At 43.1% G+C, this 72,089-nt stretch overlaps 1 long non-coding RNA gene across 2 annotated transcripts; it reads left to right on the forward strand.

Annotated features, from left to right (window-relative positions):
* Positions 1-14,816: 14,816 nt before the first annotated feature.
* LOC101788940 (uncharacterized) lies at positions 14,817-54,067 on the forward strand. Of its 2 annotated transcripts, XR_010041213.1 has the most exons (5): positions 14,817-15,091; positions 49,375-49,507; positions 52,808-52,861; positions 53,526-53,657; positions 53,841-54,067. It is a non-coding gene; the product is annotated as an uncharacterized LOC101788940 (long non-coding RNA). The 2 variants fall into 2 exon arrangements; XR_010041214.1 differs by lacking the exons at positions 14,817-15,091; positions 49,375-49,507 and adding an exon at positions 52,649-52,724.
* Positions 54,068-72,089: the final 18,022 nt, after the last annotated feature.

Genomic DNA, 72,089 nt, shown 5'->3' on the forward strand with positions numbered 1-72,089 from the left:
ATTTCTGTTTCCCAGAAGAAACTGAGTCCCTGAGTGCCTGAGTGATCTGCACAGCAAGGGATAACATTTTCAGGACTGGAACTGGAACTCAGATCTCTTAATTTATGTACACTGCATTCATATTACCTTGTGAAATGCCAAATAAATGACTGTTCCTTCTTTTTCTTCCCTCCTTTGCCTGCCTATCTTCCTCCTTTTCCTCTTATACTCTCTTGCTAAGCATCTTGCTGGGTCCTTGTGCTCCCTGTCTGTGAGGACTTGGCCTGCTGGGGCACATTTGTAGGTACAGTGGCATTTCAAATGCAGGTGATCATGTGGAGTGCTGACCTCGTTAGAGAGAATCCTGCAAGGGCCAACACGTACCGCTCAGCTGCCTGTGAGGTAGAAGGCCTCGCATAAACCCTGTCCAGGGCACTGTGGGTGCCTTAATCCTAGAAATGAAAATCCACTGGAATCTCAGCCACCACTCTGAAAGTAGCTGTGGGCTTTCATTTCCCCGAACTCTTCGGTGCAATGAAGCAAAGATGAGTGTGACACACCCATCAGGAATCTGAAAATCGCTGATCCTTTAAAACCTACTTTTGTAAATACCAATAAAACAAGTCTCAACACTCGCTCTCAATTTCAGGGAATTCATTCAGCTAGAGCCCTGGAGGAGGGAAGCTGCTCCCTAAATACCCTTTTCCTTTTGGAGCTCTCACCTGAAACTGAAACTTGCCTCCCTGCCCTCCACTCCTTCCTGATTCACAGTCAGTTATTTTTTAATCCCTCTGGTTTCCCTCCTTTGTCTGCCTTCCCGCTGTCTAAGCAAAGGATTGCTTATGTCTGCCAAATGCACGATTCCAGCCCAAAGCGCTGAAGTCTGGAAGTGATGCTCCACCAGGACTTCATAAATATTCACTCAGTGAATAAGTTGATGAATAAACAATGGTCTAGTTTGAATACCGGCTCTGTCATTGGCTATTACCTAACCTCAATACAGGTATTCAACCTGTTTGTGCCTCAGATTCTTGTTTTTCTAAATTATCCATGGACAGTTATAAAATGAGTATCTTTACATCTTATTTAAGCACCTGTCATTCTTGGTGGTCCTCAACTATGATGATTGTCCTTCTCATTGGCAAAGGGACATATGTGTGTCTTGGAGTCCTTTGGAGGGAAGGTTTTGAGGGCAGAGAAGGGCAGGGAGAATGGGCCTTAGTAGGTGAGAGGAGCACAGGATTTAGATGGGCAGAGAAAAGGGTTCAGGGAAAGGCATTTCGGGTGTCAGTACTGGGGTGAAGGAGTGATGTGAGGGATTTTTAAAATAAAATAGAGTAAAAGGGAGAATCAAATCAAGCTGTGGAAAGAGGCGAGAAGATATAAGAAAATGTTCCCAAAATTAAGTTGCTGGTTAATTATGTCTGGTGTAGCTATTGTGTGCTGCTGACACAGAAATACTGACAATACTATGTGCCTGAGTAAGGGGCTGGCACCCAATGTGTGTGAGAGAGAAAGGTGACAGCCAGGGGCTACATGAAATGCTGTGGGACACAGAGAAGGGTGCATGGTGCTGGGCTTAGGCACCCAGGGCCACACAGGGGACACACTGGCTCACTAGGCATCTGTCTGCTCACTCACTAGTTCAACACAGATTGTTGAACACTCTGTATTTGCTAGCTATTAAACTGCCTCCTGAATCCATGGCTGGCAAAAGACTGACACGATTAGGGGCTTAGAGTTCAGTGGGAGGTCTCCAGGGGTGAGAGGGAGGAATCCTGTCATAGGCAGAGAAAATGCCAGAAAGAAAAAAAGAGCAGTTAAAAATAATCATGGTGTTTCCCAATCACCCAGTGAGAAAGGTGCAGACAGTGCCTGCACCCAGTGTCATCTGGGACTGAGGCTGTCGTAATGTGCCAAGCAAGGGAAAGAGAAGGCAAATGATGGCCAGGAAAGGTGCCCGGCCAGATTCACACTTTGGACAGATTCACCGAAAGCACAGATGGATTGGAAGGGGTGAGCTGACCCGCTTAGAGGGACAGCGGTTAGAATGAATGAAGCGTCCCAGGTCACAAGAGAAACAATGCTGGAGAAGAGGGAGCCCTGTGTAGAGCGGCAGTGAGTTCATCGAGGTGGGGTGGTGAGAAGAAAGTGTATTTCCAGATGCAGGGTTCTCTCTGCAGTGAGTCAGGGCAAAGGAGAAAGTACCAGCCACACCGTGGGCTCCTGGAGGCTGGAGAAGGAGAAGGAGCCCCAGAGTGGAAGAAGAAGGAACCTCAGGGGAGTAGGAGACAGGTTTTTACTTCACCACTGCTGGGACCGTAACTGTGGCTGTTGGAAGAGCTGAGGGTCCATTTCTGTGAGGGGCGATTCGAGCATTTGTCCTGGGTGGGGACTCATTATGACCCTCCGGGAGTAAGAAGTGACTTCTCGGGTGCCACATCCTTGCTTCTGAGGTGGACCAACTTTACAGTTTCTGAGGATGACTCAACCACGCGGAATCTGAGACTGAAATAACGCTGATAGAGAAGGCTAGAGAAAACCATCAAATGATTTGGAATGCATACAAACAAACCAGACGCTATCTTGATCTATCACCAGCTTTGTGGAGTCTCCTTTATTCTGTTAATGTCTTTTGCATTAAGGGAAGAGGCAAGAAAAAAAAGCAACACAGATAATTTTGCAAAGTCTCTGTCCTTACCTGAATTTCTTTTCATCCCAGATTTTCCGATGCCTCTTTCTAATGAACACAAACAGAAATTTTCTCTCCAGGACCTCCCAATCTCTCTCTTCCTAGCACCTTTTACATACCTCCGCAATGATACTTGGCCAGTTGTGTCCCATTTTCATCATGGTTATCTTTCACATGGAGACAGCATTGGATCTTGTTCTGCAGTAGTCCCACCAGCTCACACAGGGACTGGGGCACAGCTGAACTATTGTGTGCATGCTAAGCTATTTGTCAGTGGCAGATAATGTTTTCTGACATCTTGGTTCCCACCTATGCAAACAATGCTCATGATGACCAGGGAAGGAGGATGCTTTGGGCAAGGACATTCTCACCTGTGCAGTCTCCACATCACTACCCACTCTGTGTGCTTAAAAAAGAATTTGTTTTGAAAGAAATGGCATGTGGTTACTCTTGGTAGCTCATAAATTCCAGTTGGCAGTAACAGCTGGGCTAGCTAGGAATCTCCAGAGATTCTGGCTCAGTAGCTTTGAGATAGGTCCCTAGAATGAAGAAAAGTATGCATATATTCTTGTATTCCTCTCTCTCCATCCATAAGCTTTGCCACAGCATCCAAAAGTTTGGCCAACACATTCAAGAGAGTAGCGTTAGAACTGGAATGTTTGGAGATTTGTTTTGGAAAGATGGACACTGGTAACTGATTTTCTTCAAGCTTCCAGAAAGCCATCTGTAAAATGTTCACCTCCTAGAGCTATGCAGGGATACACTTAACCAATATTTGTAAACATGAAAAACATACAGTAGGATCTTATTAAGTGTTCATTAAAGCTGAATATATATGACAGTAGCAAGTGCACAAAGACCAATGTTTTGGGACAAGTTCATAAAAGTAGGGAAAACTAAAAGGAAATCCAAAGGGATTGGAGGTAAAATGTGGTGTTTCACTGCTGTTTATTATGTTTATCAGACTGTAGTGCAGAGGAAGAAATAAGCGAGTAGGTTCCTTTCCTCATGAGTGTGAGGAAATCCTGTTTTGGCAATTGCTATTCCAAACCCCAAAGCAGGAGGCTTAACTCCTAGAGAAGTCAAGGATGAAGAAATCCACAGACCCCCACATGGGAAACTTTTTGCTTGAACTGTGGGAGAGGTTATTGTTGCGGGCGTTGGCAAAGGGCACAGCCAGGGTAAGGGATGACCAAAGAACGGATGGGCAGTTGGAGTGGCTGTGGGGAAACAAGGTTAGGCACCAGGTTCTCCCCTGTTGGGGATCTCACACGGAGCTGTGAAGCCAGCTTCAGTCTTGTGATTTGCAAGGAAGAAATATTTACAGAATTAAGGCCAAATATATGTGACCGTGACAAACAAAGGCATTTAGTGCTGATATGAAAGGAATATGGAGTTTATCAATCTGGCCTGTTTGCTTCTCTTTTCCTCCTCTGATTCTCTGTAGCTCTTTTGGGAAGGGTTCTAGCTTCATTGGCTAGAAATGCTTTGAGTTTATCTTTTCTATTACACCATGGTTTGTTTCCCTTTCTACAGTGCTCAGTACAGTGCTCAACAGTACTTTGTAACCACTGAAGACATGGAATAAACATGGCCTTGCTGGAATTATTGAACAGTTGGTTAAACTTGTGCATACTTTTAGTATGTTAGGGGTTATTTTACACTCCAAAATTCACTTGGAGAGCACCTCGAAGTCTCTACTGGTCCTGAAAACTTGCTTTAAAAAGGCCAGAAAATTAACTTGAATTATTAGAAAATACACATGAATGTTAAAATGAATTTTGATATGTCATAATGTAAGATATGGGGTTTGCATAAATTTTAACAAAACACAGGAAGTCAGAGTCCTGCCTGTTCTTCTGTGACGGTCTTGAGTTGCTGAATATGCACTGCTCCTTGGATTCTGATGCTACTTATGAACAGTGAGCTATTGACAAGCAAGGATGGGAGTTTGCTGCTGGTGAAATCTAACAAAGGGCTTGGTGCCTAGCACAAGAAGGCAGCACTCAATAAATGGTTGTTGAACATCTAACACACCGGCATCTGAACTGTTCTTCCTATGTATCTTCAAATAGAATGCAGCTTCCTGGAAGATGTGTCTTCATGATCTTTGGATCTCTGTGTCTGTTGCTAATAAGTTTTTGCAAAATGATTGTTTAAATGCTTGCAAGCCGAAGCCAGTACTCTGAAAATATCAGGTAGTTTTGCATTTTTATATATAATACAAAATTTGAGGTCACGAAGACTTAGTCAAATTTTCTCCTGCTGGTCACCACTTTTTGGAATACTTTCTTCTGTAGCTCTCTTTAATCTCAGTATCTCTCCTTAGAATAAGGATGATAATTCTTACTTCACAGGATGGAGGCAGGAATCAATAATGACTTTGTGCAAGGTACTTGACCCAGGGAACATTTTTAGCGAATTCTGGTCTTCTATTGTCATTTGCCTGTATTTCATTTCTAGATAACTATTTATGTGACTGAGGGTGGGATTTAAAATGGTGAGTTTGTGGATTGTTCCGGTCTCTGACTTTGGTCTTGCTGAGTAAGGAGTGCTTTACCTTGTCCTGAGAACTGATTTCTCTCTCTCTTTCTCTCACCTCTATCTCTGCCTCTGTTTCTGTCTCATCTCTGTCTCTCTCTTTAGTTCTCTGTTCTTGGGGATTGAACCTAGGGCCTTGCCCATGAGTTGCAAGCACGCTAATACTGAGCTATATTTCCATCCTGAGAAACTGTCTTACAGCCTTTGAGATTTAATTTTTCTATCAACAGAATCGGTACAATTGCAGTTTGTCTCTGTAGGTGTTCAGGGAAGAATGAGATAATGTCTGGAAGGAGCTTTGAGCTTCAGAGATGAAAGCACCTGTATAAATTCAAAGACTCGAAGCTCCACACTGTTATTATCCAATGGCTCGCTGGACTCTTTCAGTCATCATCCCGTCTCCTTCCTTAGTTCCTTTGAAATAGTGTGAAAGCATCTTTGAATGCTATTGCTTGGCTTTTGCTATTCTTCCCACTCTTTGCACTGCTTCATTTTCTTTCTGTGAGATCGAAGGCCATTTTTTAGGGGTGGGAGGAAAAGTAAAGTAACCCTAAGGATAACATCCCAAGGTAAGCAGGTGTATGTTCAAGTCCTGCCTGTGATTCTCATGACGCTGGACAAGTCACCACTTTTCTCTGGGTCTGACCTGAAAGCAGATGGGTGGCCTGGATCATCACCGAGTTTCTAACCAGCTTTAGGAATGTGGGTCAGATGCCTTCCGGAAGAGCATTCAAAGTGTGGAACTGAGAGGGATGGCAAGACGAAGCAGGGGGCCATTTCTCTAGAGGAAGGGAGGGCGAGAGGAGAATTGGAAGAGTGGAGGGCAGGAAAGGCCGTGAGGAGTCACACCAAGCAGAGCCTTGAAACCGAGCAGGAAAGTTGAGGGTTGGTGCCACACAATCTTTCCCTCTTCTAGGAAGCAAAGTGGTGCATCAGAAAGCACAACCCACGGGTCAGGCCAGGCAGAGTTGGTGTAAATACCGGCTCTGCCATTACACAGCTATGATTATGGGCATGTTATTTCCCCTGCAGACTCTGAGATTTAATTTCTGTACAAAGTGATATACTCATCTAACGGGACCGTTAAAGGATTAAGTGATGCAGTACATAGGAATGTAGTAGATCTTGTGAACTCAACCATTGCCTTAGTGTGCTTGCAATTCCCAAATCCATGCTCTTAGTGCTTTTGTGGTCACTCTTGGGCATGTACAAAATGGCCAAACCTTGAGTCACTCATTCCCAGGTGAGGTCAAACAAGGTGACTTTATGTTTTCTTGCCTAACTCTCTCTTTTCAGTCAACATAGTGCCATGTTTTGGGAGTTTCTGTGTTTTTGGTTGGTGATTTTGTTGTCTAAATAATCCCACAAGCACAGTACTGCCTGGTGTTCCTAAGTCAAGGAGTCTGTGAGCTGCCTTATGAAGAATATTCATGTACTAGATGGCTTCACTCAGGCATGAGCTACAGGGTTTTTGGTCACAAGTTCAATGCTAACAAGTCAACAACACATATTAAGCAGAAATACACAGAAACCAAAGTTAAGTATTTCTTAGTTGATGAAATGTAACCAGAGACTCACAAGAACTGTATATTTCATATAGAAATGAGGATTCAATGTTTGCTAATTCAGTTTCCAGGGAAATTTTATAGACCTTAACCTTTATGCAAAATAAAAATTAACACTGTCTAAGATATACTTTCTTTGTCAGTTGGGCCTGCAGTAGGTTATGCTACAGTAACAAGTAATTCCTAATACTCAGTGTTTTACAATCTAAAAGATTTTATTCTTTTTCACATCATCTGACAACTTCAGATAAGTGGTGGCTTTGCCTCAGTGGTGTGCTCAATACCAGTGGTCAAAGGTGAAAGGTTAGCCTCCATGCAAAACATGCCAGGTTCACGCTGGAGGACAATCAGCTGGAGGACAATCAGCTGGAGATAGAGCTGTCCTGGCAGTCATTGTATGGGTCTGCTGAGAACCCAATGACATACACCATTAAGGCTACTCACATTCTACTGGCCTAAGCAAAGCACACCACCAGCTCACTGTCAACAAGATGGGAAACTCACCCCTCTGTGTACTTAGCAAAAACACAAACACTATTTAACCTTTCCTGGCTCTCCAATGTTTTACTGTGAGCTCAAGAGTAGAGGAAGCAGAGGATCAGCAGTTGGTGGTAAACAGACTGTTTGTACCAGTTCCTTAGAGGGAGGAAGTGTTTATATACTGGATAATGTCTAAAACCATTAAGTAAAGTTTGTGTGTATTTACCTGGGTGTGTTTGTTGGGTGTGTGTTTGTGGAACAAATACACAGCATCAATAAAAAGCATCATAGCAAATAAATAAATTTCCAACAAACTACTTGTAAGGTTTCATCAAGCCTTTTGGTCCAAAAATCCTTATTTTATAGAAAATAAAATGTGAGAAAATTAGAACCTAGGAAAGTGAGGTCAACACATAAAACACACATTTATTGGTATTGGGGTAAAAAAAAAAAAGAAAGAAAGAAACTGGATCTCATGTGTAGAGCTCTTAGTGACCTTTCTCTATTTCTGAAGCATTTTAGGTGGTGCTAAGATGATGGAAAATGGTCCATATTTGATCCTTTGGCTAACAGGGTGAATTTTCACTCACATATATTTACAGTATTTAGGAGAGTTGGTTTGGAGGGTGGAGTTAGAAGGGGACTAGAGACCATTTGTGATTGTGCTGAAAGACAATTGGTTTTGATTGCAGACAAATTTTACTAATAAATTTCTGTGAGACTGGGAAGAATCAGTGTAGACTCCTGGAGCCCCTGTATCCTTTTTTTTTTTTTTTTTTTTTCCTTTTTATTGGTACCGAGGATCGAACTCACGACTGCCTGCTTGCAAGGCAGGCACTTAGGCCGCTGAGCTAAATCCCCAGCCCCAGAGCCCCTGTATCTTCATCTGTAAATATTCTCAATCTAAAAGAGTCACTGTGGAGATTAAATGATAGAAAGAGATAAGAGATAATGGTCATCATTACTTCGTGTAGGATGGTGATTTTAGACACATTGTTTGGGTGATTGGATTGTTATGGTAACACTAATTCATAACATTTTTGGGATCATTCTGCTTTTGCATGGACAGGGGAAAAGTCCTAGAATTTGCTCTCCCAGCAAAAGATGAAAAGTGAGCTGGTTGCTTCACTTCCCCTGAAGGCGGCACAGGTGAGAGGGAGAGGTCTGCACCCTCTGTGTGCCTCCCCTCTCCCCTCCTTTCCTGTGTGGGCCTGATCCTCAGAAAGCTATGCATTATAAGGTACTTAACCTTCAAGGTCTCTCAAAGGCAGTCTGGCTTTAAAATCTTTATGAAGGGGTTGTTTTCCTGCTCGCTCTTTCATTCTCCTTCTTTTCCTTTTAATCTGATGTGAAAGGAGAAAGGTAGCTTATGATTCTTTTCCCTGTGCTTGCAAAACAGCTACACAGGCACGTATTTATAGGCAGAGAAAAAAATTCTGTGGATGAAGACATGAGCTCCCTTTTATAGGCTGGAGAACAAGGTTTCTTTTTTGCTGTTGGGGAAGTTATTACAGCTTTGTAGACTTTGTTCGTGTAAGGTACAACATGATGTTTCATTGTACTAGTGGCACCTGAGGGACTTTTCACCCCAAAATAAGATGATCAGTGTGAGTCAAATAAGATTTAAATGAATGAAAATCTATCTTAGCTCTCAGGCTGACTGTGAATATTTTTCTATTTATGTTTATTAGATAGTACAAACAGAATGGTTTTAGAGTTTCAGAAAAAAATAGAGACTAGATTTAGAGTCTGCTAGACAGTGTTCCTGGTCCCCGAGAGTGCTAGAGAGGCATATTGGAGGCTCCAGGGATAAGGACCACTTCCAAACCCTGTTGTGAAAATGCTTCAGTGAACATCCCATTCCCTGGGAACAGGGACTACAGATCACTCGATGAATTCCAGATGTTGGCAATCCCACTTCTCTGCTCCTGGAAACTGACCATCACTATCATTTCCAGTCAGAAAATGATCTCCCCCACCCCGCTCAGTGGCTGTTCTCTCAGTCTGCTCGCTTCTTAGTGAACTGTGGGGGGGAGGGGGGTTGAGGCTGAGCATTGCAAAGAAATGTGGAAGAGTGGGGGCCTTGGTCTTACCTTGGGGATGTGGGAAGTTGTTCAGGTAGAAGAAAGGCGTTCAGAAGATTCTGAACATCCAGAGAACTCCACATGTCTCCTGTAAGTCTTCTAAGCTGGGTGTCATGAAAAGAAACCTAGATTTGCTATACTGCTACTTGAATCTAGATACAAATCTTGACTATCGATTGAGGCTTGGGACTGACAAATCTTTGTGGTGATGAGCTGTCCTACGCATTGTAGGTTGTTCAGCATGTTTTTGGCCTCCACTAGATGACAGTAGCACTGTCTCCCTGTTGTGACATCAAAAATGTCTCTCAACATCATTAAATGTCCCCTGGGAGGATCCTGATTGAAAATCACTGCTGTATACCATACAATGAAGTATTTTAAACCTTGAGTGTTCAGGAGTGGTTATGTATGTGCATTCAGTTATGCTACAATGACTCTTGAAAAATTAATTAAGCTAGATATTGTAGGGCTATGGAGGCCAGGACTGGAGGAAGCTCCATTCTCCTAAGTTTTATACTTACATGTGAACATCCTAAATATAAAGATTTATATTTTCAGCTGAATTTCCAATGCCTAAGGCATGGTGATGCTCAATAAATTTTTGTTGCATGAGCGAATAGAAAGACAGTCAAGACTATTTTTTATGACAGACTCAATTCAGATACTCTGTCTTTTCTTCAGACCAGAAGGTGGGTTTCATAAGCACCATGAAGAGCTGTACTGACCAAGAGTGGCAGCAGTCAGGATGTAAGAAACTCAGATGTCTAAACATCCTGCCTGCTGCTTTTAGCTCTCACTAGTTGTGTAACAATAGATGCTGCTTCACTTTTTCTGTTTCCCTGCAAAATATGCTTAGTATATACACATTCTGATGCTCCCTTTAGCTGAATCTGGGCAAGCTTTGTTGAGCAAAGTGCTTGAAATTACTAGGACAAGACCCTTAAATAGTCTTTTACTGCTTATGTACAAGCTGGGTTGGAAATTTCTAGGGAAAGTTCTTTTATTTGGTGATTGTGTTTATTGAAACGATGTTATGGATTTCGGCAGTTAAACTAAGTCCTTGTCCTCACATTGGTATTCAAATAGTAGATGGAGGTGATACTTCAGTAAATAGATAAGAAAGTCTCAGAACAATAGAGGGAATTTGCAGAGTAAGAGGATGATGATGGCCTTGGCAGAAGGAAACAGGCCGCTCTGATGGCTTGAAGAGGTCCAGGGTGTCTCCCAAGGGTTCACATGCTAGCACTTTTGAGAGGTGGTGGGACTGTAAGGGATGGAGCCCGGTGAAGGGGGCAAGGTCATTGGGAAAACTACTTCTGGGAGAGATTAAAGTACTCTTGTGGGATCCAAGTGATTCCGATGATAGTGAGTTGCTATTGAGAGATGCAAGCCTGACCCTGCTCCATTGTCTCCTTCTACCGCCTCTCTGTTCACCATGCATTCCTACTGTGATACTTCCCAACATACTATGAAGTTGCCAAGAAGGCCCTCATCAGAGCTGAGCTGAGGGGATTTCCCTATACCGGGCTTTCATGCTCTAAAACTGAGCTCAAAAAATGCATCTTTTACAATAAAAAGTAATCAGTCTTAGGTATTTTGTTATAGCTACAGCAAACAGATGAATAAAGCTGGCTCTAGAAGGTCTTCATGAGGAAGTGCTCCAGAGCAGTAAACTGCTCTTCATCCTTTCCCCTTTCTCTGTCCCTGAATCCTTGTGCATAACATGAGTGTGTTTAGAGGACAGAGGACAGAGCAGAGCCAGCTGACTTCTTTCTGTAATGGTCTTTTGAGCAATCATGGCCTTTTGAGTAATCAGGCATGGGAGTGAACATCTCTTTCGCCTGAGAATCTTCAGGGATCTGTCACAGTTTGCATAGTTTCAAGCTGTGGTTCTTACAGTTTTAAGTCATAGATTTCCTTAGAGAATTTGAAGTAATTTAGGAAAAACTCCTCAATGAAACACTTTTAAAGTGAAAAATGTTAGCCTACATAAGGGGATCATAGCTTGTTGAATCTATTATACAGAGGCTTCTTTTTTCAGCAAGAAGGTCTTGGTTAATAATAATATCACTCATTTATTGAAAGTTTAACATGTCTCAACTACTTAAAATGCTGACTACTTAATATCTATTGGCAGTCAAACCACCCTATGACAAGGTCTAAGAGTGCCTAGTATGTATAAAGATCTCCATTCAACCCTAGCACTACAAAACAAAACAAAACCTTTTAAAAAAAGACTCAGTAAAAGGCAGAATTTTACAGGTCTCTGAGGTATATGCTGTTGCAAACCCCACTGGAAACAAATGCATTAATATAGTTAATTACTTCCCCAAAGCACCCAGGGATTGGATTGAATTAGTATTTGCCTAGTTTTTCTTTCTCTAGTTGACCTGGTAAGTAATAGAACACATTTTGGCTGAGTATTTTATCTACTGGAAAGACTTGGGTAGTTATTAATGTATAATTTCAGGAGTATTTGATGGTAGGTTTCCAAAGTAATGAGCTTTCTTCTAATGTTGTGTTTCCCTTCATACTTGTGCCATTTAATGTTGGGCCCTGTGCGATGGCAAATGTAACTCTGTTTTGTAACCAGACTTCCATTTTGTCCTGTACATGTGAACTCCTTTTGACCCAGTTTATTCTTGTACATCTGGCTGATGCATGAAACAGCAAGTTCCTTCTTCCCAGTCTTTACATCCTGCTTGGCAAAATATTTGGTCCATTACCCAGAAACAGTTAGTTGTCTGATCAAATTATAGAGTAGTAACTGTTACCCAGGATCACCCCCTACCCTAACACTTATGTCTTGGTTACGTTTCTCTCGTTGAGACAAAATACCTGATGCCCAACATGAAAGAAGGGAAGATTTATTTCTTATGGTTTTTGGAGGTTTCAGTCCATACTCAACTGGCTCCAGGGCAGGGGCAACACTTTCAAGGCAGCAGCCAGAGCAAAAAGGAGAAAATAAGCCTCTTCTCCTCCCTTACATTGTATACAAACTACCCTCATCCCAGTGGGTGCAGAACTCACACCATCTCTGTACCCTCCTCTTGCACAGGATGAGGATATTCACAAAGTAAGAACCCTGGCTCCCTGCTGAGTCTCTCACTAAACTTATAAACTGCTCAAGTTAACACCATGTATCAATCACAACACCTTAAAACCCTTAAACCTTTTCTCCTTGGGGTTGATATCACCAAGCATGCAGGTGGGGTGTCAGCTGTGGGCTAATAAAGGCCATTTGGTTTAGTCTCAGCCTCCATGAGTGATTCTCTGCCTCTCAACACCTGAGTGCCCAGGGCATCTGTGGCCACTGATTAGTAAGCCATGCCTGTGTACATTGCCATAAATGTTGCTTGGTGTTTTACTGTCTCAGTTACTTTTCTTTTGCAGAGACGTAATACTTGATGCCCATAATGAAGAAAGAAAAGTTTATTTAGCTTACAGTTTTTGCAGGTTTCAGTCTACACTCAACTGGCTCCAAGGCATGACTGAGGGGCAGCCGTTCATGGTAGCTACAAGTGACAGGAATGAAAATGGATAAGAGGGGAAAGCACACTTCCTTCCCTCCCTTACACTGTATGCTGGCTGCCTGTCCCTGGGCAGGTGCAGCACTCACTGACAATCCCAGTACTAGACAGTGAACAAATGCTAGATTTAGCCACCTCCATGGTTACATGAGTCACTCAAACACAAATTATGACAGTTGTTTTCTCATAACTGGACAAAATACCCAACACTCACAATTTAAAGAGGAAAGGTTTATTTTAGCTCACACTTCAATTCATTGTTGGCCAGCTTCAGAGAAGAAATGGCAGGGCAAACTGGCAAGTTAGGGTAAAAGCTGTCACCCTATGTATGTCAAAAAGTGGAAGGCGAAGAAGGAGGGAAGGAGGGAGATATACTCTTCTAGGTTGTGCCACCAGTGATCAGCCTCTGCTGACTTGCTTCATCTCCTCACATCACATTTAGCTGTGGTACCCCAAGATACAAATACCTTTCAAAAACCCTTCCTATAAATGCATGAGGGTTGGGAGGGGATCTACATATAAACCATAACACTCTGTCCCTTGCTTCCAAAAGTTTCATGTGCATCTCTTAAGCCAAAATCCATTTATTTCATCTATAGGAAGTCCTAGTGGTTGTAGCACTGCTGAAGAATTCAAGTCCAAAATCTTCTCTGAGACTCAAAACAAACTCTCAGTCATGAGGCCTTCTAAAAAGCTAAAGAAAGTTAAACCTAATTGCAATGACACAGGCTAAACATTTTCATTTCAAAAGTGAGAAATATGGGTTAGAAAGCAATGAGACTGAAACAGGACTGAAATCCAGGAAACAAAATATTAAGTCTTATAGTTCTATATCCAGCATCTAGAGCAAAATGGGCCAGATTTGAGCTCCAAACTGCTTGGGTATGCCCCTGCCAGAGGTTGAAGCTCTTAGTTCCTGTCTCTGGTGCTGACTTTGCCTGTGCCTATAGTTTTCCTGTGATAGTTCACACTCCTGGTATCTCCAACTCTCTGGAGTCTCTAAAGCACTTGTGGCTTCATTCTCACAGCTTCACACATGATCCTTTTAGGGACACACTGCCTGGGATGTGAGGCCTTCTTCTGTCATATGGGTGGAAACTTTTCTGACTGTAAAACCCTTGCATTCTGCATGTGTATAAAGCAACACCTTGTAGATAATGCCAAGGTACGTTACCAATTTGAACAGTAGCCAGGCCCCCTTGAATCATGATTGCAGTGGTCTCTGAGTGCCTGTATGTCTAAACTCTGGGTAACTTTTCCTAGTCCTGAATAAACTTTGTAGAGCAAAGGGCAATGCTCTCAAGACATCCATTTTATTGTCTTTACTTTCAGTGCTAATCCTTTCAACAATCAAGCTGTCTTTGGCCAAAACTTTCTGTTCCTTCTGTTCTGGTGAAGCAGAAAGCTTTTTAAATGATTATTTGGCTCCTGATTTTCAGTATAAACCTGGCTCAGACCAGCAAGTAGTACCTATGCTGTAGCCTGAACACTGGGCAGCTTTGAAATTTACTCTACCACATGCATTATCCTGCCTTAATTTCAGTCTGATACAAAAATCTCAGGACATGAGCAAAATGTAGACAAATTATCACTTGACTTTAATACACATGGCCTGGAGTTCTACTGTCAATGAAGTCTTTTTCTCAACTGAAACTCCAGAGCCTTTACTATCTGTGTTTTTTAGCATTCCTCTCATCTGTACTCCAAGAAGAATCTCCCCATCGATTAGTTTATAACATTCTAGGGCTTCTCTAGTAAGCGTTTCCAAACCTTTCCAAATCCCTTCCATGAATCACTTTCAAATGCTTCTAAGTGATATGTTCAGCATCATAGCAATAATGCCACCAAATTATCCACCACCCACAACTTAGGAGAGCTATTTTGGCTCACATTTCAGTCTGTGATTGGCCAGCTCCAAAATAGAAGCAGCATGGCAGAGGGGCCTGGCAGAGGAAAATCTGCATGCATCACGGTGTGAAAGCAGAGAATGATGAAGGGTGCTGGGAAGGGAGGCATCTGCTTTCAGGTCATGACACCAGGAGCCTGCATCTTTCCACCAGGCCCCAACTCCTACTGTCACATTTAGTGATAGTGCCCCTGTGATGCAAAAGCCCCCTTATGAGCACATGAAGCTTTAGGGGAAGATTCGGATATAAACCATAATGCTTGGAACCGGCTGCAACGGAAAAAGAAGAGAGTGAGGAAGCTTCCTGATTGACAGTAAGTTATTTTATTGTTGCGGATAGCAGACGGTGGGTGCAAGAACAGGTAATGATTTCAAATAAGAGGGACTACCTTGCCGCAGCTTAGATGCTCCATAGCAAGGAATAATAATTTGTTTTTGGTACTAGGAATCAAACTCAGGACCTTGCACTTGCCAGGCAGGTGCTTGTGCTGCTGAGAATAACAAAAATCTTTTTTTTTCTATTAAAGAGCCAGGTATTAGGTATTTTAAGTTTGAAAGCCAAAGACAGCATCGTATATTTTATGTAGACTTATTGAAGTACTTAATATATACTGATTTAAAATGTAAAAACAATTTTTAACCTATGGACCATATAAAATCCCATGGGATATGCTTGCCTTTCAAGTCCTAACTGCATTATTTCTGCTGTGGAGCTAGGTTAGCTTCCTTCAAATCTAGACTGTAGATTGGATGGATCACCACCGTTAGCCGATTTAGTCTTTCTGAGTTTTTACTTCCTCATGAGTCAAACAACTGTAATCACAGCATCGACTCCACTGTGCCATTATAGAGTTAATGTAAGTAAACTGTTTAGACAAGTTCCTAGCACCCCAGAAAGGCTGTATCAATATTTGCTTCATATTTTTCCATGATCATTTGATGTAAGGACTTCTTCAAAGGTGTGTGAGCACTTTGTGATCTCTGCTTAAATATGGAGTGTGAGAACTGATGTAAGGCAATCCTGGAGGACTTAAACTTCCTGTATATTCAGAAAATCAGGCGATGATAGTTTGGTCAGGAGAGTTCTCCCTCATCTTTTATGTTTCTATGCATAAAAGGAAAAGTATATGCAGGGCAAGTGTGGAACCAAATGGAAAAATGTTCATGATAAAAAAAACTCTTCCGTCCCTTCTCCTCAAGCTCTGTACCAGATTCCCTGGGAACTCAGGGCTTCACACTTGCCAGCAAGCACTATGCTGCTGCTCTGCATTCTTGACTCTGATGCAACTTTTTAAAAAGTATCTACAAAACTGCCTTTGGCAAAAAAGTCCTATCAACAAGACCAAGACCATGGTTGGGGGGGGGGGTTGCAGGGATTCCTCCCACATCCTTCCCCGACACAGTCCTCAGAAAGCTCTTTCTCTGCCTTCTCTGTCACATTATCTGACATCCTCTCAGCTGCAATTGTAGGGATGGATCATGGGCACACTGGTTGGATGTATGTGTTTTTTTTTTTTCTGGATATATAAGTCCCTTTTTACTTAGGAAGCTAGAGATAATTCAGGGAAAGAACAAAATATAAACTAGCCCTGGTCCCGTTGTGGAGAACTACCACTGCTATGGTGGTCAGTGTTCAGCTTTTAGATAATCACACTGTCTTCTTCTATGCACTTAAAAGAACCATAACAATATTATACTCAATAGTCACTAACCCATTAGTCATAGATGACTATTGGCAAAAATGCAGAGTTTACCTAGGGTTTCCCACAACTGTTAAGTAGAAATCAGATCATATCTATTGTGAAATTGTGCTTTTTTTCATACTATAAAATTGCATAAGAAGTTCTGGATTCTCCACACACCCCAAATCATTCTCAGTCTTCTTAGAGATCTGCAACCCTCTGTTCCCTGCTCTAAACTTTTTTTTCTATGAAGTCTGATGCATTTCTCAGGATTATCTTTTGATTTGCTCTCTTTTTTCCTTACAATCTACAACCTTCACAATAGAGATAAACCCAGAAAGAAATAATTTTATCTAAAGTTTTACTATCTTTCTGCCTCAATCTTTCTCTCCCTATCTCCTGGTCTCTCAGAAATGTCAGAAATGATCCTTGGCAAGAATGAGAATCCTGTGGAGAGGCAGTATAGAGCCTTATCAAAAGGAGTTGGGAGAGTGAGAAAGTGAGGACACAGTTCATCTTAGAAGATCCAAAATATAAAAACAGAATGTGCTCATGTCTTGCCTTTGAGTAAATTTCACTTACTGAGATATCAGAAACATTTTCCTTAAGGTTCTGAAGACACAGTTTCATAGGGTATCTGGTATTCTATTGTTTACACCACAGTGTACTTCAACAGTGCTCTTGTTGAAAGTTTAGATGATGCACCTTTTCTGCTGATGTGACTCTTGGGTTGTGTCTTTGGCTGTGTTTTGTGTATTTCTTTTTATTGGCATCCATCTTGAACATGGCCGCTGGGAGACAGTGCTTGGTTGACCCAATTTGACCGTCTTTGCCTCGTGCTAGATAAGATTTTGGTGCTGAAAGGATGTGTGTCTTCATTTATAAGTGCATTCAGAAATAAAACAGACACATATTTCTTAGGTTTTCCCCTGGAGGTGCTTTCAAAAAGGTGATGATCTTTTATCTCAGCTTTCTGTAGAAACGTGGGGTGCAGTTCATTTTACACACGACGTGAGAGCAGGAAGGAAACAGAACCTCGCAGAGATGCACAGTGAGCTTTTACAACTCAGAAATTTACTCTAAACCTAGAAACATCCATTTAGCTTTAAAAACCACATGAATTTAAGGGGATATTAACTTGTTTTTGAGTCATTGACACTTATCAAATGTAAATATGGTATCCTAATAACTCTGTAAGACTTGCAATCTTTTAAATACTCTGACAGGGGAAATGTAGAGGAACTTGGTGGTGGTTTGTAGGAAAGGAAATGGGATGGAGGTCCAGAAGGAACAGAATTTTGTTTTTCTGTCACTTGGAAATTCATCTGCAGTGTGCAGGGAAACCAAGCAGAGAAATCATAAAGCTATGAAGTGATCTCTGAAACAAGCTAGGTTCCTTCAAGCTTTACGTGTATTCTGTCAAATAAATGGAGTAAGTCATGAGGGAAAACATTGTCCTGTTGTCCTAGGGCTTTAAAAATTCATGTTTCTGGCCTTCATCTCCTCCATCTCTTTCGTGTCTCCTTCCCACGCATTGCTCGTTCATTTATGTATTAAGCACATGTGTACTAAAAGAGTGCTATGTGCCAGGCTGTGTTTTAGGAGCAAGGATTTTAGCTATGAATACATCAGAAAAGGTTACTCCTTTTACACTTTAGAGGTTTGGTTTCATGATGAGAGTGACAGGTAAACCAGTAAGTAAAAGCAACCCACCCGCCCCTCCACTTTGAGAGTGGGTAATAAAACAGAAAAGTGGTTTGATTGTAGAGTCGGCCAGGGAGGAAATTCTGAGCAGAGAACACCTAAGCTGAGAGGCTGAACAGGGAGCCAGCCAGTGGGAGGTCTGGGTGGAAAGCCAATGCCTGGTTAAGAGAACAAGAGAGGGAAGGGTTCTGACATAGTGTCTTAGTAGGCTGTTGTTGGGTAACACATTACACTAGAACTGCACAGCTTAAAGCAGTAAATGTTTATTACCTCATGGTTTCTGTGGGTCAGGAATGAGGCATGGCACAGCCGGATCCCCTGGGTCAGGGTCTCTGATAAGCAGCAATTAAGATACTGGCCTGGGTTTTAGTCAGTTTATGGATGGGAGATGGAATGCTTTCACACTCACTCACCTTGTTGGTGGCACAGTTCATGTTCTCCAGGGCTGCTGGAGTGAGGAGGGTCTTGGTTCCTCATGAGCTGTTGGGTACAGGGCACGCTTAGCTGCTGCCATGTGTCAGCTTGTAATATGGGAGCTTACAGTACTGCATCTGACAGAACAAGGTGAGTGAAAGGGAACAACAGCCAAAGGGATGGAGGTGTCGGTCTTTTCCAACCTGATTTGTGAGCAACGTCCTCTGATCTTTCCCTCATCCAGCAGGTCACAGGGCTCAACCTACACACAGGGAGAGGGATCTTACACAAGGTGTACATATGAGCTAGTGGGAAGATTGGGAGCCATCCTGATTGCTGCTGAGAAGGGAAAGCCTGGGGTATAATGGCACAGAGGCCAGAGAGACTGGAGCAGGCCAGAAACGCAAGGGGTTCTTCACAGACAGGGGTGGGAGCCAGAGCATTCCTGGTTCTCAGGCCCAAGAGAGACACAGCAGAAAGTCCCTGGAGAGCTCTGTGGGAATAAGGCACCATATTTAGTCCAAATTCTAAAGATTTATCAGGACGCACATGCATATGGGCCGTAGGGTCTAGGATAACAGTGGAGGAGCCAGTTAGAGGCAACCGGGCTTAGATACAGGTGATTTCATTAGACCTTATGTCTATCAAAGAACTCAAAGCAAGAACAATGGGATAAACTTAAGAATTAGTTAATCTACTTTTCTTATTCTCATGGACCAGGACTCTGCAGTCACATTACCCATGCAGTTCTTGGCCTTAGCCCCTTCTTTTGCAGCATGGAAGGCTGGGCTAGATTTCCCTGAGCATTAAAGAATGCTCTCTTACTAAAGCCAAAAGCCTGGATCTGCAGGGACTTTCAGCTTCTGTCATTGTCTGAATCCTGTGTGGAGCAGAGGGAGGAAAGAAAGCTGGGAGTGGTGAGAGGACACCGTGGATGAAGGTGGGGAGGCCAAAAAACACTCGAACAAATAAGAAGGATCTGAGAGTCGGTAGGTGTGCGATACCACCTCTGGTACAAGTCCTGTGGTTCACTTCCTGGCCCTGCATGCTGTGAGCGTGCTCAGATGCAGAGCAAGGGTGAGCAGAGACATTCGACTGCACAGGCAGATCCAGGATCCCGACAGCGAGATCCAGGATCTCGTTGTCTTTCTTCATGGCACCTCTCAAAGGCAAGGGTTTTTGCTTTGTTCATTACTGCATTTCTAGAACTTGGACCACTGTGGACTGAAGGACTAAGCATGGTGATTCAATGTGAAAACTAAGATCTAGAGGAAACACACACTCTAGCTAAGGTCACAAGATTGGAAAGCAGCAGGATGAAGATCTGAACACAGTTTGCGTGACTCCAGACAAACTACCAGATGGTGTGTGCCTGTCACCTATCTGAAATGTAACCCTCAGTTTCTTGATTCATAAGATGATATGGAATATTATCTTCCTGAGTTTGCTAGCATCATCAAGTGGGAAGATAATTGTGAAAGCCCACTGTAAGGTATTAATTGATTTCCTAGCCTAGGAGCTACTATTATTTCTATTAGCAACAGTACAGTGACACCATCAACCTGGCATTTCCCGATCAGAAAGCAGCCTTAGCTCTCAGAAAGAGAATGAGGCAAGCCTGGGTGCTGGCTTTACTCGGTTGCTAGTTTGCTGATCGCTGGGCTCCCTGAGCTCGGGTTCTCTTAGCTCTGCACTGAAGCTGCCTACCCCACTGCAGGACGGTGGTAAGGTTCACGTGGGGCAGTGCCTGGGAGGTCTGCAGTGGGCCTTTCCTTCCTGGTTTTTCATTTTTATTTTAGTAGTATATGTATGCTGGACATGATGATTACATTCATTGTGGGGAGCTTGTACACGCATCCCATGTTTCTTTCTTTCTTTTTGTTTTTCATTCCCTTTCTTTCTCTTCCCTGCATTGTTTTTCTGGTACCAGGAATTGAACTCAGGACCTCATGCTTGCCAGGCAGGCGCAGCATCATTGAGCTAAGTCCCTGGCCTTCCTTCTCCCCTTTTTTTCATCCTCTTCCCATTTACCAATGATTTACTTCCCTGCTTCCTATTATCTGTCTTTTATTTAATGTAGCAGGCTTTCTGCTCTTGTCAGTATCATTCTGCTGCCCTGTCTCTGGGATCATTAGGAAGGAATCCCATGTCTCTGCTCAGCCTTCACTGGACCCCTCAGGCACCTTCAGGTGTCACCAGGCTGGGGGCCCACAGCAGTGCACTCTGTATCTGTGTCCTAATTCTTAAGGCTCATCTCAAGTGAGCACAGTGATCTCATTTCTCAGGTCTTCTTCCAAGCGAATTTCGTGATGTGTAATTTCTCCACTGAGTCTTTCAGCAGGTGCACTTTTTTAAAAAATACAAAACCATCTTGCAATAGGTCTCTTTCCTTTGGTGAATATTTGAAATTTAGAATCTCCTGCAATTGTCTACCTATTCAGTTAGCCAGAAAATTCTCCCTTACTTAAGCTACAAGAATAAATAGGCTTTAGAAACCTAAATAAAATATGATATGAGAAAAACTTGAAGTTATAATAAAAACCAATGCCTGGCAAATTCTCGAATGAAAAGCAGAGTTGTTTCCCCTGAAAATGGAAATGATATTTCCCTGAACATTGGCAGAGATGAAAAACTCATGGTGATGAGTGAGGTAGAAAAGCCGTAATGGGATTGGGGTTGTTGACATTCAGACAGGGCCCTGGAGAGGAGGGCATCTGTGCCCAGGCTGCCTTGCTGCTCCTCAGAATGCACGAGTTCCCACGGAAGGCCAAGGACATTCAAGAATATTGAAGCCAGGACAGGCAGGAGGTGACTGGGGAGAGAACTGCTCTCCACAGGCCTGAGTGCTGCACTGTGCTCAGATCACACAGCTGAGGAGCTGGCAGTGCCCCACCAAGGCCACCCACCCTGTCCCGAAGCACTGCTGTCAGCCATTAGGAGATGCCACCGGAGCCTGGATGGAGCCCCCAAGCAACCGAGTGTGGAAGGCAGTACTGAGTCTTCAGCTCACTTACAGGCTCACGTGTTAACATTTCTTTGGTTTTCCAATTTTAAAAACCTCACACAATAGTATTTTCTGTGGCAAGAATTTTTATCTGAAGTTTTCTTTTTCCCTTCTCCTTTTTCCTCCCTTCTCTGCCTTCTTCATCTCCTTTTCTTCCCCTTCTCCTTCATTCTCTCTTGCTTTATTATCTTTTTTATTCTATAAGAGGTAGGCTATAAATGTTAAACTTTAAGAGGCAACATGGATTGTCATGTGCAATCTTTTGTTTTGCTTAGGAAGAAATGAGTCTGAGAGAAGAGATCTGTGTTTCCCAAAAGATCTTTCTGAACTTGAATCTGAGACTGAGCTCAGCTAGGGGGAGTGTTTGATTCCCAGGGAGAGGCCCAGGATCCCCAGATGGTGAGGATGTTAGTGGTTAAGCTATGAAGAAGTCCAATTTTTGAGTTATTTATATATTTTAGATGTGAATTTTCTTAACTGGGCCAAGGCTGTGGCGAGGCAAGTGGGTTTCCCAGGACTTGGGATTTTGGGAGCACTCATGCTTGTGCAAAGACAGAGTTTGCATCTAAAATGTGGAATCCCTCCATACTTTGTGCCCAGCACAGCACATTTGCCTTACCCTAATTTCTGCCCTGATTCTTAGGAAATCAATTTGTCAGAAGGGGGGATTCTATCTTTCTCCTTGAATTCCGAGGAGAGTTTTATCTAAAATAGCAGTGCTTTTCAGGTTAAAAAATGCACCCATCTTGTTAAAAAAATGCCAGGTACTGCTGTTTGCAGTAAACCAATCCATCTTCCCAGTGGCTGCTCTGATGAGTTGGGTGATATTATGACACAATAGAAAAGCATATTACCCATTACAAATGGCACTGCATTATAAACCATAAATAATTGATAGGCAATGATATAGAATAATAACTTTCCCTCTGAGCTATTTGTCTGAGGCCTTAGCAGTCTCGCTGTGTTGAGTCATAGCCTAGCCCACAGCAGCAGGTAGAATAATACTGTCGTGACTACGGCTGAGCCTGCTCCAGGGGCCAGGAAGAGGACACACCAGACCCTGGGCCTAGTGGGGAGGGAGCTAGTTAACGTTACCAGACTCGCAAATGAAAACATATGATACACACATGTTGCTTGGAACCTATTTATTCTAAAAAAGGTGCTTATCTGAAATTCCAGTTTAACTGGATGTTCTATATTATCTGTGGCTGCCCGAGTGTATTACTTTCCTATTTGCTGGCCCAACAAATTACCTCACTCTTAGTAACATAAAACTATAGAAAGTCATTGTCTTTACACTTCTGGGAACTGGAAATTGGAAATCAGTTGTACTGGTGTCCTCAAGGCTGCACTCTTTGCCTGGCTCTGAAAGAGATGATTCTATTTCTGGCACTTTTCCTGATTGTAGGGGATTCTCGCCTTCTTCGATACCTCGCTTATAATCCAAGCATGCATGCCTTCGTAGATGTGTCTGTCTGTCCTGTTTCTTTTGGCCCCCTTTCTAAGGAACCTGTGACTTTATGAGGTGCCCCGGATAATCCAAGGTCACCTGCGTACCTAAGGCTCATTTGCAAAGTTTCCTCTACATGGAAGGCAATGGATTCGCAAGTTTCAGGAGTTAGGATGCATTGTAGGGAGAGCATGATTCTAACCAATCCGTTTTGCTCCAGTAGAAACATCTGGCTCTGAAATGTAGCGTGGGGTACCTGCTGCTGACCTGCTGCATTTGATGCACCCTCTGCTGCTTGTTTCATAAACGTTCCCTTCAGAGTCCCACTTTCAGGAGCAGCAGTTCTCCCTGAACTTTGTTTTGGGAGTGAGGATAACTTAGGTTAGAATCCTGCCTCATTCTCCTCCTCTCATCATGACTTAGTGCCTTGCCTCTCTCTTCCTCTTCCTGTAGGAAAAGAACGGTAATGCTGTCCCTGCCCCAGGGACACTGGAGGGATGAGAGTTCATTAGCAAAAGCGTGAGCACCAGGCCCCGGATGCTTGCCAGGCCTGGCGATAGAGGCTGGGATTGGTAGTGGGCGTGGTGGGTGATACCCTTCCTTTCTGGAAAAAAAAAAAAAAAAACTGGAGTGAAAAATTATGGAAGTGGCAGGTTAGCTTTAAGGTGCCTCCCTGACGATCATTCTGGACTTTTATAAAACTTGCTTCAACTCCATGCAGGTTTTCTCCAGCCTCTTGACTATAGCATTCTTTATTACGGAAGTTTCTTTTCGGGATGCCATGTAATCTCTACGCCTTGGGTGTTCACAGTGTGACAAGTCAGTGTCATCACCTCGACCACAAATGTTATGGCAGTGACTATGTGAAAGCCATATATCCTTTTCGTCATACCACACAGCTTGGTGTGAATGAGGAATCTGAGACAAAGTTTTGACAGAAGAAAAGAAAGCAAAGAGAGTATTGGTAGGTCAAGAAGTTCTGATTTGGAAAGGCAGGGGTGCCCCATTCTACCTTCACAATATTCCTGACCCTGACCGTGTCCTGCACCTGCTCGCAGAGAGCTCTACTTTGAACTGGATTGTGCTTTCCAAGTCCCACATAGAGCAGGGTATTAGAACACTGCAACCCCAGTGAAGAGATTTTTCTGGATCAGTTGTTCCCCTCATCCACACTTTCCCTTTTCCTTTTCTGAGCATTTACCTCTGCTACCTCACTGCCTCATCAAGTCGCCTGGTACTCACTTTTTTGAAGGGCAGCTTGGGGCAATCTTGAGTGTAGCCAGGAAGTTCTGAGGAGGGTCGGGTCCAGAAAGCCCATTGACCTGGTGGTCAGGAGCACAAGTCCTGTCTCCAGTCTACACTGACCAGCTGTGGCTTCGGGCATGTCCTTTCTTTATGAAGGGTCTCATCTCCAACACCTCCTCAGTGAGGAAGCTCAGTTAGTTTGTTGTGGATGCCCCTTTGGCTGAAAGTTCTATTGGCATATAACTTCTCCACGATGACATTGTGGCTCGGTTCTGCTAATAAAATAGTTCTTAAATTCTGAACCAGTGGGTGGGTTAAAGGCAGCTGCTCTTGGCAATCAGCATTTTCCCCTCCCCAGTGGGAGAACCTCATGGATCCCGACCACTTTTCAGACACTGGCCTTAGGTCCTACTGCCATGGGTGCCAAGCAAGCACCCCTCCCTCTCAGAGACACTAGGCAGGTCAGGCACGATGAGCAGACCCCCCAGAAGGGATCAAGGGATTCAGGGTGGTTATGGGGATCTTTGAATTTTACGTTCTTTCCTTGGCAGAGTATCTAGGTGTCCCACACCAGTGGCTACTGTCAAGCACATCACACTTTATAAAGGTAGAGAACCACAGGCTACACGACTGCATCCCACCTGTTCCAAAGCCAGGGACTGCAGAATAGTAACTTCCCTTTTATCTGCATCTTAGTTTCCTTTCATGTGCATTGACATAGCTGATGTGCACCCTGCATCTTGCTTTGTCTTCCTAGGTTAATGAGAGTCAGTCTTTGGCTGAAAAAGGCTTTCTGAATTCCTTGATCTCTTCCTGGGGAGGCCCGTTCGTAAGTATCCGGACTTGTGTGTTGACAGAGTGACTACCATTTATCTAGTTGTTCATCTTTTCCCTCTTTCACTCATATGCATTTAGTAACTGCGTTGGGCTAGACACCAAGGAGACAGCAAACACCAAGGCCGACAGGATCCCCGCTGCTTAAGGAGCTCGCGTTCTATCAGACTTACGAAGTCATTGTAATTAAACCACATTCCACTCCACCCCATTCCATTCTGGTGTTCTGATTCCACCTGATCCAGTTTCAACTTGACTACTGTTTGCGAAGTAACCGCTGCTTACGAAGTGGTATGCTCTTTACAGAACCCCTAATTTCATCTTCCATGATGATAGCTTTCGCTGCTAAGCTTTGTACGTTGCACTCCTATCAACAGCAGGTGACGGTCACAGGGAATGCTGTCCTGTGATTCTCACCTTTGAGGAGCAAGTCTTATCTGCGTACCACACCGTGGGAGCCTTGCACTAGTCAGTAGTAGCTGCGGTACCCATAACTTCTTTTTATTTTATCTCGCATTATTCATTTGTCTATCCGCTTAACATGCATTAAGCAAATATGATCTAGTAACTAAAAATGAAAACAAGGATGCTCAAATCCACTGTATAGTTTAAAAACATAGGAAGATATTTGGAAAGAAGATAGCCAGAAAACATGTGATGAGCCCTGATGACCAGCTCTGGAGCAGGCAGGAAAGACAGGGATTCCTGGCCAAAAATCTGCATTAGAAAGGCTTTGAGGCTCAGAAAGATATGGTATATACTTGGAACTGCAAGTAACTTTGAAAGGCTGAGTTCCAAATAAACTTCACCTACCTATTATTAATGAATTTAATTGTCAATCATCAATTAATTACACTGAAGTATTCTGAGTACCCAGCTGTATGGTCTGTCATTTCCGCTGCGTCAATACCTAGCACCATGCTTGTCATGGAACTGTTATAAGCACGTTGCTGAAACTGAATAAGAATTGACAAGGTCTGAGGCCAAGAATCCAGGTTTTGCCTGTTGCTGTGAGGCCCAGATTTCCACAGAGTTTCTTTGCTTTCCCTACTCTCACTAAGACAGGGCAAAAGCCATGTGCTTTCTTAGCCAGTCAGGGTAGTGGGATATTATCATTCATTTAAAACTCATTACCTGTCAATCTCTTGCATGAAATCAATTAAGAAGTCTCTGAAAGAGAAAGATAATGCCATATTTGATGCAACAGAGTTTTAAGAAGCCCTGTAGGTCTTGACAACTTTTCTGTCTCCCTTTTCAAAACAAGGCTGATGCCAGGGGGTATTTGGCCTCCGGTGGTGAGTGTGGACTGTGGTTTCCCCAGGATAAAATTCTGGGTGTGTTGATGGGCAGCAGGGAGTGAGGTAGGGAGTGGGAACTGGATGGGAATGTGGGTACTGGTGTGAGCTGAAGTGACACATTTTACACGTCTGGGTTTTGTTTCCACCAGACCTTACTCTCGGAAATCACCGTTCTGTTCTCTATGCTTACTGGAACAGTTGGCTGTGCTTCAAAGATGTCTCTCCAAAATGGGGACACTGGAAAGTAAAAGTAGACGGTGATAGGGCCAGGTTTAGATGGAACCAGCCAAAGTACTCTCATTTGAAAGGCAGTGTGAGAAATGACCATTTCTGACAAACTGTATAGTCAGCCACTGGGTCATCTTGAGATCTCTCTGGATCTTGCTTTCTTAGTAGTGGCTCTGACTCTGTCACTGTTAAGCATGTAAGTTGAATTTCTGCTTACAGTGTGTCCTGATTTTAAGACTTACCTCTTAGACATCCTGAAGTGTCACCGTCCTTACACTGCAGTGTGAGATTCAGTCCTGTGCATTACAGTCAAGCTTTAGAGAGAGCAGAATTTGTCATCAGCCTTTAGCAGCAGGGTGTAAGCCACAGCACGTTATTCCTTAGTGGCATTTCATGGACACTGTTTTAATCTCAGACTGCAGAAGAACGGACAGTGTGGACAAGCAAGATAGACACAGAGGTCAGGCAAGCCAAGGATGCCTCTGGGATTCCAGGATTTTAAGAACAGTTCCAAACACGCAGGCACCATCCCTTCCTTCTTGTCCTCTAGACATCTTTTGAGATCATCTTCTCCTAATGGAGTGGGGCTTTATCAGGAGGTACCATGTCACACGTTTCTGCCCTTCAGGAAGCCTATAGTGAGAAAGAGCAATCGATCTGGGGGGGGGGGAGAGTCACTGTCACAGCTTTGTTGAGAGAAGACACTTCACTGTTCCACCTTGTGATGCTTGTTTGAGATCAAAACTGAGCTGCATCCTTCCTGGCTATAAGATCTGGGGCAAGATATTAGTACCTCAATCTTGTCATCTGTGAGTTGGGGAAACTGAAAGCACTTATCGCAAAGGTATTGGTACACATGAAATGACTATTATGAGGTTATATGTGTGTCTCTTATGTATACACACACACACACACACACACACTTACACATGCTGATGTTGAATCCTCCATAAATACCTGCAGGCCTTCAACAAGGAAGATGATAGCATCCACAACCACTAACATTTATTAATATTAAGTCAGAGTCTGAGTTGAGAATTTACTGTGATCATTTGTTTCTTCTGACAACCTCTGAGTTGTTATTAGTATTATTATTATGCCTTGTTTTAAAGATAATGACAACAGGACACAAAGAGTTTGAATACCTCCCTTTAACTGATGCTGTCAAGGAAGAGAAGCTTTGGGAAGTGAACCTAAGCAGTTAGGCTACCATCCCTAGCTCTGAGAAATGGCAGCAGTTGAACAGAATCCCAACTGCATGGGAAAAAACATCAAGAATCAACAAATGGAATCATATTAAATTAAAAAGCTTCTGCGCAGCAAAGTAAACAACCAACAGGGGAGAGACAATCTAAAAAATGGGAAAAATTAGTCTAACTACTCTTCAGCAGAGGACTAACATGAAAAGAACTAAAAACTTAGATCCCCTCAAAATACAACACCCAATCAAAACAGAGACAAATACAATAAACAGGTACTTGGAGGGAGACATAAATGACCTGTCTCAAGAAATGTTCAGCATCTTGATCGTTGAAGAAATGTAAATGAAAACAACACCGAGATTCCATCTTGCTTCAGAAAGAAAAGCTATCATCAAGAAATCAAAAAATAACAGCTGCTGACAAGTCTGTGGGGAAGGAGGAACCTTCTACATTGCTAGCGGGAATGTAAAATCCTACTGCCACTGTGGAAGTTTTTGAGATTCCTCAAAAACTAAAATTAGAAACTCCATTTAACCCAGTTATTCTCCTTTTAGGTATCTTCCCCAAAGTGTTAAAGGTATTATAGTACAATGACACATGGACGCATGTTTGTAGAAGCACCATGCATGACAGATTCATCTTGGAAGCAGCCTGTGTATCCACCAACAGATAAATAGAGAAAGAAAATATGGCAATACACAAAGGAGTGCTACTCTGATCTCAAGCAGCATACACTTGATTCACTTGTAGAAAAATGACACTTTGAGACCATAATCCTGAGTGAAATAAATCAGATATACAATATACAAATCAGATATTTAATTACACAGTTTCTCTTATATGAGAAGTTGAAATACAAATAATTAAAAGCCAAGTGAAAAACGGGTAGTAGAAACAAAGAGGCAGATAGTTTACAAAAGGACGGGGAGCAAAGGATGGAGGGAGGAAGGAGAATAAGGGGAAGAAGGTGATGCAAAATGAATTAAGACTTTGCACACATGTACCAGTTTTCCAAGATGATGGCGAACATTATAACTGCAACCAGATGCTACAAAAATAAAAATCTGAATGAACTAAGATAAACTAGTAGGATAAATGAAAAAAATTAGTTTATATATTAAAATATTTTTGAAATAATAGAATAGATAATTTGGAAAATATTTGGACCCTCTACTTCCTATTTATCATATATATACAAAGTGTATCATATATATGAAATATACATGGTGTATCATATGTATGATGCATATGGTATACCATATATATAATATTACAGTATACAATATATATGAGATATAGATGTGGTATATCTCATATAAATGAGATCATGTGACGTTTAAGCTTGTGTGTCTGTCTGATTTCACTTAACATTATTTTCTCCAGTTATATTCATTTACCCATGACTGCTTTAAGTTTATCTTTCTTAATGGCAATGTAGTACTTCATTGCATATAAATACATTTTTCTAATCCATTCATCTGTTGATGGACCTATACATTGTTTCCAAGATTCAGCCATTCATATACATGCTAATTTGCTTAATTTATACTACTAGTTTATCTTAGTTCATTGAAAAGAAAGCTTTTGCTGTTATTTGTGTTTGTTTCCTCTTTGCAAGAATCTCGTCTATGTCTTGTATTCTGAGTAACTACTTTGAAGATAATGATACACAGTGTATACACTATTGCTATTCTCTTATTGTTAAGAAATTTTATTTTTTCATAAAAGTGTTTTTTAAAAAACTGAAATTAAACCTAGTGTGTTTACTTCCTTCGTTGAGCCTCCTATGACTCTTGAGTAGTTACTAAAAGACTCACATCTAAGAATGGAGACATTTATGGTCAGTGAGATTAAGTAAAGAGGTCCAAGTCTCAGATTGAGGGCCAAAGCTCTGAGCTCACCAGCATGCACGGTTTCACGGGTATCTGACCAAAGCAGGCGAAGCATGCTCGGGGTCAGGGTGCTAATTCTCTACAACTCCGCTAAGTATGACCCTTTTGGCCAAGGACCTGTGTCTTCATGATGCTCTGCTCTTTATCTTAAAACATTTCTCGACCACTTATATTGTACCATTTTTTCCTTGATTCTCCTAAAAACATTTAGTTCTCTGGGATAACAAACAAGAAAACAAATTGAAAATTGTAGAAAGCTCTAGTTTTTAATTCACCAGTGATGTTACTAATAACAAGTAAATTGGAGTTTTAGCAAGTAATTTTTTTGACACATTTCATAAAAAAAGTAGATTATTGAAAACTTTGTATTTTTTTTAGACAGTTACCAACAAGCACATATAACATGAGAATTTTATGTGTGTCTGCTTTGAAATGTTCAAGATTGGGCCTTCATAAACACTGTTAGACCAGAAGTTTGGTGCTAGAATATGCAAGCTATTTTGTCAAAGCTGCAGCTTTTCAAACATTTTTGCTAAGTGAGGGCCCATTTATTTATTTATTGGTACCTGGGATCAAAGTCATGACTCTTGCTTTCCAGGCAGGCGCTTATGCCGCTGAGCTAAACCCCCAGCCATAAGGGCCCATTTAAACTCTATTTCAAATATTCTTCAGGTCTCGCAGCATAATCATCATCCTCTTTATATGCAGGCAAGCATCTGGGCTAGTCAGTTTTCAGATGCTATCCCAGTATAAAAATTCAGGCCCTTGGGCCCCATGACACGTCTCAGGAACCAGAACCTCAGAGGTGAAGCCTAGAGATTGGTCTAACAAACATCCCAGGTTTGTGTGTTTGTTTGTTATTATGACATGCAGTCAATGTGGAAACCACAGGAACAGCATAGCAGAATCCAGACTGCTGAGTGGCATCCCCCACCAAATGACCCAGACTGAGACTGTAGAAGGAGGTTAGTTGTAGAAGCCCCAACTGTGAATTCAATTGTTGACTCAGTTTCTTAGGGCTTATTGATGATAACCCACCTGGCTCCACTGAGCTCCCATATCCTCTTCTGCAGCACGAAGCTCACAGCACACAGAGTTCCTGTAAGGAACCTGGCTGTTAACATGTGTAAAAGTTGAAAGGCAAACCTTACCTTAAAATTCTGCTTCTCATGCCTTACCAAACATGAATGAAAATCCTTCCTCCTTTGGAAGGGACAATGGGAAAGAAGACAGTCATTCATTCTGACAATTCTAGGCATTTAATACATCTCTAGTGTTAGATCTTTGCTTTGTTGTAGTCATATCTGAAGTTGTCATGGTTTCTACATGCTTCTCATGTTTCTTGATGGTGCTGACAGTAATGTATTTCCATTAGTTTCTGGAAGTTGCTATCTGAAACTTGCCATTCTGATAAAGAGAGCTTCTAGAATACTCAGGCTCTCAGTTTTTCCTGCTTAGGTCAGAAATGCACACAGTGATACATTTCCTCACCTAATATAATAAAACAAAAGGGAATATCTAGATTAGCCCTTTTGGGCTTTACTAATGCAGGGAGAATTCATGAGTACCCTCAACATCACTAACTGGGCATCATTTTCAACCTAATGGGGGAATCCACTCCCTAAGGTGTGAATGGTACACAACTTCCATTCAGGGAGAAATCTGGACCCTGTAAAATACATGGGAAATATTGTAAGGTTCGAGAAATAACTCAGTTCATTGTAAATAGCAATTTATGTTGTCTTGGTTTCTCTAACAGTGACTATACTCTTCTGTAAGGAACTTAGTTATTCTCTGGTTTCTAAAAAAATGACTTCTCTTAGCAATAAAATAAAATAAAATGGTTTCCAGTCATGACTTGGCTCCACTGTGACTTGAATTCAGGAAAGGAAAGTCAACAAGTCAGACCATGACAACCTGAACATTTCAGGTCATTTATTTCCCCCCTTTGAAATGAATAGACTGACTTTCTGGTAAGTATCTCAACCTCGTGGTCATCTTGGGTAACCCAAACTAGAAGCAATGGCAGGATGGTTTTCTTCTCAAGCATCTTCCCTTAGATGATGTCACATTCATAAGATCACTGTCTCTGATTCCCATTCCCCCAGATTTGCACTGTAATGTGTCTTCTTGGAAAACTAAACCAGGCTTTGTCCCTGTCTTCAAAGAGTTTACAATCTTGATGGGAAACAGGCACTAATACACAAAAACAATTTCTAAATTATGCAACACAAGACATGTTCAGTGGAATACTAAATGGTATTGGAGGGCCAGTTGGGAACTAGGCATGGGGTCCTTGTACAGGCTGTGGTCCAAGGGAGAGGTCATTGCAATCTGGAGTCCAGGTGTTTCCTGTTGGGTTTACCCCATTGGCACAGGTAGGGGATGCAGGAAATTCCTGCACAGAGCAGTTCCAGAGAGAGAGAGTGTCTGAACACGGAAGAACTGGTTTAGGGAGATAATCCCTTCCATCTCAGAGATAAGCGGGTGGGTAAATATACCTTCAAAGTCATTAGTATGAGAGAATCTTTTCATGATGGCCAGATTCTCAAACATCTTGTCTTCACCTCTGCCTGGGGAGTAGATCATCTCCTAAATTGTATATGGACCCATACTTTATTTTTCCTTTCACAATCCAATAAATAATTGGATAATTATTTGTTTAATGGCTGTCTCTTCTACCAGACAGCAAGCTTCATTAAATAAAAATGTACTTAGTCAGTGCCTGACTCCCTGATTCTGTTCAGGCATCACTGTTGTTCCAGTGCCACCACCATGCCTAGCATCTGAAAGAGCTTCCCTCCCATGTTCACTGACTGGATGAACTTTTGATTCCCCCAGCCAACCGTGCCAATATCAGTATAGGATAAGTCCATTCCAGAAGCTTGTTAGGTTAAAACCTTCCTGTCAACCTTGACTCATTTTTCCACACCCACATCTATTTCAACAGAGGAATCCAGCAGTCTTCAAATTTGATCCTTTACCTCTGCCCTCTTACAGCTCCAGGTGACTGCAATACCCAAGCTGAATCATTGCTATGGCCTCCTATCTGCCCTCTGGCTTCTGGGGTTTTGGCCAGAGAGTAGTCAGAGTAATCTCAAACCGTAAGGCAGGGCATGGCATTATATGCATGTCCAGTGCTTTCCCACCTTCCTAAGAAGATCTGAATTTCTTAAGCTGATCTACAGAGTCCATAAGAGCTGCTCTCACCCAAGCCTCTGCCTTCTGGCACTGTCCCTATCCATCTCTTTGCCCATCTTGACCTCTTGTGACGTGGGCCCCCTGATCACCCGTTAAACTAGCTATTCTTGCAGTCGGGAAGGCTCCTCCCCAGACATCCATATGATTCCTTTTCTTCTTTCTTTCAGTTTACCTGTTAGTGCCATCTTCTTGGAGACATTGCCCGAGTGCTCTAACCAAGTTGGCTCCTCGATCCTCCAGTCCTCCTTGTTCCCTGACCATGCTTTATGTTTTTTCACAGCTCTTACTGACACTGGGCACAGTACCTGCTTATTGAATTGTTGCCAGCATCCGTCTCAGAACAGAAAGAAGATTATCAGTTCTGTTCAGTGTTTAAATAGCCAGCACCTAGATTAAGACTAGGTGTTTAGCAGGAGACACTTTCTTAATGTGTATATGAATGAATGAGGACATGCATGCACACACACACACACACACACACACACACACACACACACACACGTATAAGTGGTTTTTAAAATGACTATCTGGACCAGTCACCTATGAAGGTGTTAGCCTTTTTACCAGCACAGTGCTTTTTAATCACAAAACTGCAGTACAGTGGACATCATCACCCCCTCTCTATAGAGCAGAGTAAAGGGCTCATAACTTGTCCAGTCTCTCAGTGCTGGGATGCAGAAGTGGGCAATCTTAACAGCTTGGAGGACTTCCAGATCTTGGCTTTCCCAGTCCTGGGAGGCCTTGTCCAGCCTGTAGGAGCACGGACACATGCCTGGCTGTTTTGCTGTGTCAACTGGAGGCTTCTGACAGCAATGTAGAAATAACAGGCTGTGTACCCATCACAGGGTCTGGATGGAGCAACGTTCACTGTTGACAAGTCAAGGCAGCTCTGCTGGGTGACTAAGCTGAACACCTACCTTCAGATATTTCCTTGAGGAGAGAAATGGAAGCAGAGGACAGAAGTGAAAAGTTCCTCTGATGAGTATCGAGACTTCCTGTCAGGACATTTCGGTCTCATCCTTTGCAGAGCTCACATGGGGGAAGAGGAACCTTTCTGCAGAGACTCTCTGGATATTCCTAAGTAAGAAACAGGGGCAGGGAGAACTGTCCACAGTGGGTGGGCTTAGAGCTCTGAGTGTCCGACTTTCTAATCATCGCTACTATGAGCGGCTGCCTGACCGCTGAGAAAGGGTAGGGATCCACTTACGTGGACCTGTTGTGTTAGAGTTTGAATGGGTTCATTGGAAGGAATAAAAGGGCTTTGGATGGAGGTTCTGGGGATGGCAGAATTCTGACACTTGGCTGGTGATGACTGAGTCTGACATTTTCTTATGGGTGGCATTTCAATGTCAGTGGCTAGTAGAATTCTGAGCCACAGCAAATGGGAGAATTGTATGACGCACTGGGTGGTAGCGTTCTCTTACCGAAGGCTCCTGAGGCCCCAGATGTGGAAGGTGAAATCTGACAGATGTGCTGTGGGGGGGGGACGGTGGCACCCTAAGATCTGTTCTCCTGTTGTGTCGTCTTTCAGCTTGTTTCAAGAAGAATCTGTGAACTGAAGACTACCGGTTTCCCAAATATCTGCTTTACATATAGAGCTGTTTAGGGTCTCTAGGGAGAGTAATGTGACCCTTGAAAAATCCTACACAATGGGGATACAGTATAGATTGTTTTTCTATATACTCACCTGTCTCTATTTGAATAGTCAGAGGGATGCTTGCAGTGTGGTCATGTGACCCAATTCTGACCAATGATGTGAAAGGGTACATTTTCTGGATATCTGGGCCAGATATTCCCCCCTTTATCAGAGGAGAGATGTACAGGAGATTTCCTCTACATCTCTCTCTTTCTGTCTCTCTGTGTTTGTTTCTGTCTCTGTGTCTCTGTCTCTGTCTCTCTCTCTCTCTCTCTCTGTCTCTCTCTCTCTGTCTCTCTGTCTGTCTCTTCCTTCCCATTCTCTCCTTGCAATCATGCTTATCCCCTACTTCTGGATTTTAAAGGTGTTTATGTGAAACTTGATATGTAGACATAGGAAAACAGATTGAAAACCATAAAGGAAAGACTGAGAATGTAGAAGGCAAACATCAACTTAATGTCTTGAATCAATTCTGGAACTCCCATTTCCAGACAACTTGTTAAAGGTGTATATTTTTCTTTAGGTTTTAAATCATTGGTCTGATTTCACTTACTTTTGGCATTTCCCTCCTCAGAAGCATCCTCCTCTTCCGTGTTAGGCCTGCTGAACAGGTTTAAATTGTTCAAGTTTTTCCTGGCAACTAGCGCTGGTTAAGGATTAGACTCTGTCCAGACTGTAGATATGATCAGCTAGAAATTAACCATCCAGGAGCGCCATGTGGGAAAATATAACATATTAATTTCCCTTCAAAGTTTTGGGGTAAGATGAAGAGCCTCGGCTTTCGAGGCAAATGATCACCTATTAGAGACATACTTTCTGTAAAAAACATTTAGAATCAGAATCTTTCTGAGAGTGAAAGTCTTACTTGTGCAAGTGACTCAGGTAATGTGACACAGGTGGCCAACTTTGTAAATCAGGGAACAGGCTTAATTTATTTGCCTCTGTGAAAGTCTTCTAGGAGATGGCATTGAGAAGGAGACCTGACAGAAAGGGGAGAAGAGACAGTATAGACGTCTGGGGAGAAGCCTTCCAGACGGGGCAATAGCATGTTCAAAGGCTGAGCAGCGGGCAGCTCCCAGCCTGCCGAGGAGGACAGGAAGAGGCCGAGAGGCCAGAACGGAAACCTAGCGATAGATAGGTGTCATCTCCTCCCATCATCCTGTGGCTTCATGGTTCCCGCATTTGTTCCCAGAGTGCCTTGTGTGTTTTCTTTCTTGAAACAATGGTCAGTCATTTCTCTGCTGGTTTTTCCTTGTGACTGTGCCCACCTCTTGTCCTTCAGCAGGTGCTCATCAAGAGCCTCGTGGACAGAGCTAGTGACAGCAGAGACCGCTGAATGTGTTGGCTAAGGCAGGGTAGGTTTCCTACCGCCAGCTCAGGATACCTCCTCCAGGTGGCCGCCGTCGAAGCTCTTCTATGGTTGCCAGGCTCCAAACCCAGGTACCGTGACTCTTCACGTCCCTGCACAGCCCACTTCCTACCTTCCAGAAGTGCCTCAGGACCTCCTTTCAAAGGCATTCTCCATCCAACCACTTCCTCCCTTCAAAGGCTGGAGTCTGTGTCACCATTTCTTATCTCCCAGTCAGTTCCTTGCTTCCACTCTTGACAGTTTCCCCACAAGGAGCCTATTCAGCATGCAAGAGAGTGATCTTAAGATCAGACTGTGGCTCTGTTCTGCTTTCCCCTTACCCCTGGTTTTCTGTCCCCATTAGAATACAACCCACAGAAGCCCCTCTAGCCATGGAAATGTGTTTGGTCCCCTTTCTACCCTTGTCCAGAACTGCCATCTGGCAAAAAGTCTCATGGTGTTTCTGAATTTCCTGAACCTCCCTCTCCCCTCAAGGACTGTGCACAAATGGGATACGGCTCTTCCATTTCTCACTGGGAAAACTCCAAATCGCTTGGTCTATGCTGCGCAGGTCTTTTCTGTTTGCCTTTCTCAAGGATGGTGCGTCTCTCCCCATCTCAGGGCACTTTCTAACATGGCACTTCATTTGGTTTTCTTTATATCACTTCTTGCCACCAGTAACTTCTTTTAAATTTGATAGTGCATCAATAGTAGTGCTCACCCACTCAAGATTAAACATTTGAAAAGAAGGATGGGAGTGTTTGTACTTCTATGGCCACAAGATCTCAGACTGAGTGAATGACTGAATTACTAGAACACTAATATGATAGTGTAGAGTGCTTGGAATTCTCTTTCCTTTAGATTCTTTCATAAGAGCTACATAATGGTAAGAAATACTGTTGCAGGAAGATCAATCAAGTGAAAGCCAAGTTGCTTTTTCTTATTGATGTAAAATTCAAATACATTGTTTTGAAGTCTGGAAATAACTTTTGCATCTGCCTACTTTGACATGACTTTCCCAGGTTACTTATTTAGGAAAAAGTCACCTTCATAAGATTCATTCTTTTTCAGATTCCTGGATTATTGGAAATGCTTACAAAGTGGAAAAAAGTCAAAGTAAACAGGTCAATATTTATTGAGTGGTGAATCTTCAGATTTACATAGTGATGCAAAAATTCCCACTGTGTCTGTCTTCTCAGAGGGTGTGTACTAAAGCTATAAAATTCACATGAAGGAAAGAAAAATCCAGAGAGGTGCAAGTGGGGAGAGAGATCTCCAGGCTGGTTAGAGAGGAGATATTACTTACATGGGGTTAGGTTGGGAAACCCCAGAATAAAATCAAAATTACCTAAAGGGGCTATAAATAATAGAATGTGTAGATTTTTCATATATTTCTGCTTTCACTCACTGTATGTAGTTTTTTGTACATATACTTGGGGTGCAGTAAATATAGTCATGTGTATATAACTAAGAACGTGTGCCCCAAATACCTAGAGTCATGTGCAATAACATGTGTTTGGCATGGAGAACAAGTGGCCTCTGAGAAGGCAGAGGTAAAAGCCTCCCATCAGTCCCGTCTTCTTTTTTTGTAACATAGATAATTCCCCAGTGGAATCACAGGCCGAGTTGGAAACGTTACTAAACATTTTCATGCTTTTTCTCTCTGCCCCTGAACTCACTGAGTTTTGTTATTTGATGTACACAGGAAGTACCGAGTGAACAGGAGGTCTTGGGCTCTGATTTGGAAAGCTCTGGGCTTGTTTTCAAATCCATTCCTGAGGGTAGGACATGCTGCTTTATCCCGATTTTCTCTCATTATCTCGGAGACACCTCCTTGCAACTGGGCAGCCATGTGATTGAGTTTTGCTGAAGCAATATGCACAGTAGGCAATATAGCTGTAGGCATGCAAGCTTCCATGCCCTTTTCTTCTCTGACCTGCGTGCCAATAAGCACAGAAAGACCGGAAGTCTTTGTTGGTCTTGGCAGGGCCTGGAAAGGGCAAGAGTTGGTTCTCTGCATCATCTCCTGGAGGACAGCCAGTCACCACTCATGAATCTCCAGTTTAGACTTAAGTGAGAGAAAGTAACATATCTTCACTTTATGTTACTGATATTTACAGGTTTATTTGTGATAGAAATTAGCTTTAACTGGTACATTATTAGTATGACCTTGCATAGGACTTCTGTGATTACTTTCAGTGAAAGTCAGGACTCTGCTCAACAGACTCTGTTGAGAAAGGGATATTCCTTCCCTTTCTCACAGCCTGAAACTCCCCATGGGCAAGGTGGACTCCTTGCACCTGCTCTAGATGTTTATTCCATCTAGAAATAAACAGTTTACGCTCTGGAAAGAAGCAGTTGTACAGACTTCAGTGAAGAGATCCTTTACCCCTTTATACAGGCATGCCCAGAGCTAACATAAAGTCAGGAACTGTGGACATCTCGGGGCTGGTGAGAGCAACAAGCCATCATCACGCTGAGTCCATGCCTTTGTCTATTTGCTACTGCTGTGAGAGAATCCTACAGACTGAGTCATTCACAGAGAAAAGCAATTTACCCAGATCACGATTTTGGAGGCTGGGAGGGTCCAGGGCATGGCGATGGCACCTGGGGAGGCCTTTCCTTCTGCCTGATTTCAAGATGGAAAAGCAGAACGACAAGGGAGGATGGCAGAAGAGACAAAGGCAGTGGGCTCACTTTATAGCAACCTATTCTTTCAGTGATAATGAGATTAATTTATTAATGAAGGTTCTACCACTCTGGCCTGGCCCCGCCTCCCAAAACCAATGCACTGAGAATTCGGTTTCCAAGACATTGGTGCTTGGTGGAACTCAAACCATTGTCTTCTGTCCCTAGTCCCCCAAATTAGTACCCTTTTTATATGCAGAAAGAGTCACTGCATACCACCAGCCCCAGTGTACTCTCATTCCAGCTCCAACATCAGAATCCAAAGTCTTATTTGAATCAAATGATTAATCTTGGAACAAATTTCTTCCATCCGTGAGCCCACCCAATCAAAACATGGTATCTATTTTCAAAATACAGTGGTGGGCTAGGCATGGGTATCAATTCCCAGTCCAAATAAGAGAGAGAGAAAAAGAGACAGACAGACAGACAAAAAGAAGTAGGAGGAGAAGGAGGAGGAGGAAGAAGAAGAAGAAAAGGCAAGTGTCTTATTTACGTAGTCCTTGAAGATCAGCTTCCTTGGGTGTGAGCCAGGTACCATGCATGGGGGAAAGAGCTGGAGTAGCAAACGAGGGATTTCACAGCTACTGTCTTTATATGCAAACTGGCATCCCTGAGTATCGCCTTTATAGAAGCCGCCCTGCAGGTTAAGGAGCTCGCACAAAAATATCTAATAAGGAAACACAAAATAATAAGCACCATGTAAAATGCAGCCCTAAATATTTTTCTCTGCCATCTATCATGGAAGAATTTTCCATTAATTTTTTGAAAAGCAAACACTTTTTGCTGATTTTTGTTTGAGTTCCTCTTCTAGCAAAGCTGACATGCTCAATAAAGCTCAGGTAATCCTAGCATGCGTTTAATTCTGCTGTATCTTCACCTTCATTTCTTTGAGACTTATTTTTCACTGTAGCAGGGGCTTGAGGAAATAATACAGTTTTAGAGTTCTTGGAAGAGTCTTCTTTCTCAGGTTCAACCCCTTATTGGTATTTTCAGGGTCACGTGGCCAGGAATTTTACCACTCCCCATTGCTGACGGCAGCCATGTCTGAAGTTCTCTGCTCATCTTTCATATGTTACTGCTGTTTCTGGTTTATTGGACAAACTTTCCTTTTCATCAGTAAGAGGAAAGGGCCCTTCCAAATAAGAGATGCGAAATTAGCATCCTTGTAAAGCAGGCTTGACATAAGGAGGGGAATCCTTCAATATGCTCCAATCTCTCCTCTGCCTTTTGTTTGCAGTGTGACTCTAAGATATTCCTTCCCTTTCTCACAGCCTGAAGCTCCTCATGGGCAAGGTGGACTCCTTGCACCTGTGTCTGACTCGGTAAATGTGGGGAGATAATGCAACATGAAGCACAGAAGTCTAGACGCTTTGGCTGGCACAGAGCAAGCAATCAGGAATTCTTGAAGAAAAGTAAAACTGTCTAGCATAGACAATACTGACTCTATCTAGCAATAGAGGTCTTGGTTTTCTGACAGTACTGACTAAAAATGGAGCTGATAGTGTACTTTAGCGCCTCAAACATTCAGAAGACTCCTAAAAAGAGTTCTTTTTAGTCTGTATTTTACCCTTTTTACTTTAAGTGTTACTAAAACATCTTTCTAGTGCAAATTATGTCCACAGATGTCAAACCTATTCTCAAAGATTCCACTGGGGGAAGGTGGGAGGTAAAAAACAATCATATTAAAATGTACCTTTTGAGTAAAGCAATGTGAAAAACACACAATTAAAGATGAAAATAACAAGAACAGAACAGCCCTGATTTCTGGGAATCCTTTGGCTGAGTAAGTCATCTTTTCTATTTTTCCACATGTGACATATGGCATCTGCCTTTTCCTGAGTATCATTGAAAACCCTGTCACTTTATAGATTTGGGGTACAGAACTCCCGGGGTTGGAGCAGAACGCTGAGGAGTCCAGCCCTGCCTCTGACCTCGAGTGGGCAGCTGCTCATCAAACCTTGGGCTCCTGTGAACTGAGTGACAACATGCCACTTGCTTGGGGGTTGTTTGAAGATTAGAAAACATCATGTAAATAAAATCTTTAGGAATATTTATGGAAGAATGCTGAATAGCGGTTGCTATTACTATCAGACAGGGACAATGGTCATGTGATTTGAGACTTAGGAAAATGTTTTAGCACTGTCTGTTGCCTTCACTTTGTGTCTGAAGAAATTGAGGCTCTGGAAGAGAAAACTTCACTCTTCAATGCTGCTGCATCAGTGTGAGGTACCTGGGTTTCCTGACTGATCCTGTCATTCTTGGCCACAGGCCAGCTTTTTAAAATGAAATTGCCACCAATGAACAAGTTGCAGAAATGCAAGTCCTCAGGACATTGATAGCTGACCCCAGATGGGCATATTGACTGCAGAGGCCTGGAAATGAGAACAGGCCTCCTGACCCCCCCAGGACACCTGATCACTGAGCCCCACCCGGCAGCAGAAGAGCCTGCAGGTTTCTCACCCCCTTCATTCGTTAGAATGAGTTCCAGTTTTTGAAAAAAGAGTTTACTTCTCTCTCTTAATGTCCTCCAGGAGGCAGACGCAGGGAAATAGTTGTACATCTCTGAAGCAAAGATTTCAAATAGGCCCCTTATGATTGGTTGGATTAAAGTTCCTGAAATTCACTGTGAATAATGAATCTAAAGTCAAGCCTTACTGAGTTGGAAGATAAATCAGACACCCTTTTAAAAATAAATTACCTGCATCCTGGAGAATGGTTAATGCCCTGTATTTTTTCCCTTTGTCGTGAGCACTGAGGCTCAAACCTAGGGCCTTCATGCTGACCTGTGTCCCAGTTCTTTTTTTTATTTTAGTTTTTTATTTTGAGACAGTGTCTTGCTATGTCCCTAAGATGTTCAGGTTAGGTTTGGATTTGTGCTACCATAGCCTCAGCTTCTCAAACGGCTGGAGTTATAGGTATGTAGAGTGCCAAGCCCACTGGTCCCTGTGAGTGACTGAATTTTTGTGAACCGAGCCAGAAAATGATGAGAAACTGGAGACATGCTTTCGATGGCCAAAAGAGATTCATCCCTGGGAAAAATGTGATGACATGAAGAACTATCACCACTACCCAGGGGCTTCTGTGAGGAAGAGACAGGACACCTACATTTATTAGACACCTACTACTGCCACAGTTTTTACCATGCACAGAAGGTCACTTGGTTCTGTGTACTGTGCTCTGAATTACCCTCTGAGCTATGACTCTATGTGTCATGGTCTCAATAGCAGTTGTTCAAGTGTCCGCAGCATCATTAAATATTTGCTGTGTGAGTAAACATGTTACAAGCTTTTTTTTTTTTTTTTTTTTGGTCTTTTTCATTTTTATCGGTACCAGGGATCGAACTCACGACTGCCTGCTTGCAAGGCAGGCGCTTATGCCGCTGAGCTAAATCCCCAGCCCCATGTTACAAGCTTTTTAAAAATGGTGTTTTATGTCAGGGGCCGTGGTTCTGAGTTCCTTCAGGTTTGCTTGGGCCACACTGCTAAATTCTTCACGAGAGCCATCTCCCTTTGCATTCTGCTCTACAGAATACTGTAAATTTCTTTCGGATTCTGATTCCTCATGATGAAGGGGAAATGGTCCTACTATTGATGACCAACAACAGAATGGATTCTGGCAGGGGGAACTCCTTGATGTAGCTTTTTACAGTCATTGGTTGGTGTGGTACAACGAGGGAAGAATAGAACGTGAGATTTTAGGAGCACGGGTTCTCCTCCTCCTTAACTCTTTTCTTTAGAGGTTGAGGGTGTATTAATTCTCTTATTGTGCAATTGTAATAAATCATTCCAAAACTTAGTAGCCTGAAACCGAGTAACAGGGAGTGGATCTGAATGAAATGCATGCAGTAGCCCCCCGCATGTGAAATTAGTGGGCACTGTGGGGCAGGGGTGATGCAAAGGTGACATTTGTCAGTCTACCCTATGCATGTATGAATCCGCCAGAATAAAACTCATTCCTCTGTGTAACCAGCAGACAAGTCCAAAAGTCACAAAACTAATCAGAACAACAAAAAGGAAGTTTTGCTTTCATTTGTTCTAATTGTGGCCATTTTTGTCAATGACAAAAGCAATCAAGTTCTTGCTTTATTTCTTTTCCCAAAGTACATGCAGGAAAAAGCAGACCAAAACCCAGAGCTCTCTGACAGACTACAAAAGGAATCAAGGCAGCCGATGCTTCCTCACAGTTCCACAAATTATGGATTGCAACACGGATTTGTCTGGGTCGTTCTGTCTTGGAGTTTTTCAAGAGGCTGTGATTGAGATGGTAGTGGGGGACACAATCTTCTAGAAGGCTGGAGGATCTACTTTTCGAAGGGGTTCACAATTTGGGTGTTGGCAAAGGCCTCCGTTTCTGGCTAGCTATGGGAAGGAAACCTGTTGCCCCATGAAGCTTCTTGAATATCCTCATGCCATGTCCACAGTGCTGTCTGTGACCTGTTCTCAGAAGCCACACACTTTTCATTTCACCATAGGCTGCAGATTTGTTGAAAGTGAGTCACAATTCCAGCCAAAGTCAGTGATAGGGGAATTAGGGACCTAGGCTTCACTATCAAGGGGAGAAGTATTAAAAATTGGTAGATGTATTTTAAGTAAGTTTGGTAGACCTTCTTTCTAGCTTACACTCAAATATTATATTTCACCTTTTTGTTGGTATCATAAGAAAATAAGAAATTTTGGATTAGATCTGAGTTTGAACACCGAATAAAATTTTTATGTCTCTCACTTCCTTTTTTTGGTACCAGGAATCAAACTCAGAACCTTATGCCTGCCAGGCAGGTGCTTATGCCACTGCACCACATCCTCAGCTCTTAATGTCTCTAAGATAGTTTCTGCACCTTAAAATGAGGACGATCATGCCAAATCTACTTCACAGATTTCCTGAATAAGTTACAGGTAATAAAATCCTTAGTGAAACGTCTGGTACAAAGGAAATATCCATGCTGTGGGCTGCTTTCTGTTCCATCACAGGCAATCCCGTGTTCTCTCCCACCCTTTTGAGTAGGTGTCTGAATCAGAATAAAGAAGTCACAGGCACATGAGTACAGAATGATTCCCGAGTCCCTTCTCTGTGCCCATGCCACACTGCAGCTTCTCCATCTTTTTTTCCTGCACACTGGCACAAGTTATTCGTAATGAACACTGGGGTTATATGGGTTAGCGAGGGAGTACATATGTTACCCTCTAATCTTGCTTAAATTCTTATGCCTATTTCTGTTTCTTAAGTCTTTCCAATGAGATAAACACGGGTTTCAATTTGGGTGCCACTGAACCTGGCTGGGGAAGGAGGCATGATGAGAGCCTGGAGCTCACACTCAGAACAATTCCTGAAGCCCGGCATGAGAAAGAATGTCATGGGAGCCTCTGGAGAAGAATACTCAGCGGGAACTGAACACACGGGAATTCTTCCTCCTTCCCATAGCTATCTTCGACACCGAGGGAGTGTTAGGATGGGTGCTGCATGCCGTATGGTAAACCAGAGAGGATCCTGGATCCCGAATACTTATACATATATCAGTGTCTGTGTGGGAACCTCGCACATCTTTCTTATTTCATGAGAGAGATATAAACCCATGAGTTGTTTAAATCATTGTATTTTAATGTTTTTGCTACAAACAGCTGGTTTTAATCCTGGCAAAGCAAAATTGTGAGTGTTCAGATGGAGGAGCCAGAAAGAGTGAGAAAGAGATAAGAATCAAGGAAGATCCAGAATGCTGGCCTGGGTACCATCAGGGTGGCTGGTGGTTCCATTTACTAAAATGTGCATAGAAAGAAAATCAGGATTAGGAGAGGAAAGAGGAATATGTTTTGAAACACTTAAGGTACAGAATCTGTGAATTCCTTGGCTCTGGAGTTTTGAAGGCAGTGGAGGTAAGTGTTAGGAACTACGGAGTGATGTTAGAAGAAAGGAGATGTAGACTTGACCACAAGAAGCATTTGGAGGACAGATAAAGCTCCTAGAATGGAGTCGATTTCCAAGAAGCAGCAGGTGATGCTGACAATTACTACAGAAGCCCCGAGTGAGCTCGATGTGAGGCACATAGCGGTGGTACCCAGATATGTGAAGGTACCCCAAAGGTATCCAGACGGGAGGAGGTGAGGGCACCACCAGGGATTCATTTTCTTCTTCCTCCACTGAGCTGCATCTTGACAGAGCACCAAGCAGATGAAAATTTTAAACACTTAATGAATCTGGGGCAGAGACAGCTGCCAAGTGGAGTTTCTAACCAGCCTGAGACAACTAGTGTAGCCCCAGTAAGTCGATATAATTTTAGCCACATCAAAGCTTTGTGATGTCTGAACACATGTGTTTTAATCACAGGTCTATGAGCAATTTCTGTGGGAGTTGTGAAATAAAATAGACTAATGGATCCCTGTTAAAATGTGTATGTGGAGGGATCTTTGCGGAGAGGACTGAGCACACCTGGGTGAGTATTTTAGCACTAACAGTTTCTGCCCATCTTACCACTCATCCTCACTTCTCACAGGAAAAACACAGTGATGCCCCACTTCCTGTGCCCCGTGAGCAGTGTGGGATGGTGCTTCTCAGCGCTCAGAGACCCTGGCATGCTGGAGACCTGTGATTCTTCAGCTCATTTGGTTAGTGGGAGGCTGAATACCTGGAATTCTGGGGCTGTTTCTATCAACACTTTCTTTCTGAGGCATCTGATGTTACAGGATTTTCTTCATTAGAAGAAAAATAGCCTTAATGAAATTTTTAAAAGAGAATACACTGGGAAAGGGCCTGTGTATTGTGCAGTTCCATAGGGTGCCACTTTTTTTTTATTTACGTTGGTAGCTGTCTTTGACTTGAGCTGTGTGTAACCTGAAAGACCATGGAACCACTTTTTACAGTACGCTCATTAGTAGTGCCTGTCAGTTTTTGAGATAAAAAGAGGCACGGTTATCACTGCATTTCATCTTTTTGTTGCTCTTTATGGAGGTTGGGCTGCCCAAGGCCTCAGGATTCCACCTTCCCTATTCTTCGCTCGCCACTCTTTCCTCACTCATTTTTTAAGTTTTTCTTTCACATGTGCTGTTCCCGCTTTCTGAATTCTCCTTCCTTATTTCTAAATAATCAGTGGAAATATAACTCCTCAGGTTGCCTTTCCTGCAATGCCTGACTTCCTGTCTGTGCTGTCACACTGGTGTGGCCTTGCCTTGGTCATTGCTCTTGGGACACAGCCACGGAGCCTCAGTCCAGCCTTTGCATCCTCAGCTGAGTCCTCAGCCACCTCCTGCCCAGAGAGACCCAGCATGGGCTCACTGTGTTTGCATCTGTGTAGACTGTAGGCTTGTTTTGATCAGGTCTGTGTCCTGCTGTCAATCAGGGCTCCTTGTCGGAGGGGAGATCATGAATTCTTGCCTATGGAAGTGTAGTGCAAGCACAATTTTCTTAACCCTATCATAGACCTCACTTTCAACACTTCTATGTTTGCAGTACTAACTAGCAACAGGTAGCTATTAAAATTAAACTTAGTTTCAACTAAATGGAATATACTTGATTGTAGCCAAAAGGCGAAGAAGTGATAAAATAAAACCTCCCATTCCTCAGGTCCTCACTAGTGATGTGTGTCTGGTGGCTGTGTCACTGGATGACACAGCTGAGGAGCATCTCCTTCTTTGCAGAAAGTTCTAGAGTTTAGTGCTGCTCTAAGCCTTTGAGATTCTTATGAGAAAAAAACAACCTTCCAGTCTCCTTTCTCCAGATTATCTTTCAGGCCACGCAGCAAGTGCATCATCAGCTTTTTTTTTTTTTTTTTTTTTTTTTTTTTTTTTTTTAAAGCTGAATCCCAAACCTTCTAAGTCAGAGTTACTGTGTCAGAACCTGCCTTGGCAAAAAGGCCCCTGAGGATTCGCATGCAAAGGTTTCATGCACTGGAAAGAAGGGAGTTCCTTCCTTGAAGATTTCTGATCTCAGTCCCCTCCTCTGGGTATTCCCAAGGTTTTCAACTTTGCTTGCACATTCGAAGCCTTGGAGGCGCCTTAAAAAGAATTATGATTTGCAATTAAAATAATAAATAAGCACATTAATCAATTAGTTAAATAATTTAAAAGTCTAAAAAGTAAAATATGTAGACAACTAAAGCAAAAATCTCAAACCTAAATCTGTGGGTATCTGAGTCTGAGCACTGGGAGTGGGTAAGGTAGCCAGCCTGGAGCGCGTGCTGGGCCTGAGCATTGGGAAGGCTCCCTTGGAGATGGTAACATGTAGCACCTCTTTAGAAGCAGGGCAAGGAAGCCCGCGGAAGGACAGCGATGTATGCAGATTTGTAACTGCAGGCCAACTTCTCTCCTTGACTTGCGTCCTGTGCTCATTCTGCTGGGCTGTCCAGCCTCCTCAATTAGCGAAGTCTAGAGAAGAACTGAGAACTCACTGGATTTTCCCCTTTTCTTTTCTCTTTCTCTGCTTGAAACAATCACTGTGATATCCCCTAGTGGTGCTAACACTGGGGCTGCACCGTAATTGCTTGTTAATGTCAGATTGGTGGCTGGTGGATTTGCCATGGCAGAGGTCTGCTTTGAACGGCCACTGCTGGGAGCTCTGGGCTTGTGACTCTCCTGGTGGAGATCAATACTCCATTATGGAAGCAGCTGGCTGGCAGACAACACGGATTTCACTTTTGCCTTTAGGCACACCCGCTCTGCAAAGTGCGCAAGCCGAAGGGGTTGAGGGCTGCGGATGAGGGAGCTGCTAATGAACCCACCGGAGCCCCTGGACTGCGGCAGGCCTGTGCGGGGCAGGGCGGCAGTGCCCGCCTCCTTCCCGCATGCTGAGAGAGCCCGCAGGCCAGGCAGACAGGAGGCAGACCGTGTACTGCAGGACCCTGGGTCCATTCCACCCTTCACTGGGCTCAGCCTTGGACTTGGCCAGCAGGAAACTGCTGGGAAGCCAAAAAAAGAGTTCATTGTCTCTCTGACTCTGTCTCCCTCCCACCACATCTCTCCCTCTCCGCCTCTCCCTGAGTTTCCCTCAATGCAGGTAAAAGGACACAAGGGCAGAAAAGCATCAAGTGTAAAAATGCTAGTGCTAAGAACCTGTAACCTACGCACAGCGAGCACCCCCAATGTGCTGGGAAGCTTGCTAAGCTAGCTCACTCAGGTTCTCATTTAATTCTCCCGACATGGTAAAATCGGGACTAGATTTTACAGACAAGAACACGCAGACTCGGAGAGTTTAGTGACGTGTGCAAGATCGCACACCTGCGAACAGCAGAGCTGCAATTTGAGCAGCTCGGCGGTGCTTTGCTCATGATGGTCACGTGCATGTGTCTCGCAGAGCGCGTGTGAGGCTCTCAGAACAGGGTTCACACAGGAGAAGAGACCGTAGAGGACAGCGTGGGGACACTGGGGTGACCAGAGGAAGAAAACAGAATGAAATACACTTTGGCTGTGAAAGGGTCGTGGCTCGAGCCAAGAATCTGATCAAATAACTGATTTAATTCAACATCTTTGACAATGGTTTAAAAGATTAATGAAATATCTTAAGAAAAAAATTATTACCAAATAAACATTGTTTTGACAAATTGCTTGCCACATATGGTTAAGTTTCTTTTTCCCTAAGAGGTGCTGTCAGACTTTTAATTGTACAAATATAAGCTAATTTCTCTCTTTTCCCTTTCTCTTCCGTTCCCATCTGGAAAACTGGTCCTCAGTCCATGAGGTTTTTAATCCCAAAGTATGCTCTATTCTGTTTCCTTTCTCTTTCTATTGCCAATGGCTTAGGTCAGGGCCATGGAGTTACTTTTTAAATATTAGGGCTTGGATCCAGAATCTTTGCAATGAGCTATAATCTCGGTCCTCCTAAATTTTTTTTTGGGGGGGGGCACTGCAGGAAATGGGACCTCTTTAAGTGGCTGAGTTGCCCAGGCTAGGCTTCAACTTGTGTTCCTCCTGCTTCAGCTTCGCCCAGAGTTTTGGGCTTACAGCTCTGTGACCCCACATCTGGCTACAAAAACATTGAATCTCTCAGCAGCCAGTGGTACGCTTCACTAAGTCATCTCCTACCGTTCACTAAGTGTCCTTCTAGAACACAGAGCACTTATGACACAGTTTCCAAACTCTCTTTCCAGAGTGCAGGACAAGTTTCTGTATCTCTCAAGGCCCTGTCTAGGGACCACAGCCATCCTAGAAAAATGCTGACAAATTTCAGTCAACAAAAACATGGAACACTTTACTCCTGCCATATCCAGGGAGCTTCCTAGGATGGTGGGCAGAATGCAGCCATTGCGGAAGATGTTACAAAGCTCTGATACCACGCAAGGTTCCATACACAGGGCCGTGAGGAGGAACCGCTGCTAGTATTTCCAGTACCACTGGAGAACGCTGGGTTGTTCTGCAGGTAAAGCTGATATCATCTGCCGGGAGGAGTCAGACTCTCGTGGTCACTTAAGGTGGGTGGATATTGCACTTTAATATCATTGTGTGGTGGAAGGTATCACACTGTATCCGCCCATTTCATTGATGAAAAAACTGATGTTAAGAAAGGATACATAACTTGTGGCTTTGTGACCACCCAACTTCTAGCTACCTCAAATGAGATTTGATGTTCGCACAGAGATGGAAAGATGCCAAGGGATGTGAAGGTGGGAATTTAACTTCGGTACGATGCCCCTCCCCTTCAGATGCATGGCTTGAGTGCCCCTCTGTGTGGCTGGTACCTGTTTTCTTCACATCATTTTTATAACATGTGGATTCCAGGTCAAGTGCAGGACTGCTTGCTGGGTTACCAAGCACAGGACAAGTTTATCCTCAGTTAGATCTTTATCTTTCAGCTTTGCACAGGTGTCTGCCATTGTGCGGGAAAATTCCTGGTGGAGCATGGATGTCACCTTGTACCATCCAGTCAGAACTAACATCTGAAGTCACCTGAAGTTCAGCAGATTCGGAGAAGGCTGATTTCATGAGGTGGGGAGATCAGAGAAAGCAGGTTTTCTCTTGTGCCAAGAAGGGAAAGCATTTTCTTTACAGCTTCCGGCTCTGGTGTAGCTCTTCCTTCCCTATAAAAGGATGCCTTATATTTGCCAGGTTGGGTGTTGGGGCACAGAGATAAAAGTGGTTGTTTTCATGCCTTTGTGGAGCTCGCCAGTGGTCCAATGGGAACCGCACAAACTAGTGATGGCAGCACACTGTAATGAGCGGGTGTGACCAGCCTTGGGAGAGGAGAGCGAGCCAGAAGCACGAAGGAGGGCAACGCGAGCTACATCTGTCCTCTGAGCAGGGCGCAGCAGTCTCTGCACTGCACATGTGCTTGTGGAGTTTTCCAGCACTGCTGGAGGGACACCACATTTTTCTTTGATGCACAGAGAAGTAAAGAAATCTTCCCGAGTCCCTGGGCTAGGATTAAGAGTCTTTTTCAAGTTGCATCAGCAGGGTTCCAAGGCTCTTTTCACCTACCCTTGCCAGAGGTCAGAGATTGCACCTGTTCACGTGAGGCCTGGGCTCTTGAGGCCAAGGTGGGGTGTGCCCATCTGATGGGAGTGATGGGTTCTCCAGATGCAGGAAGTGCAGGCGACGAGCAGTTAAAGAGTCCTGATAGCAAGGAGCCTTTGGAAAATGATAAGTCCTCCTCTGGGCCACAGAGGGCAAAGCAAGAAAGACAAGAGAAAGGACAGAAACTTATACTACTGTGCTAGGGCTTCACAAATAGAAAGGTGTCATGAATGGGGCAGACCTGTGAAGCAGAGAGGTGGCTTGATAGTAGTGGAGCACCCCAGATTGGGTCTCTAGACTGCACGCTTGTTTCTGTGTCTGCATCACAGACTTCTGTGAACCCAGAGCTGTTACTTAACTTGTTTGCAGTTCAGTTTCCTTATTTGTTAATTAGGGGCAATTTTCAGTCATATGCCCAGAGCCTAGGTTTGAAGCAATAACACAGATTCAGACCTGCCTTGCAAACTTGAGGGTACCGGGCAGTCTTAGTTGCTGCAGATTTTGCATGAACCATGGCTCATGGAGTTGAGGAGTAATTTTACTGTCAGCTGCATTTTCACCAGGAAAGCATTGGCAATGGTCTCTGTGTTTCATCAGTTCCTTTTGTGTTTCGCAAAGTTTCTTTTGTTTCTCAAGCTGGTTGTCAGCTGCCTTGTTCATTTCTTGAAGGAAAGCCAGCCCAGGAAGCCATACTGTGTGGCTGTCACTGGAAACTGTGTGTCTCCTTTTGTCCCAGGAGGGCAGTGTGTCTCTGATGCACAGATAAGGACCCTGAGACTCCAAGATGAAGTAATGTATCCAAAGTCAACTTGTAAGTGAATTCTAGAACCAGGTGCCAGCCTCAGCCCGCTGGTGCTGAGGTCTGCTGGGTTCCCACTGCCTTCTACCGCCTGAAGGAAACGTTGTAGAGCCTTTGGGTGGGGCCCTCAGTTAACTTCAAGCCAGGGTTGAGGAGGAAGAGAGTGCAGGACGGTGAGTGTGTCCTGGCAGAGACAGCTGTGGCTTTTAGCAGCTGGCTACTGCTGGGTAGCCAGTTAACAATTTACAGTGAGACAGTCTCCTTGGCTCCTGATAACAGCAGGAGAGCCAGTCAGGAATGAGGAACCCGGAAGTCACTGGGAGAAAATTCTGCCATTTAGACTGTTTCCTGGAATACTGTAGTCATATAAGGCAGCTCTGATAGAGTTTTCAGGTGTGTGAGTGTGTGTCTGTGTGTGCCCAGTTTTAAAAGAAGCCTTATTCAAGAACATCAGACTTGGTTCTTATGCAGGAAATGCCTCAGCCTTCTGAGCGGGTTGCTCCTTGCAGCCTTCAAGGGCAGCATCTGCACCTGTCCAGGGAGATGCCCTGTCAAGAGACATCAGCGTCATCCAACTTGGTGCTGCCCGTGGTTCTTCATGGAGTGGAAAGGAGAAAGCTGAACACCTCCAGGATATCTCAGGAATGGCATTCAGAAAGCCACAGCTGTCCTGACCCAGCCCAGAACCTGACAAGCCCTTATGCACATGTGATTTATCTCAGCCGTCTCTGTCAGTGCCACATCTGAGGATAAAGGCTCAAACCCTAACAAAGTTAATGAAGGGTCATCATGTCCATGAAATTGAGATGCTAGACTAGGCCATTTGTAATGGTTAGAAAACGCCCTTCTAAGTCTTGGCTAATTCTTTGGCTTCTCGGCATCTCCTGGAGAAGGCTATCATCATAGAGACCTCAGAGAGGTGACACCTTTTAGAGGTTCAGGAACCACATGAAGGTTGATGATAGATGTTTTCCTCATGGGCGATAATGGCTCCTTAGCCTAATAACTGCCCAATTCATACCATATTAAGGGCTTAATAAGAATTGAAATTGTGCTGCTGGTAGCTTGAAAAGCTGATGCAAACTCAAGAGCTCTTTAGAAAACCTAATATCCCTGGGAAAACAGATGGTATAAAATTGTAAACAAAGCACAACTTGCCAACACATTGATAAGGACCAAACTGGTACAACAGCCTGCTGGAAGGAGCGCTGGCTCCTGGTCCTGACACTTGTTCGTCTTGGGGGTGGGTAGGGAGTCGGGGAGAGTAAGTACCTTCCTGTCAGGACTTGTGGAAGAGCCTCTGTAGGGCATGCCAAGCCCTTCCCTCCGTAACTATTTGACTCTTCCTGCAGGCTCAAACATATTACCTGGGCGTTGTGAAACTAGCACAGTTGAGGGACAAAGAACACATTGTTAAACTGCAGAGTTGCACAGTTATTGCCTGGAGCGCCAGGTTAAAGGAAGCTGAATTGTGGGGTTGGCTGGCACTGTCCCTTACACAACCCAGGCGAAGGCCTGATCCTGAGAAACTAGCTGGGTTCCTGCCCTTTGATTCAGAGAAAGCAGCCTTCCAGCTGGGGCAGACTCCCTCCCCCACAGAAAATAAAATAAAGTCAATAGCACATAAAAATTCTTTGTACTTTTCTCAGTGCCTTTCATCTGCTAAGCTCAAAGGACGATGAGGGTATAAACTCCGGCTACGCCCCTTAGTGGGAGGGGGACAGTTTGTACATCCCCTGTTTTATGGATGGGACCTGAGATATGGGGAGGTTAAACAATTTGCCTAGGGTCACCCAATTGGTTAGGGGTGGGGCGGGGAGGAGAAATCCGGTTTTCTGACTCTTAGTCTAATGCCCTCTGCAGGGTACACAGCAATGCACAGCTGCTAACAATGTAAGTTGAACCTGGAAACAGAACCACAGGTTGAGAGCAAACAAAACATTTAAAATAATTTTGTATGTGTTTTCATTTCCTAGAAGAGGAGGGTGAGACTAAAGAAGCTGGGGTGATCATCCAAGGTCAAATATGCAGTAAGTAACACGGAAATCTTGAATGTTGGCCCTTGGTTAAGGTGGGTTTGTACTTCATCCTGGGAATCCTCAACACCACTGCCTTCTGTATGTGCACATCTTCACAAACAAGCGTATTTAACAATTTAATCAGTGTCAAGAAAGGTTTCATGATGGTTTGATAGTCTCATACTAGCTTTTCTGTTTGCTAGCTCTGTGTTTGGTGTTTACAATTCAGTTCACATTGCAAAGCAAAAGGGACTTGCATGGGCTCACCTCTGCACCCCTCCTGTCTCTGTCCTCTGAGCCCACATGTGGCCCTCGAATCAAGCATCATTTCCTGCCCTATGACTGCCTCATCTTCCCTTTTGCTGTTCAACCTTGACGGGCCGTGCTTCTACAGTCCCTTGTAACTCTGCCACAGTTCCTGAAAGTTTTGGCCACCATCTGTGACATACCTGTCTTTTTGTCATCAGCCTTTTATAAGAACTGCATCATTATAGCAATTTTGAGTAGTGAATTTAAATGCTTTTTAACAAACAAAGAAAGGCAATAGCGAAATACTTTTGCTGGGTTGTCATTTCTGTAAGCGCTTACAAAGACAAGCCTTGGAAACGATACTTCTGTGTTCTCTTTTGAAGGCATGTTATTTTTTCACATCTATCTTTCTCGTTCTCTTCCACAGGGGCTGGGATGAGGATAATTATTTAAGCCATTGTGGTTCTCCGGAAAGGAAATGAATCAGAATCCACTTTTTGACTCTACTGGTGTTGAACCATGCGAGCTTTTGGCTGCAATGCCTTCTGTGTGCACACATGTAGGTGACTCTGTGTTCTGCAATCCAAAAATTCTTGTTAGGCAAATGTATCTTTGCTTTCTTAAAAGTAGGTAAGGCAATGATTATAATCAGTGATGGGGAGCAATGTCTCGTTTACTTGGAAGGATTTTTCCAAACTTCCTGTCTATAAGGTGCTGACATGATCTCTGAATTCTTCTCTAGTTGAGAGTCACAGTGAAGAGGTGCACCTATGGAATCACTGGTGGTTGAGAAAAGAGGACTCACTCATTCACAAGCTTCAAGTTGAACGTATCCTAAGAAAAAATGCATTCAGGACACTTAATCTACAGCACACACTTGGTCTAGTTCACTTTAGGTGTGTGTTAGTCTAGAGCTGAGCAAAGCCATCTCACACGAAGTCTGACTTGTAAATAAACTGTGGAATATCATGTAGTTTGTTGATTATTGTACTAAATGTGAAAAACAGAATGGTTGCAAGAGAAAGCATTCACACCATTAGAACTCTAAAAATACCCTAAGTGGGTCACGTTAAGCTGTAGACCATCTGCATACAGACTTGCTCTGATTTCACATTCAGCATGACAGTTCTGGACATGGGTGAACGTGTCGGTGGTGGCTCTGAAGGGACGCAGGCTGACAGACTGCCAGGTTTAACACTAGCTTTTAAGGTTACCATGGTGATCTTCACCCAGCCAGCCCTGAAAAGAAAGAGCTTAATGAAACACATATTGGAGATGGTTATGGGATATACTGAAGTCATGGATCTGCTGACCTGAAAGTCACATGACTGCACCTCAGCTGCAAAGGAGGCTGGGAAGTACAATTCAGCTCTCTGCCCAGGAAGAGAATACATTTGTTCTGAACTCGGATCACTGAAATAATCTTGATATAAAACCTCTTTCATTTCACTCACTCATTCATCTATTCATTTACTGGTGAATTTAACTATTGTTGAAAGACATCTGATTGGCTAAGCATGGTAGTTACTGGACAAAGCACCTACTTTTGGGGACTAAGAAACATATAATTCTAATAGTTACACAACTCAATGGGTACTCAGTGCATTTCTGTAAGTGTGCATTTAGGAAAAATAAAGATAGATAGTACTATGATCGCTTTTGACAGAGCCTTGAGATTTAGCCTGGTGGATCTGGGATAATTTCTTTGAAGATATGTTTTCTGAGCAGAGAGCTAAAGGGGGAATAAAAGTTGAACAATCTGCTGAGGGATGAGATCCAGGAGAGAAGCTTTTATTGCCAACCTCAAATAAATCTTGTCAATAGACAAGGCAAATTCTATGCTAAGGAAAGGGAGAGAGACAAGCACATAATTTAGTTTAGTTCAGCAATTAGTTAAAGTCTTGGGTAAAACTAATTGCCTGACTTTGCTCAACTTTGGATTTGGCCGTGCCCAGTGGTGAGGTCCCCCAGTTATAGGCAGTGGGCCTGGGCTGCACGTGGGCCGACCATGTAAGCATGATGTCAAAGGAAGCCCTGAGCCAGAGGAGTTCCCGCAGTGGCTCTGGTGATGACTCTCACTGGAGGACGGTCTTGGGTCTCCCGCTTCATCAGGTACACAGCTACTGTTCTGTGCCTGAACTGACTTAGAGTCCTCACTCTGCTCTTCTGATAACCTTGGTGCTGCCATGCTGATGGTGCTCCATTTGGGTCAATATTCCTTGAATGTGTGTCTTAACATGTCAGGACCACATCCTCCAATAACAGCCTATAGGAAGTCTGGCACATACAGGGGAAAACAGGCATGGGAAAAGAGGGAGGTGAACAAAGCCATTTATTTGTAAGATAATGAGCAGGTTGGACATTTTTCTTTTGGAAGTTCCTGGATTCCCAGGACTAACACCCCACAGGTAGCGGAGCCCTGTGCACTGTTTATGAAGAGCTAGGCTTCTCATCTCAACTGTAATTTCATGTACATATTTTAAAGCATTGTCCTGCCAAGAAAGATATTAATGAGATATTGCACCATTTCTCCTTTTATCGCTTATGTAGAAATTCTGGGTCCAAATGAGATTCCTTGGGGCTTAAGATGTAGGCTAGAGAAGAATTATCCACATAAGCTGTTTCTTTGGCACAAGTTCTATGGTAGGAGTGAAGTGTGTGTGAACAGCACACTTGACCAAGCTTCCTTTTCTATAGGTGTAACTTAAAACAGTGACATATTAGTGACTCATTTGGCATCTTCTGGCCATAGTCTCTCCCTCTGTAAACTGGGAGTGAGTTTATAAGTGAAATTTTTGAAGAGTTGATGACCTAGATCAAAGAAGAAGGCGCTGTCTCGCTGTCAAGTGTGGGGCAGATGTGTCATGGTGCTGGTCATGCAGGCTGGGGTCAGAGGTGTGCCCAGGCTTCTACAACACTGGCATTTAGTGCCTGTCTGTCACTTTGGTAGTGACCTCAGATGATCTTGACTAGTTAATTTCTACCCTAACCAGTTTTACTCACTTATTATTTCTTTAAACTCACTCTAACCAATGCAGTAATATCAGTGAAAAGACTGGTTTGAAAAGCAAGACATTTAATAATTGTATGAGTAGAAAATATCACTTTTATAACTTAAAATATTTATCTCTATCCTATGGCAAATAGACTCCTATAGTATAACAGCTACTCTTCAGGAAATATGGTGTTAATAGCACCAGCAATATAGCTTCTATTTGATAGTGGGAGTGATTTTTCCCCATGATGGTAGATAAGTTTGAGCAGAGCATTTGAGAGCTAAGGCACCTCTGTGGTTTCGATTTACTTTTTGTTGTCCTCTCCTGTCCCCTCCACTCCCTTCTCCTCCTCCCCTTCCCTTCTCTTCCCTTTCTTTCCCTTCACTGACCTTTACTCTTTTCCTTCTTTCTCCACTGATTTCCTAACGGCTGCCCAGGACTGTGAGGTAAGGGACTCTGCCACAGGGCCTGGATAGCACTGCTTTTGTAACCTCTGTAGCTTGGTTATAAGATTGTTTCCTTGTCTGCTTCTTGAGGGTGTGGACTGCACTTGGTACCCTCAGAAACTGCCAGTGTTAGGGGTAAGGCGTGGCTTCACCAAGTGACTTGATTGCACCCACATTGTATTGGGTGCAACCAATCCTCCATCTGCTGGACTCCGTAAATGGAATGCTTTGCAGCCTAGAGCTGGTGATGGCTAGGATCAGGCCCACACCATTTCCAGTGGGCACACAAATGGGTAAAGAGTCACCTTTCACTGAGTCTGTAGTGGGCTCCTGAAGGAAGCATGAACTTCATTTCGGAGAATGAAGAGAAAAAAGGAGGACATTCAGGGGAAGAGACGGAAGGCGGGCTTTAAAAGGGTAGGATGAGGACAAGGGCGGTGGAAATCTTGCTCTAGAAGCTAAATAAGTTGAGCAGCAAATAACAGCAGTAGTGGAAGAAATGTTAGGAATAAGTAGCTCTTGGGGTGCACTAGTCATTCAATGTGAACCCCTCCCTTAATCCTCGCACCTGCCTTGTGAGGCGTTATTGGAGTCTCCACATTAGGGCTGAAGGGCAGGAGGGATGCAGGATTTTCTGGACAGCACGGTGAGGTCGATAAGTGCTTACAGACATCGTGACTCTAGCATCTGTCTTTTCAAGATCTGTGTTCTCCCGGGTCAGAAAGTGAAACTGGAAGGATAAAAGAGCGGTGTGTAAAGAAGGAAGCCTCTAGTGGTGGTGCATCCTCAGAGAGGCTGTGGTAACACCTTTTGCAATGGGAAAGACCATTCCAATGTCCCTTGATAGGTAGCCACTCACTCGTCCCCTCCTCAGATTGCCTGGGAATGAATGGCAAAGTGGCGTCTTTGGGAGATGGGGCAAGCAGGTGTCCTTCAACAAACATGTACTTCCTGTGTTCCAGACAGAGTTAAGCATCCAGAAAAGAATGTAAAGATCCCTTCAAGCTAGCACCACCTCTGCCTTGAGAAGGAAACTGATAAGCAGTGGGTGTACTACCTGATTCAAGTATTGCCAGTCTGTGAAAATCTGGTAGGAAGTTGGAGAGAGATTTCTTGGGACGTGTTTCCATGTTTGTGTTCGCAAGGCTGCAGAGAGGAGAGACCCAGGAAACCTGATCTTGAAGGATGAGTGTGTGTTTTATGGAGGAGAGAAAGACGCTGTGTAAACAGAAAATGTGAGAGGAAGCAGCTTTGTAAGAGGACAGGAAGTGATTATAGATGAGGCGTTTAGCTTAACTGTGCCCAGAATAGTGGCTGGCATATAGCGGGTGTTTCAGGTCCAAGAATGAATGAATAAATTGATAAAAGATTGGCAGCAGTGGGGGTCCTTAAGGGCGGTTTCTGAAGGTCCTGGAATGCACAGCCACAGAAGGTGGTCTTTCTCTTACAGGCAATGAGGGCCCTATCATGTTTTTTGAATAAGGAAAAAATGCAGAGGGGTTTATGAAGTAGAAACGTGCTCTTTGCCTCTGTGTGGAGGTTGGGACAGAGGTGATACACTTTACAATGGTCTGGGTGTGTGAGAGACAGAGGACCCAAAAGGAGGAAAGGTGTGAGCGATGCTTCGGGGGTGACTGTGAAGCAGAATCCCAAGGGAAGCTGGGAACATGCAGGGCCAGGGAGGTCAGGAAGCATAAGCAGCGTGTGACCTCATTAGGCGGTAGTTGTAGGACATGGCCCACAGTGTTTGACATCTGACCCAGTGTCTTGCAGGGATCCCCATGGGAAATGAAATGCAGACGACTTTCTACCCTGCCATGTGTCAGCACTTACTTACAAACAGGAAAGCTTAATTGGAGGTGGAGATTTAGAAAAGAGGCAGTGTCCGTGTTTAAGAAATACCAAGAGGGTTTGTGCTTGTGGGTTTGTGTGTTTAGGGTTGGAACACTTAAGAAATGTGTTTTGGCAGAAGGAGCGGGACAAGGAGTCTGGGGAAATAAAGTGCTCCTCTGCGGAGCTCGCTCAGTGCTGGGTTGTTCATGGGAAAGTGACACCCTACAGGGCTCCCCTCTCCCATGGCTCAACCCTCCTGTTGGGTGGTGGTGGGGGGGGAGTTTTAGGATCAGAAGTATTGCTGTCAATCAACTATGGTCTATTGCTGTGCTGGTTTTACCATCCCCATGGGTCCTTCTTAAACTGGCGGCTACACACTGCATGTGGATACTGAAGCCCTGTGATTCTTGTCTCACTGGTTTAAGCAGTGACTTTATTTATGCCTTTAATTTTCTACTTAGCAAATAATTGTTGCCTTACATTGTGTCTTAGATTCTCGTTGGATATGGATCTCTAATTCCTGTTGACAGAGCTCATGACGTCATACTTTGAGCTGAGCCCTGTTCCAAGCAAGATAAGCTTCCAGGCAGGAGCTTCTCACCCTCTTGCGTCTCTCTGCTGCACGGGTTTCTGCACTGTCCAGGTGTTCGATGATCTTCTCTATCTTTGTTCTTGGAACACCAGTCAGCTACTAGGAAGGCTGCATTCAGGGAAGGGAAGTGGGCTTTAGGTTAACAATGTTTCTCTGACACTTGGGGGTGAAGAGACGCTAGGAAATTTCTTAACTGTAAATATGAGAATAAGTGACTTCCTCCAAGATGGCTGTGAAGATTACAAACACGATGTCTAGATAATAAAATTGTACAAAGGTTTAGTACAGTGCCTGGAACACAGTGAACTCTTAGTAAACAGTAACCATTGCCCATTTTATAATTAAAGGAGCTTCTGGCAAGGAGGACAGCACTGCAGGTTAGGGTTTTCACAGAAGTCTTTTTAGAAGGACAGAGCTTCTCCCGGATCTGAAGGATGAGAAGTTATGCTGGGCAGAGAGGCCTTGTGTGTGGACTCTTGTTGTAAGGGCCTCACGGTGGGCTCAGAGGTCGGGGGCGGTAAGCTGCCAGGCCTGGGCTTATCTTCTGGGAGGTGACTTCTGCTCTCACCGATGTGTGGCATGCGGTACCTCCTGTCCTGATGAGACTGAGAGCTGGGTCTGCCCTCTGTCTCTCCCACCTTTCTGCTCTAGTCACATATCTTCTCCAAACAGGTGCTTCCCTGCCTTTCTCAGTATATCCGTATGCCAAGCTCCTGGGCCCTGAAATGGCGATGTGAGACGCAGAGTTTTTTCACAGGCCTTAACCTTATGAAAATATTTCAGTTGTCTCTTTCCTCCTTTTTCATTTTGCTTCCTTCTTCTTCGCTCTCATCTCCTATAGCATGGACAACTTAGAACATAGTGAGCCACAAGGCTTCGCATCCCAACTCTGCCACTTGCAAACCATGAGCAGAAAGAGCACGCCTGCTGTTTCAAAACACATAAAGAATATTTGATCATTTGGTTCATTCCTCACTAGTAAACTCTTCAAGGGCAGTGGAGCTACTGTTTCCATTTTTCCTGTAGCTCACTAAAACTAATGCAACTTATGAAGACAGAACATTTGAAAATGTAAGCAAAATGAGCAGATTTTTGTATCTGGAAGCATTTGTTTTTTTCTTTGTAAAACTGAAAAAGTAACTATATTTATGTCTTAGAAATCTAAGAATGTTGAAATATGTTAATATATGTCAGGGCATTCATCAACATTTGGACCCAAATAAAAGCTCGACAAATAAATGTCACCTTTAGTGAATATTAAACACATTTTTTCACTGAAGATACATAAATGTTATATGTGTGTATGCATACACACATCAAGAAAGCTACATAACTACAGATACATATAATTAGAAAGCCAGAAAAGATGAGCTGTGTGTGCGAGGCCCTAGAGTCCTAGGCAGATGTCCCAGGGAGCAGGGCTTCCTGCTGCTCCTCCCCAGTCACACTTACTCATCCCGCTTCTTTCAGAGATGTTGCTGCAGCCCTGGCCTAAGCCTTCTCCCCACTTCCGCTCCACAGCACAGCACTGGTTAGAGCCTGGGAATCACAGACACCTGATGTGGGTGCTCCCGGCCGCACACATGGAAATGCTAGTCAGCCAGCGTGAAATTCCAGAGGACCGACTGTCCCCTCCTGTCCCCAGGTTAGAAGGCTGGAGGAGCTGTCCTCTACAGCAGCTGCTAACAGGAATCAGTCCTTGCTGCCAGAGCCCGCACCAGGATGGCACTGGACCATTTGGGGGAGCCATTAGAGGATCTTTCAGCCAAGCACAGCCTGGTGAGATCAACTCAAAATCCACAGTGGAAGTAACTCCCAGTTTGTATGAGTTGATTTGTGGGAATTAAGTAAGACTGAGTCTATATTTAAGAGTTAATTTTATTGGGTACGGGGATATGGCTCAGTGACACAAGTGCCTGCCTGGAAAGTACGAGGTTGTGAGTTCAATCCCCGGTCCCAAAGTAAATAAATGAAATAATTAATCTTATAATTAATTTAACTTAACTTTTCTGTGCCGTTCATGGCAGTACTCCTTGTAGACAGAATCGTTGTCGGTATTCAGTGTGCTGATCTTAATAAATACTAGTGAGTCAATAACTGACTAACTGGAGGAAAGCAAAGGCAGTGTTTAAAAGTTGCTAAGTATATTATTTGTGTGCCGAAAACCATTAACTTACATCATTTTATTTAACTCAAACAAGAAGACATTATAGTAGGTTCTACTGTTATTTCCATTTTTCAGATGAAGAAATTAAAATGTTGAGATGTTAAATCTCTAGGCCCAGGACACACAGGGAGTTCTGGAGCTTTCTATGTCATGATACACACTGAAATGGTCTGCTCGGCTTCACCAAATGGTAAAGGGAGGAGAAAAAAAAAACAAAGCTCAGCATTTTAGCTTCAAGGGGATCAAATACTTCAATGGTGGCACAAGAAGGTAGAAAATGGATCTGTATTCCATGGAGTCCCCTCCATTTCTCTATTTATAGTGTGCAGTGGCCAAACCTGTCTGCTCTCTTGGAAGCTGTGAGATTTAATTAAGGAAATGGTTATAAAAACACTTTGAAGTTAGAAAGTGCTTATTAATATTGGGGTTCACGACTGTTTCCAAAGAGGAAAGACGACTGCCTGGGCTGAGCCCCGAAGAGCCCTGAGAGGGACCGGCAGGGAGTGGTGGCCTGGCTGCCTAACCGGCCCGTATGGGTTTTGCAGTGATTCCATGACTGAGGAGGAGAGCAAATATTCCCAACTCTTTCACATTCGAGTGTGGGAACACGAAGCACTCGGTTTTTAATGATTCTAACACTCAGGAATGTTGGCACCCTCTCTTCCTGACTTCACATTATGAAACCCAGGGAGAGTTGAGTAACAGGATGTGTGCTCATGCCATTTTCAGTTTCTTTGGGGGTTCATTTTGGGAAACCTCCCCTCAAGCAAGAGCTTCAATGTCAGACTCAAAACACCCTTTAGCCTCACGCTGCTGCCTCCAACACGGTGCAAAGGTCCTGGAACGTGGAATGAGAGTTGGACCCTGTCCCTCATCACTTAGGAGCCATTGTTCGCAATTGTGTTCCCCAGTGAAAAAGGATTAGATCCCGGGCAGAGGGAACATTATGTCCATATTGCAAAATCTCGATATGATCTGAGCTGGGCTGACAGTGATGTGATAAACGGTTCTCCTTGGCTGAAAGTGCCAGTGCGCTGCTGTATCCTACCCGTATCCCATGTTCTTCACGCTGTCAGGCAAGGCTTGGAGCAGTCCCTTTGGCTCTGATGAAGTTCGCTTGATCCCCATGAAAAGACCACAAGACTCTGCTTAGAAAACTAATTTTGCCTCTAAATGTGTTACTAGGGCAGGCAGTCTTAATACTGCATCTTAAATTTTCTCATTTGAAAAAGGGAACCATAACGCACGGTCCTTTTTTGTCACTCAGAATTTTTATGATTATCAAATGAACCTATGTCTTCACTACTATCTGTCTATCTACCTATCTATCGATCATCTATCTACCTAGTTATAGGCTGATTGGTAGAGTGATGTGGAAATGGGAAGTGGGCCAGCACGATGACTGTGAAATGGGTTTACATTCCTTGGGGTCTTGGGAAAGTCACTTAACCCTTGTAAAGTTCAGATTCTTCTTCTGGAAAAGAGGAATAGAAATGACATTTCCTACCTCAGAATGTTTTGCAAATTAAATGTGATACACTGTCTCTGTAGAAGAATTTAGCACAGAATCTGGCACATGATAAACCCTTAATAAATATTAGTTATGTTCATTATCCACTTTGTTGAGAGAGTGATGGGAAAACCATGGAAAGTTCTGTGTGTGTGTGTGTGTGTGTGTGTGTGTGTGTGTATACACATATATATGCAGAAAGTGTTACTTTCTTTTAAATTTTATCTTTATTTTGGCAAAAAGCAATTCTAGGGCTGACAAGTTCTTCTTTGGGAAAATGAATTATTCACCAGGTTATTGGACTCAGTGCATTTCACCCGCAGCAGGAACGGGTGCAGTGCAGTCTACAGCTGCGGCCCACTTTCCGGGAGCGCTTGAGGAAACCCCGCATGGTGAGAACCTGGCCAAAGCTGCTCCTCGAGAGGTCAATGTCATTCACAGATTAGGATCAGCCCTAAAGGATGCCTGGAAAGTGTATTTCTGCATATTGAAAGTCATCTTGTTGAATGTGTATTTATTCAGAAGCAGGGATTCAGTGGGAGAGGTAACCAGTACTAGCTGTCACTTCTTCAACGGGAAAGCAGTGCGCTAATAAAACAAATTGCAATTGGAAAAGAGCTATTTTTCCTGCTCAGCATGGTACTTTGATACCTAGGAAAGGTCATTAAAGATGACACAACATCAGAATGTCTGTGTGTGTGTGTGTGTATGTGTGTGTGGTGTAAACCAGTTAAGCTTCTGATTCACAAGTCACATGTGAAGCGCTGAGCTCCATATGTGATTTTTCTTAAGAAACCCTAAAAGAAAAGATGTTGGCACATAAACTGACTAGAGCCCAATCATCGATTTAATAACTTGACTCTTGTTCCTCTCTCGACTGCATGTCCATCTGGTTGACAGACCCTCTTTTCTGCTTCCCATTTTAGAGCTGATTTTTTTTTTCTGTATCAGACTATCTGAGCTAATGAGTAGATGTGGTGGTGGGAAGGGAACAGGTGGCAGGAATGTAGAAATGGAAAGAAACAGACAACCTTAATTAGAATACACAGAATAATTTAAAGAAAGTGAAACAAAATTGTATTTTTGGAACAGAAAAGAAGCGAGTTTTCAGATAATGAATATGCAGACACTGAATTATGAAGGATTGATATGAAAATCTTTTACTTTAGTCATTTATAATTTGAAAGATCTGATCTACTTAAAATAAAATACATAGATGTACTTACTCAAACCTGTGGAAATCAGGGAGCTATTTGCAGGTGTGGTAGATAGGCACTGTTTCTTACTTTGAGAGGTGGAATCTTAAATCCATACCACAGCTGTGATTGCTTAATTAATAAATAGAATGTGGGAGAAATGATATTTTGGGGCTTGTAAGACTACATAGAAAGTAATCCCACAGTGTCCAACTGAGTTTTTAGAACACCCATCCTGAGCTGTCCAAGAACCCAGTCGACACGCGGAGAGAAACCTTAGTGGTATGGGCACGGTAAGTGTTGTGTTGGTTGATGGCCCCAGTTGAGCTCTCAACCAACTGTGAATGTCAACTGCTAGCTGGATAAGTGAGTCACTTTTGGACATTCTTGTTCAACCCAGCTAGCGGATGTCTATAGCCATGCCAGGTTCCCAGCCAATGCCATGTAAACCAGAAGAACTACCCAATCAGCTCTCTGAAGTGTTCAATTTTTGTCGGAAACCATTACATTTTGAGGTGTTTTATTATGTAGCAGTAGATAAGGGGAAGAACATAATTTCTACCCTCTATTTGCTAGCAAGAGAGAAATACTGTGTTGTTCATTTTGTATACTTGTCTCATTTCAGAAAGCAATTTATCCATCCATTGGTCTATCCATTCATCTGCCCAGCTGTTCTTCCACCCATCTTCCCATCTATCCAACTACTCATCCAACATTTATTGGGCACCTACTGTGAAAAGGGCAAAATAGGAAACACAAGCTTATTTTTTCATGAGCAAACTTATTTAGAATTTATTACTGTCAGAAATGATCAAACAGTTGTGAACAGACAGGCAAAAATGATTTGAAGTCAAAGGGCTAGGACAGAAATAGTACCTGGTCACCCTTCTGAGAAGGACCATCAGAAACAGTAAAGAAATTAAATATATACATGACATATACTTGGAAACTATGGACTATTCAAAAAAAGAGAACAAGATTATGAGATAAAGATTTCCTAAGGTCCCCAGTGGATGTGACTGCTGTGCAGAGGGTTGAGTGGGTTGGAGTTCTTTCAGGAATTGACATTTGAGTGGATTGTTGAATGTCAAGGAGACAGTGGAAATGGAGAACTTTCTAGAAAGATGAACCAGAAAATCAAGGCCTGAAGCAAGCGTAATCTTGTGTACAGAACAGGCTGAGAAAAGGCCAGTGTGCTTAGCGGATGTGAGAGAGAAAATGTGAGAGAAGATTCAGAAGTAGGCTGGTTTGGGGATTTTGAATTAAATCAAAAGATCTGAAGAAGCCTGTGTATGCCTTGAAGCAGGAGGAAGCACAGTCTGTTTTCAGATGGTCACTCATGGCCATCTGGAGCATGGACTGCAGAGAAGTAAGACTTGAAGCAGGGAGACCAGAAGAGACCAGCTGGTGACCTGCACTGGCAAACAGTGGCGAGTTAGAGAGAGGGAACACATCTGAAGACTGTCTTGGAGGCAGAACTTGCTGACGGTTTGGGCTGGAGTTTTAGGATGAGAGAAGAATAAAACATGAGTTAGCTTTATGATTTACAGTTGGGGCTGTAAATTGCAATTGTTATGCAATTCAGCACTAAGAAAAGGAAAGGCTCTTTGGTTTATGGCCTGAGGAACTGTGTGAACATAGATAACATTAAATTTAAGGAGCAAAATTGGAGAGAAGCAAATGTGAAGTGGAGATGAGAGAGTTCGATTTTGGCTCTAAGTTTAGTAAGATTCCTAGTTATGCTAATGGGAGCTTTTGAAAACACAAGCCTGCAGATGAAGGGACAGTTCTTTCTAAACTAGTGTCGTCAACACGATTTAACTTAAAGCCATGGATGTATTTCCTAGAAGAGATGTGCAGTGGGAAGTGACCCAAGGAGACTGCTGTATTAAACAAGTTATCAACCAGTGGAGGGCTCAGCAAAAAAGACTGAGAAGTAGCGGTCAGCTCAGCAAGAGCAAACCCAGAGGAAAGTGCAGTCCCAGAGCCAAGGAAAGAAATGCCTCAACAATGGAGTGAGGGCCATTGTCAGATGACACTGAGACATAAACAGCATGAACTCAGAGAATTGTCTATTGGATGAGGCAAAATGGAGGGAGGTGGTCAGCTTGAGAAGGGTATTTTATTGGTGCAGGAAACAACATCTGACAAAATAAAGATTAGAAACCACATTGCTCACCCTTTTAATAAATCTGTAGAGAGAAAAAAAATGAAGAATGGTTTTCAGAGGGGATGTACATTTAGGAAGAATGCTTTTAAGTGTAGGAACATATGTATAGGTTAATATTTTTTTTTTTGTCTTTTTCCTTTTTTTATCGGTACCGAGGATCGAACTCACGACTGCCTGCTTGCAAGGCAGGCACTTATGCTGCTAAGCTAAATCCCCAGCCCCAGGTTAATATTTTTACATGTTAACAGAAATGATTGAATAAGAGTGAGAAATTGTTTATATACATAAGAGAAGTGTGACAATCTCAAATGCAAAAATCCTTGTGGTGGAGTCCAGATTATACATTGAGTTTGGCTTAGATAGAAGCAGGACTAGTTCCTAAGTATTAACAAATGGAAGGAAAAGAACACAGAACAGAAACCAGTGAATTAAAAATTTAATGATAACGGTAAGTACTTCTATTGGATCTGATCCCCAAGTACCCTTGTGTTTGTAGTGGAGACCAAACAAGGTACCAGGGAGACAGAATCCATAAAGAGATTACAAAGTGATATGGAAATTAGAAGGAGAGCAACATTGCTTCCAAAAATGGATCTAGGAATTAGGTTTTTAATTTTTCCAGATTCAAAAATTTTCAGCTTTGAATTGATTGCATCTGTAGCAGTAGAGTTTAATTTTTTCATTTGCCTTTCCAGTATACCTACGTACACCACCCCCACGAGAATGGTGCAATAAAATCAAGGGGTTGTTATGAGACAAATAAGGACTTCTCAAATGCAAAATTCCTGAGGACAGGGGAAGAGATGGGGTCTGCATTATAAGTTATGGTGCTGGTTTAGGTAGACGCAGGTACTGTTTGTGTGTAACTGGTACGAATTGCCTATACTTTCTTGACCCAAGAAGTAGGCATGTGAGCCAGCTTGGGCAATTATAATGCTCCATGATTTGGGTTTTAATGATTGGTCCATGACTGAGCTCATGATCTAAAGCAGCCTAGTGAACATCTTTCCCTGTAGTTATTTCAAATAGGAGCTACAGAAATTTTTTTTATTTTTCTTTACCTAAGAATGTACTTGTGGATCAGACTGTAGTTATAATCTGGGCTGCATGAAAGATACTTAACTCAGTGAAAAGGAGGAAGCTAGGACTTTGACAGGAGAGTTGAACGATGAAAGGAGAGAAAGTTTTGCATAGAGTTTTGACCTTAGCTGAAATCTATCAGACAGCTGAAAACCACCTCCCCAAATTTGGTGTTTTATGTGAATCAACAAATTCTTGTCCTTTTACTTAAACTAATTTTGTTTGAGTTTCTGTTTTTGTAAATCTTAAATAATTTTGGCCAACAGCCCATCCTACAGATGTGAAACTCCTAGTAGGTTTCAGCATTTTTATTAATATAATTCCTGAGGTGACTTTGACCAATAAAAGAGAGTTGCAGCATGAACAAAGGTTACTTGTCCTCTGAGTCTAACATTTTGATGTGAATTTATCATGCTCTTTAGCTTGTAAGGGCCTTTTGCTTTTACAAACTCTTCCTGGTTCTAGTGTATAACTCCACAGCTACCACATAAAGAGAATCCACTCTCTGTGTTAGGACTTTGTTCCAAATTCCTTCTACAGAGCTTTTCGTTAATGAGGCATATGCTGTGGCAGGTGTCTCTGCTGGGCTGCCTAAAATAAGTGAGGGTCATTGTTCCCTCTGAGAATCCTGTTGTCATAATCTAATATGCTTTTCAAAAACATTCAAAGGTGTTACCAGCATGTGACATTTATATTTGGGTGGAAATTCTACCTGAAAGCTACCACCAATTAGAAGGCCAAGGATAAGAGGAGAAAACAGAACCTGACCAGGGTCAGTTGAGATGCCCAGCAGCCTTCTCAGCCCCTGCCCTGGCTCCACTGTTTCACTACCTTTGGGACTGACAGAAATGGTGGAACCGGAAGTCCAGACTGGTCTGGGGAACTATAAATAGTTTGAGTTGGTGTAGGTCCTTCTGGGATGCTATAGCAAATTACCACAGACTATGTGGTTTATGCAATAACAAATACTTATTTCTCACAGTTCTGGAGGCAGGAATTTTGAGATCAGGGCACCAACAAAGTTGGGTTCTGGTAAAGGTCCTCTTCTGAGTAGCAGACTACTGACTTTTCACTATGTCCTCACAGTGTAAAGAACTAGAGAGCTCTTCAGGGTAACTTTAGGAAGAGCAGTAATTCTCCCATGTGTGGCCTAGCCATGAGCTGGACGATCATCTCCCAAACTGCATTGGATCCTGGCTTTTTCTAATCTTTCCAGATTGGACTCTGATGTGGTCCAAATCTGATCTGTTGCTCTTGCCTGTTCTCTGTCCTACACTTTACAATCTTGAAGATCTGCATTGCTGAATATTTCTTAATGTACCGGGCTGTTTTCTCCTGTACATTCAGGCTGTACATTTGCTTTTGGGAATCAGCACCCCATTTGCCTCGCTCAGACCCTGATGTTCCTTTATCTGGTGGACTTCTGGTCTTCTTCCATTGTGCCACTGAGGCTTCAACTCCCTCACGGATTCCCCTTTTACCACTTTCACTTGGGGTCCAATATTTTTCCCTAGGTTCCTGGGAAATCTCTTCATGTTTTATTTTAGATGTTTATGTATTGGGTTATCTCCCAGTGTTTAATTTGAACCTGCATAGAACACACTGTGGAACATGGACTTGCTCTCTCTGTTTATGCCCCCATATTCCGAGCCATGGAGAGACTGCTGCTGTCAGCTCACAGAGTGATTTCTTGCTGAAAATGCTACATCAAGCTGCAGAGATTCCTATGCCTTCCCAAGGTGAGTCACCCAGGACTCTGTGAGCTCTAAGCGGAGACTGAGAACATAGGAAGTGAGTGCTAGTTTAGATTAGAAAGAACACACCTTGTGATACAAGGAAGAACATATTTTACCCAAATTTCAGTGAAATGGACTGATTAGAGAGAAGACAGGGGAGAGCTGTCACCTCTGACCCCATAGAGACAGCTGAAGAATGAGACAGAATGACTACCCAGTCCTGGCTGCAAAGGAATAGACTGCAGAGAAGGATGAGTGCAGAATTCCCAGTCACTCGGTCACTACCAGGCCCTCCTAGTGCTCCTCAGCTGTCAGGACTATCCTGTGAACAATTATATTCAGCTCTCCAATCTGCTGTGTGTATCAACACTGAGATGAAGCAAGTCAGCATACAGTAGAGGTCCCCTCCACAGCCAGCATTCAGGTGGCAGCAGCGGCCTCCAGGGAGACACCTGGAGCCTGTGCTAAACCAAGAAACAGTCTCTGGTGGGTCAAAAGTAGTAACCTAGAAATGAGAGTAAATGAAGAAGAGTATGCCACTCTTTTTCATAGATGAGGCCACCTGAAAATTCTAATTTCTGCCTTAAATTATTGAGGAATCCATTTTACCATAATTTGAGCTAGAGTGTTATAGTTTTAACTTATTGATTTGAATCAGTGACTTTCAATTAAGGATGTCAGAATATGTCCCCCAAGGGATAATAAATGTCTGGAGACTTTTTTGGGGGAGAGTACTATTTGATTAGATGTTGCTTGGCATTCTACACTTCTAAGATCCCTACAACAAGCAATGACCCAGTCCAAATGTCGATAGTGCAAATCTAATTAGTTCTTGACATAGCAGGAACTGGATGGAGAGAACTTTGGGGTCAAAGTGGTCCCAGCTCCCTTCAGTCCATTTGTTATGTGCCCTGTTAAACCATTCTGCAATCTTTCACATTCTGCAGGAGAATTTGCATCTCAGTGAGTTTGGCTTCATGATGGCAGAACTGAATATAGAAGCTGCCAAGCAGAAATCCAACCTTGTTTACATTCTTCTTGGCAGCTAATGAAGAAGCTGCTCTGTACCCAAGCCATTACCTGAACCAAAAATAACACATGAAAAATGATTAATTTTATCTAAAAATAGGCAGTTGCTCTGCTATGTCAGCCATGATAATCAGGCTTTGAGCCGATGGTATAGCAACGCTGGAACAGAACCTGCAAGAAAACAGAGGGGCAGATGGGAGACCGCAGCCATCGCCCACCCCTCCTGCTCCTTCTTTGGTTCCTTCCTTGTTTCCCTATGTTGTTCCTATTTTTCCTTCTTTTTCATATTCCTCACTTTTCTCTACTTCTTTATTCTCAGTTTTTCTTTCACCTCCTGTTAAAAACACCTTCACCCATTGTCTTGGTTACTTCTCTCTTGCTGTTGAGATAAAACACTTGATGGCCAAAGTGAAGCAAGGAAAGGTTTATTTATCTTACAGGATTTTGGAGGTTTCAGCTCATATTCAGCTGGCTCAAGGCAGGGTGGCATGGCTGAGAGGCAACCATTCATTGGAGCTGCAAGTGCCAAGAGCAAAAGGGCAGAAAAGAAAGGGAAAGTGGCCTCTTTACAACCCTTGCACTGTATGCCAGCTCTACCCCTGGGCAGGTGCAGCGCTTAAACTTCTAATCCCAGCACTACACAATGAACCAATCACAAACACTAGACTCAGCTGCCTCCGTGGCTGCATGAGGCTTTGGAGGCCATCTAGACACAAACCATAACACCCATCTTTCACTACCATCAGTATTGCTGTCTCCTCTAGCCCACAGATGATTCATTCCTGTGACTTTCAGTAGAGCTTTTGACTGCAAAATCTGTATCTATTTCTGGCACAGGATTTAATGTTCAAAGTGAACATGGTTATTAATTATTAAGAATCATAATGACCAGAGAATGTATATGTATATTATGCTGGTCATTATGATATGTATGTATATATGTATATACATATACACATACATATATATACATATATATCTCAAGATGAATGTAAATATTAATACAAATATATACCAATGAAAAGAATCACAATTTTTTATTTAAGAAAAATTCAGTACTTCTAATCCATTATGTCATGTATATTAGTGTTTAAGGTGAGACCAAAGTAAAGTATTTAAAATAAGAGTATTTCTACTTAAAGAAAATATGCAAAGTTGTAACAGTGTATATAATTGCTGATAATTTAACCATCTTTTGCTTAGAAAATTAGCAATTTTATTGAATAGAATGCAATTCTTGTTTCTCAACATGTTAACAGTCCTTTATTATCTGCAGTACTCAGTTAACCTTCAAATTTCCCCATGAATGAAACTGTTACCCTAATAGATCACCACATATTTATAAAGGGGGCTGTCAACTAGACACTAGCCACGATCTTAGTGATGCAAATCAAGCTGATAAGACCATCATCCCTTACCCTAAAGGAATTTCCTGCTGCCACGAGCGACACAAGGGTTTCAGGAAAAGTGTAAATAGTAAGAAGTGACTTGGAACTGACACTGGGGATTCTTGACTGACATTGAATGCTGGGGCCTAGCATTGATACTATGGGAGTAAGAGTTATGGATACTAAGCACCCTGGATGCCCGAGATGGTCTTACTCAGTTGCTCAACAAAAAACTAGCCCTTCTCAAACCCCAGTAGCACCTGCAGGAGACACTGCTGGGAGCTGCTGGGAGCAAAGAGGAGCAAGGAGAAGGGGTGCTTTGCCAATCTAGGGGATCATCATCAGTCTTCTTGGAGGAGGTAGCATCTGGGCTGAGTGAGAATGAAGGTGATCTGGTTCACATGTCAAAGCGGGAAAACCCTATGAGCAGATGGAGAATCATGGTACCTGAGGAGACCTGAGTCAGCCTAGCTCTTTCCCTTTCTGTCACTGAACTTCCAGTGTGAGAGGAGGTCCATTTATGCATTCGTGTGCCTGTGGCAGAGAACTTCTCTGCCAGGAGAAATCCCTCCCTCCTTCAACAAGCAGCTCGTGTTCTATTTCTGTAGTCCCTTACTGAGTCAATAGAGGGTGGTTTATTTTTAGGTCTTTGACCATAGCGATGGTCCTCTCTTTTGTATCTTCTTTCCCTCTTCTATTTTGGCATAAATTTTCATCAGGGAAAGGAATGTTTTGTATTCTTTTCTAGGAACTTGGCAAACTACAAATCATGTAGTAATATTACCTTGTAATAGTATTATTCTTGTCTTATGATACCTTATCATGGCAAAGGCATTGTGTTTTGTTTT

The sequence above is a fragment of the Cavia porcellus genome, unplaced genomic scaffold (assembly GCF_034190915.1).
Source record: "Cavia porcellus strain 051 isolate PalLab524CR breed Dunkin Hartley unplaced genomic scaffold, mCavPor4.1 scaffold_19, whole genome shotgun sequence".
NCBI classification, from domain to species: Eukaryota; Metazoa; Chordata; class Mammalia; order Rodentia; family Caviidae; genus Cavia; species Cavia porcellus.